The 72089-nt window shown below is 43.2% G+C and overlaps 2 protein-coding genes across 2 annotated transcripts; one reads left to right on the top strand and one right to left on the bottom strand.

Annotated features, from left to right (window-relative positions):
• The first annotated feature begins 19639 nt into the window (after positions 1-19639).
• Positions 19640-34539, top strand: CTSO (cathepsin O). The gene is made up of 8 exons (XM_065878097.1): positions 19640-19960; positions 21557-21665; positions 22235-22374; positions 25502-25669; positions 27099-27220; positions 31556-31719; positions 32298-32390; positions 34505-34539. Exons 1-8 carry the CDS (start codon positions 19640-19642, stop codon positions 34537-34539), a joined length of 1152 nt encoding a protein of 383 aa, XP_065734169.1.
• Positions 34540-38039: 3500 nt separating this feature from the next.
• TDO2 (tryptophan 2,3-dioxygenase) lies at positions 38040-58078 on the bottom strand. Its single transcript, XM_065877948.1, has 12 exons — positions 57991-58078; positions 57683-57788; positions 56254-56344; positions 54242-54312; positions 53262-53389; positions 51579-51765; positions 50242-50349; positions 43071-43182; positions 42411-42468; positions 40963-41042; positions 40300-40390; positions 38040-38568 (listed from the first exon to the last, which is right to left on the bottom strand). The coding sequence occupies exons 1-12, from the start codon at positions 58023-58025 to the stop codon at positions 38415-38417; spliced, it is 1221 nt and encodes a 406-aa protein (XP_065734020.1). The 5' UTR covers positions 58026-58078; the 3' UTR covers positions 38040-38414.
• Positions 58079-72089: the final 14011 nt, after the last annotated feature.

Raw genomic sequence — 72089 nt, 5'->3', positions numbered from 1 at the left:
TTTCTTCTAGTCTTTTTGTTCAGCCTTCACCTGCTTGCCCAGGGCCTACCCACATCACAGAGGGCAATCTGCTTTACCAAGTCTACTGATTTAATCTCATCCAAAAATTCCCTCATGGAAACACCTGGATTTTGTTTCACCCAATGTCTGGGACCCCTGTGGCCCAGTCAAGCTGACACATAAAATTAAGCATCTCAGTGCCCAATTTTCAAGGCTGATTGAGTAATGCAAAAGAGTGGTAACCATGGCAGCAGAGAAGGGAAGAAAGCAAAGATGTAAAAGATGTAGGGGAGGTGAGGGAACTGGGGACACTGGGACTTACAGCAAACGTATTCTGCTGAGCCGGGTCATCTGATGCGTATTCGTGGAGCTGGGAAAAGGGGTGTGTGCGTGGTGAAGACTATTGGTGCAAAGTCAGAGCAGCTCTCTCCCAGCACGGATTCCCACTGTGCCGCTGCCACTGGGGTGTATGTCTCTGCATGTTCCTGGCTGTGTACGTGTATGTGTTCATGCGTGGCTGGGGAGCGGGACGTGTTGAAAAAGTGGGTTACAGAAAGGGGGGTTCCTAGGCAGGACTGGTGTGCACTCGTCCTTTGCTCACTCCTGCTTCCTGCGGTCAGTGCTGCAGTTTCAAGGCAGTGCACGCACACAAGGTTGTGAGCAAAACATGAGTGACAACCTTGAGAAGTCGCACGGTTCAATCTTCTGCCTTCCAGGATGCACTTATATCTTCTGGAAATGAGATGCTATCTTTTGATTTGTCTATTTCTCCAGAAAGGAACATTTCAGAAGCTAATTCATTATCAGAAATTTTCAATTCCTCTACAGTTCCGCCACACACAATATTAGTGCATAATAAAAAGCCCTTAGAGAAATTGGGGGCTCTGATAACACGATTACTGTTGCTTCCTTAGTCCTGTGGCTGCTTCTCTGCTCTGCCATCCATAGACACCAGTTGTGTGACGGGGGACTCGCTAGTTGGCCTCTTTGGACCTCAGTTCCTTCCACTGTATAATGAAAGTTTGGGTTAGAGAATCATCATGGAGTCTTCTCATGTTAATTCTGTGCCTATGATTTCTATAGCTTTATTACTAGATTCTTTTCCCCGCTCCAGCCAGGCTACATTCCTGTCTTAAAAAGTACCATGCTGCCCTCATGTGGTCAGACCTGAAACGATGCACATTTGCAGAAACCAGGAAATAACGTTTTTTGTTTTAACTAATGTCAAGTGAAATCCTATACTTGAAGTTAAAATTTATAAATAGTAACAAAATCTATTTGGATCACCTATCCGCTAAAAGTGTCAAGGTTTTACCTACTCACAGTGATGTAAAATTTTCCTGTAGGAATAATAACACAGATTCTAACATGAGTTAACATTAATTAGCTAAGTGCTAGGCAAAATTAAAATTTTACATATCTCATCTCACTTAGTTTTTCAAAGATAGGTTGTTTTGATATATTAGTTTTTAGATGTGGGCACTAAAACACACTTGGGGAAAGTGCCAGGATGTCAATAAATAAATGGAAAGGCCAGTATAAATCTAATTTGTCTGACTCATAGCCCGAGGTCTTTCACCACCGTATTCATGTTCAATCATTTTATATTTACAAAAGTGCATTTTCTAACATTCCATTATTTCAGGAGACAGAAGGAAATGGACAAAGAATTCTTGAAAATGTGGTGAAAGAATAGGTATGAAAACTATAAAATGCAATGCCTTATACGAAAATAAGAACTCAGAGAACATTAATTCTTTCCGAATTACCTAGCCTATTGTTAATAGTACAATACGGCTTTGTAAAGTAACTAATATTCGCTACCAACCCGTTGGGATGTGAATCAATAAAGAGATTAAATATCTTACATCAAGCAATGTGTACTGATTTTCTCAACAGTTCAAACCCTAACCCTGGTAAGCGCAAAAAGATCTGTTAAGAATTCTGGAATGAAAGGGGATTTATTCGGGTTTCTAGCTCTGTTGAATGACTGCATAAGGCAGATCAGCAGTGACTTGTTCCAAGTTGCGAAAAAGAAAAAAGAACCGTTTTTAGTTTAAAAATGAGACGGCGTGTCTCCTCGGAGAAGCAGTAGCAGTCAGAATAACTCGTTAATCTCTGGCTCTCCAGGGGCTGGCTGTGTAAATTTTAGGAGCTCTTCCTCTCATTAGGAAATGTCTCATCTGCAAATTAAAGAGATTAGACTCTAGGGTTTGCTCCTAGTGATTCTAAAAAGTCTTGGGTTCAGATCATCTTCATCTTTGGTCCACTTTGTTTCATAATGCTGTAGTCCATGGTAGGAAGATTTGTGCTTGGTTAGGCTTTATTTAACTTATTGAGTTATTTCTCAACCACCTGCCTGAGACTTGAGGTTAGCAATCTTATTTTTGCCCATAACAACTCAATGACAGAACACGTGCCATCAGATCCTTTTAATGCATCACAGAGGCAAAGAAAGCCAGTGACTGAATTTCACATGACATTTTCTCTCCCCAAATTCCATGCATAAATCATGCTTCTGGCTGTGCCATTCACGTTACTTCTATTTTCTGTCTCAAACTACAAAAACCCCTTTTCCGTAAATATCTCTTAATGAAGAAGCATAAACTTAAACAAAAATTGTCCAAATTTGCTGGGTCAGTAGGAATATCTAAGAAGAAATTATGACTATATTTATAAAACCTAAACAAGTTAGAGTCATTAGGAAATCACCTGATTTCCCTGACAATAATGATAACTAGCTCTTATACTATATGACTCTTAAGTCCAGTGTCAAGATCAGTAAAGGTCTCTAAGATGCAGAAAAGACAAGGAAGGGCTACTCTCTTCAAATACAAAATGATCTTTGCATAAGGACTTAACAATAAAGAGAGTAAAGTCTCCAAATGTTTGTTCTGAATCTTGTCCCAAAGGGAAATTTTATAGTCAAACAATTGTAGCTACTATTATGAATCAACTTCTACGGCTCAAGCACTCTTGATCCATTACCTCTAATCCTCATAACAACACCAGAGCTAAAAATTATTTCCAATTTATATATAATGCTAACTGAGGCCCAAGAAAGATAATTTCTTAAGGTCACACAGACAATAAGAAAACAAGTATAAGAACCCACGTCTACCCAAACTCAAGGCTGTGTTTTATGCACTATATATGTCACATTCACTGTGGCATTACCTGGGGTCTTAGCTCAAGAATTACCTTAAAGACTATAGTGCACAAATATGGTATTAAAAATGGTGACCATCAGGAACAAGGTAAGTAGACTCCTTCTCAACACTGCTTTTCAACATCATAACTGAAGTCCTAGCTAATGCAATAAGACAAGAAAAGAAAAGGAAAGCTATGCAGGTTGAGAGGGAAGCCATAAACTGCCTTTGTTCACAGATGACAGATTCATCAATGTAGAAAATCTGAAAGAATCAACAAATCTCCTGGAACTAGTAAGTGATCATAGCAGGTTGCAAGATACAAGGTTAATATAGTAAAGTCAGTCTCTTTTCTATATAGCAGCAATGAACAAGTGGAACATGAAATTGAAAACATAATATCATTTACATTAGCACCCCCCAAAGTAAAATACTTAGGAACAAATTCAATGAAATATGTACAAAATTTGTATGAGGAAAACTACAAAACTCTGATGAAAGATATCAAAAAAGAACTAAATAAATGGGAAGATATTCCATGTTCATGGATGGAAAGACCTAATATTGTCACGATGTCACTTCTTCCCAATTTGATCTGTGAATTCGACAGAACCCCAATCAAAGTCCCAGCAAGTTATTTTGTGTATATTGACAAAGTGATTCTAAAGTTTATATGGAGAAGCAAAAGACTCAGAAGGGCCACCTTGATTATTAAAGGAGAAGAGTCAGAAGACCAACACTACCCAACTTCAAGGCTTAATATAAAGTTACAGTAATCAAGACATTGGGGTTTAATGGAACAAAATAGAAACCTCAGAAAGAGATCCATATAAATATAGCCAACTGATCTCTGATGAATAAGCAAAGGCAATACAATGGAGCAAAGACCATCTCTGCAACCAATGGTGCTGGAACAGCTGGACAGTCACATAAAATAATGAATCTACACACAGTCCTTACACCTTTCACAAAATAGATAGAAACCTGAATGTAAAAAACAAACTATAAAAATCCTAAAATATACTCAACAATAAGCGTATAAACAACCCAGATAGAAAATGGGCCAAAGGTCTTAACAGACCCCTCACCAAAGAAGATAGATAGATGGCAAGTAACATGTAAAAATGGCCAAAATCCAAAACACTGACATCCGTAAATGCTGTCAAGGATGTAGAGCAACAGAAACTCTTATACACTAATGGTGGGAATGCAAAATGGTACAGACACTTTGAAAGACAGTTTGACAATTTCTTATGAAAATAAATATACTCTTACCATAGGATACAGCAATGGCCCTTTCTAGTATTTATTCAAATGAAATTGAAAACTTATGTTCACAAAAAACCTGCACATGGATGTTTATAGAAGCTTTAGAGACAATTGCCAAAGCTTGGAAGCAACCAAGAAGTCCTTCGGTAGGTGAATAAACTGTGGTATACCCAACCAATGGAATATTATTTAGCACTAAAACGAAATGAGCTATTAGGCCATGAGAGGATATGGAGGAAACGTAAATGCATATTACGAAGAGAAATTTAAGCCAATTTGAAAAGGTTACATACTGTATGGTTCCAACTATATGACATTCTGGAAAAGGCAAAACTATGGAGAACGTAAAATGATTGGTGATTGACAGGGGTCAGCTGTCTGGAGGGATGAATAGGAGTACAGAGGATGTTTAGGGCAGTAAAACTACGCCGTATGGGGCTTCCCTGGTGGTGCAGTGGTTGAGAGTCCGCCTGCCGATGCAGGGGACATGGGTTCGTGCCCCGGTCTGGGAAGATCTCACATGCCGCGGAGTGGCTGGGCCCGTGAGCCACGGCCACTGAGCCTGCGCGTCCGGAGCTTGTGCTCCGCGACAGAAGAGGCCACAACAGTGAGAGGCCCGCGTACCGCAAACAAACAAACAAACAAACAAACAAAAACTACTCTGTATGATTCTATAATGGTGGATATATATCATTATACATTCATCAAAACCCATAGAATATTCACTACCAAGACTGAACCCCAGTGGAGAAGAGTGATGAGCTAATGTAGGCCATTGATTGTGACAGATGTACCATCTGGTGGGGATGTTGATGGTGGGAGAGGTCGTACACGTGTAGGGACAAGTATACGGAAATTCACTGTTCTCGTTGTTCAATCTTGCTGCAAACCTAAAATTGCTCTAAAAGTCAAGTTTATTAATTTATAAAAATGAGTGATCAATAAAAATCATTTAAACCAAGTAATCCTTCAAAACAGTGAAACTGAATCTTTCTGCAGCTAACTGCCCCTGTAGTTCAGCTGCAAGTAGCTTTCTTTTTTGTATGCTTCCTGTGTTATAGATTTTTTTGTGTGATTGTTGAGTGTAAGGCTAGATTATAGTCAGGATGAGTCAGCCTCATTTATGCAAAATCCACCTGAAGACTGTTTTGTGTGTGTGTGTGTGTGTGTGTGTGTGTCCCTCCCTGTGAGTCTTGCTTTTCTTACATCTCCTGTTTGGGATAATGTGATTTTTGCATAGACAATAGAAGTTAAAAGGCATGTAATCATTTCAGGCTCCATCTAACTCCAGGAAATGGAGAGGTATTAAAAAGGTTGTACATTAGTACTAATGACATCCTGAGAATAAAGGATACTAGAATTATTTTCTTAGATCATGCAAAAGACACAGTTCCTCTATTTAAAATGATTGCGTGAGAGAGAAAGGGAGTTTTAGGGTCCCGCAAAATATTATTGTCTTGTGAAACGTATTGTTTATACCTACAAGTCCCAGATATTTCTGAAATACTTAAGACGATGGAATAATCTAAGTCTATGAGGAGAGAACTGCTACTGTTTTGCTACAAGCAGTTAATAATGGTTCTAAGATAAACCCATTAGCTGTCACCACAGCGCATGCCATGCAGCAGAGCTAGTGCTATCCTCTGCTCACATTCATTCAAATGTCGGCAGAATAGAAATGGATTGAGGTTTCTATGGAAACCACTCACGGTTTCAGGCATTTCTTGGGGCATTTTGTTCCATTAATTGTTTGGAGAAAGGAGGTATACATCAGGGCTTTTCATTAATGACATTTTCCCTCTTGGTTAGAAGCTGGTGGGTGGAGTTACCACCTTGCCTTTTGTTTTACCGCAGTCTTAGCAGCTCCTGTGGCAGCTTCCCCTCCGGCTGAGAAAATGGAATGAGCTACTTCTAAAGCTTAACAAATCCTGCCCATCAGCAGTGGCTGTTCAGACAGCATTTCTTCTCTTTGGCCTTAAAGGAAATTTGAAATTCTCATACCTAGAAATTTATGTAACTTATTTTCTCACTCAGGATTTATGTAGTTCCTATGAAATGTAAACAATGCAAAAAGTCAAGACAACTTCAATGCCTTTATGAACCCAATTAGCAATAAAAATAACAGAAGGGAATGCTTGTGGGGAGGGGGGATTTTGTGGCATTAATGAAAATTTCAGTGTGAAATCCAAGTCCAAAGAAAATAAAATATTTTAATCCAGACACTAGCTAATTAATTGCCTGGAGGAATAAGATCCCTCCCATAATACAGAGAGAAAAATTAAAAAGAAAAAAAACAGCTCTTCAACGACTCAAGCGCATTAATGAGTGTCACGCTTTCCTGTAATCATACCAGAACACAAAAAGCTCGTAGTGGACTAAAGAAGGTATTATTAATAAAGAAAAGCCAACACTAAATAAATAAGAAGAAGAAACAACCACAGAGGTTCCTTGGTGTAACTGAGGGCAGGCTGGACTCTGAAATCCGACAGCTCAATTTACATCTCATCGCAACCACTGGCTACTTATGATCTTAAATAATTTCCTTAGTCACCACACAAGTCAGTGACCTCAGTTGTTGAGTGAAGGTGAGAATTCCTACCTTGCGGAGGTGTTGTGAGGATCAGAGGTCATGGATAAGGTTCCTTCTCATATCAGTATAGTCATTATCTGAGACCCTGCCGTCATGAGGTTGTATAGGGATACAAAATTCCACATATCATGCAAAATATCATTAAAGTACTACTCTCTTACAAAATTAATATCCATTCAAATATCATCCCTAGTTTAACATGAGCAGTTTCCTCGGCTTATGTGTCCGATTATTTGACTATCATTAGCTGATTAAAGTTTACAATATCTCTTGCAATTATAGTGTTCCTTGATAAGGAATTAATAATGCATCTCTTAAGAAGATGCAGAATTTCGTAAAGCATATAAAGATGGAGATGAAGAAACGAAAAGGCTGCAGAGCAGAGACTAGAGCCGGGCTCCCCCGACTCAGATGGGCCAGTTATCAGATACACAACATTGAGCAAGTACCTCTACTTCTCTGTGTCTCAGGTTCCCATGTGCACAATGGAAAAATTACAACCCCATCTCCTACAAGGATTTGTTATGAGGATTGAATAAAGGTAATATTTGCAAAGTACTTAGAGCAATGCTTAGAAAATCTTAAGCATGGGTGTTCATTAAAGTAAAAATAAAAACAAACAAAATAACTCCATAGCAAAGTCATTTTATTTATTTTTTTAATTGGAGTTTAGCTGATTTACAATGTGGGGTTCATTTCTACTGTACAGAAAGTGACCCAGTTATACAAGTATATACATTCTTTTTAATATTTCTTTTTTATCAAGATAAATAATGTATTTTTTTCTTTTCCATGACGGTTTATTACAGGATATTGAATATAGTTCCCTGTGCTCTACCGTAGGAACTTGTTATTTATCCATCCTATATACAATAGTTTGTATCTGTTAATCCCAAACTCCCAATCCATCCCTCCCTCACCCCCTCCCCCTTGGCAACCACAAGTCTGTTTTCAATGTTTGTGAGCCTGTTTCTCTTTCGTAGATAAATTCATTTGTGTCATATTTTAGATTCCACATGTAAGTGATGTCATATGGTATTTGTCTTTCTCTGTCCGACTTACTTCACTTAGTATGACAATCTCTAGGTCCATCCATGTTGCTGCAAATGGCATTATTTCATTCCTTTTTATGGATGAGTGATATTCCATTGTATACATGCACCACATCTTGTTTATCCATTCATCTGTCGATGGACACTTAGGTTGCTTCTGTATCTTGGCTATTATGAATAATGCTGCATTAGCAAAGTCATTTTAAAATAAAGTAAAATGATTATAAACTGAAGAAAACCCAGGTTTATGACAAGATAGAAACAATAACAAATAATGATCTGAATACCACAGAGGTTGAGAAGCATTTGTGAAAACAGTGGAAACGCTGGATTGTTCTCACGCACACACAAATGACCGCGTGTGCTGCTAGTGTCGACGTGAGGCTGTGGGATCTGGTTTCCCAGACGCACCAATGGGTCCAGCTCCTGGTGTTCACAGCCTGTGTCATCCCCTCCACCCACCCTAGACCAGGCTTGGTCTGTGTAACTCAGGGCAGAAGGGTGCTGTGCAACTTCAAGGTTACGTCATGGGAGACACTGTGGCCTCACCCCGGTCCTTCCCTGGCCTGTTCTCCCCACCCCTGGAATGGCTCACTCTTGAGGAAGACAGCTTGCAGGCCCCATGGAGCCCTTGGGGGGGCCCAGGGGGTAGGGACCAAAGTCCTTCATCCAGAAGCCTGAGGACCCCTGAGGACCCCTGCCAACAGCCATGTGAGCTTGAAATTGAATCCCCCAACCCCATGAGACCTCCAGATGACCACAGCTGCTTTCAACAGCTTGTCTGTGTCAGCTGAAAAAAAGGCACAAACTAAACGTTGAGAATGATGTGTGACTTGGCAGACATTGTGAGGACTTAAGCCCGGGACGCAGCCTCTCAGATGGCTCGGAGGGACTGTTTCAAAGAGGCAAGGGGGGAGCCAGGATATAGAGGAGTTTTTGCTACAAAGACCAGGTAGTCGGAACATCAAAAGATTACTGTTAAGTAAAGAAAACCAGACATCTCAAGTTAAGGAAGTTAGAGCTTTTCGGTGTGCGGAAAGATGCAAAATCTGGGCTCACTGCAATTGTTCCTTTGATGCCCACCTCAGCTCTCTGGGGCAAGTCTCCCCATCACTGCAAGGTGGCTGAGGGCTAGATGGCAGGCATCCTGTTTCCATCCTGAGTCCCTCAGGGCTCACCGTCCAGGCGGCTGTAACGTGATGGCTCGATGGCTGCAACATCCTTTGTTTACTGATATGGCGGCAACAGCTTTCACTGACACCTGCAACCCCGTGAGAGAGCCTGAGCCAGAACCACCCAGCTAGTTTGCTCCTAGATGCCTGCCCCACAGACACTGTGTGAGATCATAAAGGTTAGTACTTTAAGCTACTAAGTTTGGGGGTTATTGTTATGTAGCAACAAACAACCAACACAGAAGCAAAGGAAGCCCAGTGTGCTATTCTGCCAATTTAATGAGAAGAATTGCACCTCCCACATAGATGAAATTGATGGTGTTTATTCTAAAAATTAGCAGGAACGTGCAACCTTCAATTTTCAAGATAAAAGCTTTTTCAAATCCCTTTCTAATAACTACTTAATAAATAATTTTGATTCCCCTTTAACCTGCAGAGAAGTACACAGTCTGAGCGCTGCTTCTGCACTCCCCGCGTTCTCTCCTCTCCACCGCATGGATGTCTTCGATGCTTCTGGACACTCCCACCTCAAGGCCTCGGCACTAACTATTCTTTCCATCTTAGTTTCTCTCTCCCAGACACTTGAGCATCTCACTTCACCTGCTTCAGGTCTGCTCAGATGTCTCTTCCCCAGAGTTTCCTCCCAAGCACCTTACTGAAAATTGCAGCCCCACCACTCACTCCTGACCCTCTGTATCCTGTTTTATTGCCTTGTAACACTTTTACTAACTTGTGCTTATCTTTCCTCCCTGGAGGCCAGCTCCACGAGGGTGGGGATTTTTGTCTCTTCAGTCACTTACTTACTGACAGATCCTCATTAACCAGAATGTCTGGCACTTAATAGGTGCCCAAGACACAATTGTTGACGTGAGCTTAGGAAATAAATTTAGTTTAAATGGCTTTTTTACTGAACCAGTTTTCCTGGGGTAAGGTGGCTGCCTGTATTTAAATGTTCTGACTCAGTAGGTTGTCAATAAACAATAGCTATGATCTGAATGCAAACTTCTGCTAAAAAAATATATATATATGTATATATTTTAGCAGAAGTTTGCATTGCAAACTTATATATATATATATATATATATATATATATATATATATATATGTTTGCTATATATATATATTGCAATATATATATATTAGCTTGAGTGACTTACAGGAGAGGGCTTGTTGCAGAAGAACAGCCGGAGTTGATATGAACATTGACCTGTGAGCTCGCTGTTTAAATTAAACCTTTACCCCCTACATTCCGAGAGCAATCGTTTCATCATACATGCATAGAAAAAACTTTCATGTCTTTATTCCTAATACCCAGAACAGGTGTACATTATCTTTATTATCGATTTTCCATCAGAGAATAGTATGACTCACCGTACCTAGGCAAGAACGAAAGACGTACACCAGATGGTGGTTCTAAAAAGTCTAAGAGGGCTGACCTTGACATCAATTCCAAAGACTCCCGGAAGCCTTGTTTAGAAAAGATTAGAGTAGCAAGGCCTAGTAAGCCGCCTGTGTGGGCGTGTGGCATGGGGAACCACACAGGACCCTGTGCTCAGAGACTCAGCACTTGTTGCCATCCTGAAATTCTTAATAGCGTGTGAATAGGGGGCCTCCATTCTCAGTTTACCCGGGAAGCTGCAAATCACATAGCTGCCCTGAGGCCAGAGAGGACAATATTACTCACTGGTACTCACTGTCCGAGGAAATGAGCAGAGGTGCAATGACCAGAAAGGAATATGAATTTTCTCTGAGGGAGACACCTCAGCCGTCCTTCATTTCTCTGCTGAGTGAAGGGAGTGCAGAAACAGCAGCAGGCTTGGTGTACTGCTTGCCCTTCTAAGTGTGGCCCCTGCTACCAGCAGCAACAGCCCTGGGAGATGGTTAGAAAAGCATAATCAGGGCCCACTCCAGAACTACTGCACAGGAATTTGCACTCACTGTGCACTTTAAATTGGAGAAACAAATCTGTGTTCTTCTGAAAGACAATGGACATTGGACGTGGCCTGGTCTCCTTGCTACCAAACTCGGGTTCAGCTGCTCACCACTCAAAAGCCAATAATTTGAGAGGCAAGTGTGAATAGAAAGAAAAGGTGCTTCAATCAGAAAGGGCGGCAATCTGGGGAGAAGGTGGACTCCTGTCCTAACACCAACGCCCAAGATTCTGCTCAGCCAGTTCAGTGTTTAAAGGGGAAAATGGGGGGAAGAATCTCAGTGAATCATGGAGGCAGGAGAGCGTGCAGGCTGGCTGACTCCTTCTTCAGATGTTATCTCCTCCGCCTAATCTGCCTGCAGGATTGTTAAGGGGCCTTGGGGGTAGAGAGATAGCCATTCTTTACTTGTTGAATTCTTCATTCTTCCTTCTTTTTATCTAGGAAACAAATCAACAGGTTAGCAAGGCATGGTGTGCATTCAGGAGCCCGTAAGTCAGAAGTTAGGTTAAACTGCCTAGTGGCCTCATTCCTATAATTATTCTTTTAAGGTTAGAGGGGGACAGAAATGTATAAATAGGAAAAAGGGGCAAAAGAGCTGCTTTCATCCTTAAAGTGGCCCCCACCTTCACCAGAAAATCCTTAACCTGAGATGCTGCTGGAATGGGACGTTAACTTATTTGAACACTACTTCTGCTCCTTTGGTCCATTCTCTAGGATTAGGTTAATATGAAGTGAAATGATCTGAAAAAAATTAAAAACAAGGAGAAGAAAGCACGAAGAACTGGGTGACTACGAACAAAGCTGAGCAGATGGAAAGCAGTGCAACAATAACCAAAGGAGGGGAAAAGCTACTTAAAAATAAAATAAATAGCTAATACTGAGTGCTTAAGACGTGCCAGGCACGTACAAAGTGCCTTTGTGCGATGATATACTTTATTTAAACTTGGCCACAGGGCCGGATGTGTCAGACCCGGCCAGACTAGGGTCTCCCGGGTGCCACCAGCCCTGGAGGACAGAGCCATTGCTGAGCCTGCCAGGAGCCCAGCCTCGGGGTTAGGGGCTGGGCCCAGACCCTGGCCCTGGCGATGGTGAGGTTCAGCATTCCGGGCAGGCGGTCCGAGTGCGGCTCCCTGTGCCCAGGCCACCCGGGGCCAGGACTGTGCCTTGGCCTGGGGCCCGGCGTAGGGGGGCCGAGGGCAGGAGAGCTCGTCTGTCTGACTCTGCCCTGGAGCTTGGAAACTAGGGTCCTGGTTCAGAGCTCCCTTCACCTGGCTGCCTGAGGGCCCCAGGTCCCGGCCCCAGAGGTGGACAGACGCCTTGAGGGAGAGGCACCGGTCCCGAAGAGCCACATGGGGCAGCACGATCTTTATCAGCGACTGGCTGTGTAGACGGGTGGGGGCTGCTGGCCGGTGGAGGAGCAGCAGGGTTCTGTGCCCACTGCCGGTAGTTCTGGGTGGTGTAGCGCGGGCACTGGGCGCTGACAGGTATAGCACGTAGTCAGACGTGCGCCACAGCGGCTCCTCTGCGAATTGGTGCCTGTGGATCACTGGGGGGCCAGGACCTGGGTCACCGGCTGGCCCCGCCTCCTGGCCCTGGACGGTCTCACCCCAGCCCCTGGGTCGCGTACCCTGGCCCAGGATCACCGTACTCCTTGCCCCATGGGTCTGTCTTCCCACAGCACGCTCCCTACCGCGCGCAGGGGCCCCTGTACTGCGCGGGGATGATGCCGCCTACCAGGCAGTCGTCTCCCGGAGCCGCTGGGTGTAGGTTGCGGGGTAGGGGTCAGGGGTCATCTCTGCACCTCTAGGCCTCACCCTCCCCTCGAGGAGGGCCTGGTGTCGGCCGGGTGGGGCCGGGCACTCACCCGAGGGCATGCTGCGCTCCTGGGGGCTGTGGAATCCGCGCTTGTGGACATAAGCCTCGAGGTATGGGCTGTCCAGAGCGCCTGAGTGAGCGTGTTCCAGGCTTCTCGGGGATCCGAGCTGGTCAGGCCCATGTACCACTGTGGACCCGCAGCGTCGCTCCCCATGGGTGTGTACTTCCAGCGCATCGCCTGCTTGATGGCCAGCGTCTGGCGGGGCCCCTCGTGGAACAGGTAGTCATTGCTGAGGGCGGGGGTGGGAGGAGAGAGACTGAGTTTTCAGCCCCCCTGCCCTCCCCAGGCCTCTTCAGCCCCTTCGCCAGTGCTGAGGGTGCAGAAGCCTGGCCCGAGGTGCGGGGGGCCTCATCTGTCCTTCAGTACTGGACACCCTCCCACCCAGGCTGGCAGAGGGTGGGAGACTGACCCCTTGTAGCCCCTCCTCTCTGCCACATCCTCCCCAACCCCCAGGACCTCCTAAACATTTCATCTTTTCTTGCCTCTACTAAGTCCTTTGCCCAACCTCCCAGGTCTGCAGGCCCTTTCCTCCAGGAAGCCCCACTGGCCTGGAGGTGCACCAGGAGGACGTGGTCTCAGCTGTGGCTGAGTGAATGGCACAGGTTTCACCGTCATTGGTCTGGCCTGGGAGCCATGGGCTGGGGACACAGGGAAAGTGTGTGGGGAGCCCAGGCTCCCAGGGAGACCTTCAGGGAGCTCTTGCACCATCACCACCTGCCCAGTCATCAGGGCCAGCTGGGAGTGAAGACAAGCTCACATTTAAAGGAGAAACTATGCAGCTACACAGGAGTGCCTGTTCCGGGGCCTCTGTTGCCAGAGCCCGTCCCAGGCTGAGAACATCAGGAGGGCTTCCCCAAGGAGGAGGTGACAGTGATGTGAGGAGGGACCCACTTGTGCAAAGGCCCTGGGGCATCAGGGATGGTGTAAGGAACAGAGTCTGGCAGAGCAAAGAGGGAAATGGAAAGAAATATGCTAACGATGGCAAAAATCTAACCTCAACCAGGTACCATTAAACCTAAAGCTATCCTTCCGGAACACCCTCGCAGCACCACTGCCCAAGAGACAGACATGCGCACGTGCTGTGCTTTGACCTGGCGAGCTCCCTCCGGGGAGATGCCCTAGGGAATGAGGACATGGCCCCAAGATGGTCCTAGCAGGGATGCTGATAAAGCGTTCTACCCTGTGCCTACTTGGAGTTCTCACCCCGCACGGAAAACCAGAAACCCACGAGTAAGAGGTGGGCTCAACCCTGGTGGTTCCGGGACACAGGTTTCAGGAAGCGGCCGCAGGCTGGGTTTGCCGCTTGCAGGGAGGGGAGTTTGGGGACCATCTGGGGAGCCCCACTCTTCTGAACTACAAAATGAGCCGAAACTACAAAATGCACCTGGCTTGTAAAAAGGAATTAAAACAGTCTAAAATAACACACACACACACACACAATTTGACCACAAACTTAAGAATTAAACGCTACGTTTCTTTCTGTGCAAATGAAGAAACTGGCTTCCAAAGTTTGAAACGGCCATAATGTAATAAACCGAAACATTGCGTACTATTTTCACAACTGTACGTTTTGATATGTATTTCATAAACATCTGCTGAATGAATGTCTCCGTGCAAATTCGCAGACATTATTTCGGAATCAGGTTCCCAATGGCAGAGCCCATCACAGAAGAAACAGGATGAAGGTGAAATTAAACTCCGCGGCTGCCCGCATCTTTCCATCCGAGACAGAAGGAGGAGGCAGAAGGGGCTTGAGGCAGCAAGTGCGGTCACGCGACAGCGCGTACTGTCGCTCCCGTGCGAAGCCCACCCTCAGGCTCTCTTCTAGCAGGCGCGGGGCGACACCGGAACACCGGGTCCCGGGCGAGCGCTCCGCCGAGCGCGGCGCGAAGCCGCGCTTCGCGGCCGCCGGACACCCACTTCCGGGCGGCGGGGAAGAAGGGGCGTAACCGTCTCAGCCCCGCGCCCCGCCCGCGGCCCCCAATCTCTGTACCTGCCGGCTGCGGGAGCCCGCGACCGGAAGAGGGAGCGCGCGCGATGGAGCTGCGGCGCCTCTGGCTGCTCTGCTGCTGCTGCTGCTGTTCCGGCGCCGCCCCGGCCCCGCCGAGCGGCCGCAACCCGCCCGCCGCCTTCCGGGTACCGCGCTCCCCGGGGCCCTTCCCGCCTGCCTGTCCCGGAAGGGGGAGGGGGACCTGAGCGCACCCCCGGGTCCCCTGGGCTTCCTGTCCCGGGGACGGGGGAGGGGGACCTGAGCGCACCCCCGGGGTCCCCTGGGCTTCCTGTCCCAGGGACGGGGGAGGGGGACCTGAGCGCACCCCCGGGTCCCCTGGGCTTCCTGTCCCGGGGAGGGGGAGGGGACCTGAGCTCACCCCCGGGGTCCCCTGTGCTTCCTGTCCCGGGGACGGGGGAGGGGGACCTGAGCGCACCCTCGCGTTCCCCTGGGCTTCCTGTCCCGGGACAGAGGGGCCACCGGAGCGCCACCCCCGGGGTCGCCTGCGCGCAGTCCGGTGACGCGCCTGCGTTCCAGAGCTGGCGTGACGCGCGCGAGCCGTGCTGACCCACAGAGGGGTCCTCCAAGAAAGATGTGCAGCTGCGGGTGACCCCTGGCTACGTCCAAGGTGGTCCTGATTGGAAGGCGCACCCCCTTTTGGAGCCCCCGGGCGTCCTCGCCGCCTTCCCAAACTGCATTTCAAGGATGGGAACCAGAAGTAGGCGGAGAAACCTGCCCATCTTCCGGAGAGGGCACTGGCCACCTCCTTCTGAAGTCGGAATTTTATCCGCACAGAGCCAGCCTTCAGCAAGCTCAGGGAATCCTGCCGGTTTATGATTTAACTGAACGCGGGCCCCTTGGACTATCGCACACCCTGCAAGTTCCGCTGACTTGGTGGAGACCGATTTAGAGAAGGGGGAAGCATTTCATTTCCTTTTCAGATTATTTTGAAAAGGCTCGGTAATCTCAGATGCACGCCAGCATTAAAACTCAGGAACACACCAGTTAGCTCAGTAAAAATAAGGTTTTTCCTGAAACCAAGCAAGCTGCAAGAGGTAATGATTTAGAGTTGACCTCACTGTGCTCTATTCAATATGTATCCAATACTGGGAGCTGTGGGCTGGGGACACAGGGAAAGTGTGTGGTCATGAGAGGTCATTATCATTTTTTAAGTTATCAAAGAAAATTCCTTCTTTCTTAATCAAAAGCAAGTATGAAATCAGTAATCCTGCTGCTTAGTGGAATTGCATTTCTTATTTTCCTGGTATTTTCTTGAGCTTTCCATGGGATTCTGTAGTGGTGCTCTCTTCTACTTCTCGTTCTCATCTCCCTGGACCTCCAGTGTTTAGGAAGTGCCAGCCTTGCCTGATTCTGTGCATTCTTGTTTTTTGCCCAAACCAAGATGTGTATTTTTATCACCAATTTATTTCTCTAGCTTTCAAAACCAGAAGCACCGGTATAATTGCTTAAGATCAAAGTTTTTGTCCTGTATTCCATTCCTGCCCTGAGCTTGGAGGCATATGGTGGTGAACTAACACCTTAGGGGAAAAAAATCAATCCCACCCATACCGCTAATGTATTCATTGACTGAAGAAATAAAAGAACTGCCATACTTCTCAAAAATAAAAAAATTGAGAATTGAAGTCACAAGGAGGCCAGAGTAATGAATATGTATTTTGAACCTATGTTACTTATATAATTTATAAATATATATGTATTCACTCATATTGTATAGTTACTCATACTAGAGGCCATACCCAGGAGATGCTGTCTCGGGTTCTGCAAGGGTGCATACCAGGAGATAGACAGTTGTAAACAGACAAGGGCAGAGTGAGGAAGATTCTCGGTAAGTTTAAAAACCTTGAGCTGAGAAAGCCTGAAAGATGTTCAAAGCAATTGCTCCCAGTGGGAGTTTAGTTCTTGAGATGGGGGCCCGGAAAGGAGAGCAACGAGGGCTTCTGTCCACACTTGCTGGAAACTGTGTTTGAACCTAAACAGCTGTTTGGACCTGGGGCAGAGCTGGACGTGAGCAGATAGAAAGGGCCTTGTTTGCCGGGTACCCACAAGCATTGGGAAGCACCTCTCTGGCCTGGCAAGATGGATTAAAATGTGTTGTAACTGACACTCAGTATAACTGTGCAAAGCTTTATCTCTTTAAGATTATGTCAGGGCTTCCCTGGTGGCGCAGCGGTTGAGAGTCCACCTGCCGATGCAGGGGACACGGGTTCGTGCCCCGGTCCGGGAGGATCCCACATGCTGCGGAGCGGCTGGGCCCGTGAGCCATGGCCGCTGAGCCTGCGCGTCCGGAGCCTGTGCTCCGCAACGGGAGAGGCCACAACAGTGAGAGGTCCGCGTACTGCAAAAAAATAAAAATTAAAATAAAATTATGTCTAATTAGGAATTGGTTAAGTTGAGATTCTCTATTTACCCATCGGGGTAAATTATGTACAGATCCTAGAAAATTCCCTGGCTCCATAATCAACTTAAAACGAAAAAAAAAGTTTAAAAATTAAAATAGAGTTATAAAGTGCTCTGTGTTGTGCTAGAGAGAATGGAGAGGTTTTAGGGTGAAAAGTGGACAAATGTTGAACCAGGAGCTGTAGTCTTTGGATCTTGGTATCTTATTTAGGGAGAGCAAAGAGGTGTCCTCTTGTTTGCAGATGCATTGATGACTGACTAGTGGCTGCCCAAAACACAGTGGAAAGGTGTTCAGGGAACTGCTGACGCAGTTAGAGAAAGGATCTGATTGATTAGTAATGTTTTTCACCATCATGGGTTCATGGTGAAAGGTTTTGTTATCCCTGCCTTACAGGGTTTCCTAAGTTCCCCGGGAATATTCCTTGAGCGGAAGTCAGGTGGCACCTGTGATACTTGTACACACTTGGTTATTGTTGGGTGAAGACCAGGCTCCTCCTGGGGTGATTATGGGATGCCTCATAGGATAAGTGACTGGAGAAGTGGGGGACAGCAGCCGCTCCTCTGCCCTTTCACTCCTTAGAAGCTTCTGGTGCTCAGGAAGCCCCTGCCGTCGGGTTCAGCCTGTTCTTTGTGCTACAGCCCAGGTGTGGACTGACATTTGCTGAGGCTCCCTGTCCGACCACAGAGCAGCTGGTCTTCTGACCCCTGTGGTAGACCACAGACCCAATAAGGGAACCAATAAAAGTTGTATGTTCTCACCTCATAAAAGTATTTGTATGCCAATGCACGTGTGATTTTGCTTAAAATTTCAGAAGCTCCACCTTAAAAATTCTTGCCTTGATGATTATATGCTCTGTTTTTAAAAAATAAAATTATGTGTACTTTGAGGCATGTTTGTTTACGTATAAATAGAAGGTCATTTTACAATGAATGATCCTAATGAATGAACCACAGATGTTTGCTGTAAACAGCCCCCGAAGATCTGGATTATTTCCTCCAAATAAACTTTATCCAGAATGCTGTAAACCGCAATTTCTATCTACCAGAAACATTAAGAGGTGAAATTGATGTAAGACACTGTGGTTCGGGTGGCAACTTCTAATGGCTCTAGCTTCACGCATATACTGCCAAAATGAAAATATACCAGAAACTTGAAATCTTGGGTCAGAACTGATTCAGTCAGTCATTCATCTGTCCATCCATTTATCCAGTATTTTAACATCTACCATGTATAACAAGATAGTCTAGGTTTTCTGACTAATTCAGTGGGAAATAAGACACAAATGGATTCTGTTCGAAGTTGGCCTCTGATTGAAACAGGCACTTCATAGATTCTTTCCATCAGGTTGAAGAAGTTTCTTTTCATTCACTGCTGAGAGTTTCTATCGTGAAAGGATTATGAATCGTTAAGTGCTTTTTCTGCGTCTATTGAAAATACCATATAGTTTTCCTTCCTCTTTCATTCCATTAATATGGTGTATTATGTTGACTGATTTTCAGATGTTAAACCAACATAGTCTTTTTTAATGGCCCTCACTTGATCATGATGTATTGTCTTTCTTATAAATTGTTGGCTTTGATTTGCTAATATTTTCTTAAGGATTTTACATCTGTAGTCATGAGGGCTGTTGGTGTGTATTTCTCTTTCTTTGAGATGTTTTTGTCTGGTTTGGGGTCAGGGTTATACTGGCCTTATAAAATCAGTTGCGAAGAGTTCCCTTCGCCTTTGTTTTCTCAAAGAATGTGCGCGCAGTTGCTATTGGTATTTCTTTTTTAATTGTATAGAATTCACCAACGAAGCCATCTCGGCCTGGAGTTTTCTTTGCGGAGTCATTTTCAGTTAGGAATTCAATGCCTTTACTTGATAAAAAGCTGTTCAAGTTTTCTGTTTCTCTTGTATCCAGAGTTGGTAATGTGAGTCTTCCAAAGAGTTTGTCCGTTTCACATAGGTTGTCAAACTTATTGGCCTCAAGTGGTCAAGTGCCTGAAGCGTCTGTAGCGGCCCTTGTTTCCTTCCTGATACTGGTGATTTGTGTGTCTTCTCTTTCTTTCTTTTCTCTATCCCAGGAGTCAGGACTGAGAGAGGACGTCGGGGAGGGTCAGGGAGAGTGTCTGCAGCATCTCTGAGCTGAGAGAAGGGGTGAGGGCAGGGTACCCTAGACGCCCCGCAGGCCACGGGAGGGTAGGAGGCCATGGGGACACACAAATCCCAAACCAGTCTTCAGGGGAGGCCCTTCCCCAGTAGGCCGGCCGAGTGTTTGGTCATGGCCTGGGTGCAGCCTGTGAGCAGCAGGGCCTCCCTCCCTGCCGTCCTGGCAGTTCAGAGTCAGGGGGTAAGCTCCCTGTGGATGGTCTGTGAGGCCCATCCTCCTGGCTGCAGCGGGCTTTCCCGTACATCCATAGAGGTCCTACCTTCTCAGGCCTTCTCTCGTGCCTCCAGCTCGCAGCAGTGGCCAGGAGATGCTTACAGGACGAGGGAGGCCGCTGGGCTCCTCAGCAGTTTGCAGTCGCTGGTTAGATTTGTCACACGGCCTCTACTCACACTTGCTTTGCGTTTCAGTTCTGGTGATAGGTTTTTACATCTCCTTTCCAAATTATACTCAGAGGCTTTTATTATTATCAAGATTATCTTTAAATGTCTAAAACTCAGTAACTGGCGATCATTTCGTTGATTAACAGTCCCTCCAGGCATATGCTCAATAAGGAAAAAATAAGATTATGATAAGTCCCAGGAATAATTTGCTCGAAAACAAACAGCTTATGCCATTTGCAGCAACATGGATGGGCCTAGAGATTATCACGCTAGGTGAAATAAGTCAGAGAGAGAAAGACAAATACCGCGTGATGTCGCTTGTATGTGGAATCTAAAAAAATGATGCAAATGAACTTACTTACAAAACAGAAACAGGCCCACAGACAGAGAGAACAAACTATGGTTACCAGAGAGGAAAGGGGTGCAAGGGATAAATTAGGAGTGTGGGATAAACCTATACACACTACTGGGTATAAAATAGAGAACCAACAAGGACCTACTGTATAGCACAGAGGACTATACTCAATATCTTTTAATAACCTATAATGGGAAAGAATCTGAAAAAGATACATATGTAAAAACAAAGCAGCTTAGCTCTATCAAGGGCATGACGTATATAAAACGTAGTTATGCATATATTCAACAACAAATGTTAATTAAGCATCTGTCGTGTGCCAGGTGTGTGCTCAGTGAGGGAAACACAGTAGCGGATAAGACAGACCAGCCTGGCCCTCATTTTGCTTATAGGTTTATGGGACAGACACGCAATAAACACGTAAGTGCACAAGCAAGTACCGAATAGCTAGAGCTGGACACTTACCAAATGGTGGGGTCTCCTGAAGTTCTGTTTATCCCACACAGCTGGTTAGAAGTAGGAAATGGAGGCGTGTTCATACAAAAGACAAGCCTAAGATTATTATCACAAAACTCAAAGCTGAGGAATCCGTCAACAATGGTCCGATTTTCCCTTTGGAAAGACAAGCCAGGCGATCTTCCTGGGACAGTTCCAGGATTGCATCTCTTTCCCAAAGCCTTTTTACCCAAAATGAAACAGAGACCTCTATAAAGCCTCAAGGAGAATCAGATTTATTGATTCATTAGTTACTTACTCCTTTTTCCGTGCTTCATGAGTTGTGCTGGGAAATACGGAGATAAAGAAAACAGTCTTCCCAGATCCATAGCTCTTGGATCACATGAATGCTCTTTGGCGACAATTCCCACTAGTGTCTAGTGTTTATTTGCAATTTATTTTATTTTTCCACTATATTAAATAACCATATATTTAGTGCTTTCAACATGCTTAGTAAAGAGGAATTATAAATGGTTATCCATTTATAATTCCTGGGACATTCCTTTCCCAGCTTCAAAAATTACTCCTGAAATCAGATAATATTTTAATACAAAACATTTATAAAACTAATCTGATTATCTTAGATGACCTTCTGTCGTGATCTGCAGGAAATAAATCACGCTTTAACTTTTGCATCTGAAAGCTATCTCCAAGTAAGTTATATGCAGCTTGCTCCGGAAAGTTAACATGGGTGATACAAATGAGTGTGGTTTTTTTTCCTTTTAGGAAAGTCTTAATAGACATCGATACTTGAATTCTGTATTTCCTGGTGAAAACTCCACTGCCGTCTATGGAATAAATCAGTTTTCTTATTTGTTCCCTGAAGAGTTTAAAGGTACGGTGCGATGGGGCTACTAGTTGATTAGTTTCCCGGCTTTAACTTGTTTCCTTAACTTTTGAGAATTGTTCAATTGTGAAGCTAGTAAATCGAGTAATACTTAATATTTATTAAATGCTTAATAAGTGTCAAGCACGTACCTGGTGCTGACAGTTAGAAAAATAAATCCATGTTCACTCTCTTCTAATTATTGCTTAAGAACTAAATACCGTAAATATAGACATTTCCACGTGGCTCTGAGGGCTAATACCTCATCTCTCCTCCAGTTTTCTGTGCTGTTTCTATTCAAGACACCCATGGTTCCATGGGTTGTGATCAAACAAATGATGTCAATTATACTCATCTTTTTTTGACCTGCTTCTATCAAACACGTCATTTTATGTGACAGCCCTGGCCCTATTGGAGGGATTCTCATCTTTGTAGCTTTCGGCTAATCCATTTCATGTATGGAAAGGCACAAAAGGCAGACTTTATCAGAAACTCCACTGTTTCTGTTGAAACGTCCCTCCAAAAGGAATCCCTATAATATAATGTGGGTTGCCTTTTCTTCTCATGTGTATCCTCAGCTATTTATTTACGAAGCAGACCTTCCAGTTTTCCCCGGTTTCTGGCGGACGCGCACACATCCATCTCCAACGTGTCTTTGCCATTAAGATTTGACTGGACGGACAAGCACGTCGTCACCCCAGTGAGGAACCAGCAGACAGTACGTTTGTTTTCTTTTCCCTTTTGATCAGTGTCTGAGTCACTCTTGAGGTCAAGTTCGATCAAACTTGTAAAGGAGCCATCACTGCTGTAGGTGGAAGGACACCCCAATCATCAAAAAATGGCAAGGCCAGGAGAACCCCTGGTAGGGGAGACGGATGTCAGGCCGGGCTCTCACTCTGGAGGTGAGCTCTGTGGGCGCCCCTCCCTGGCTGCCTAGCCCCCTTATCACGGTCCCCAGGCCTCTGCAGAACAGCGGGTGGAAGGCTGGAGGAGGTGAACTTGACCACTGTCGCTTGAGCCGTTCAAAAGGGAAACGACGTGGGCTTCCCTGGTGGCACAGTGGTTGAGAGTCCACCTGCCAGTGCAGGGAACACGGGTTCGTGCCCCAGTCCGGGAAGATCCTACATGCCGCGGAGCGGCTGGGCCCGTGAGCCATGGCCGCTGAGCCTGCGCGTCCGGAGCCTGTGCTCCGCAACGGGAGAGGCCACAACAGTGAGAGGCCCGCGTACCGCAAAAAAAAAAAAAAAAAGGGAAACGACGTGACATCAGGCACTGGCCCCCCATGTGCCCTGGCCTCTTGGGTTCATCCCCTGAACTCCCTCAGAAACCCTACCTCCATCCCCACCCCTACAGGATCACACACTTTGTACCTGTGATCCTTAAAAGTGCAGTCAGTTCTGCTGGAATGTGACATAGACGTTCCTAGAAATCACCAACTCTGCAAAATCAGGCAGTGAAAATGAGAGGGAGTGTAGAAGAAATGAGGTTAGGACTCAGCGCTAAAAACTTCGTGGCACACTAAAAAAAGACAGGGAAGTAGCACAAATGGCAGTGCGGTTTTACATGTGTTAAATGATAAAGAAGTGTGTGAGTTCTGCAGTAAATGCAACCATTTACCACCCTGCGATATCACTTACATGTGGAATCTAAAATATGGCACAAATGAGCTTATCTATGAAACAGAAACAGACTCACAGACGTAGAGAACAGACTGGTGGTTGCCAAGCTGGAGGGGCTGGGGAAGGGATGGAGTGGGAGTTTGGGGTCAGCAGATGCAGACTAGTACATATATAGAGTGGATAAACGACGAGGTCCTACTGCAGAGCACAGGGAACTATATTCAGTGTCCTGTGATAAACCATCCCGGAAAAGAAAATGAAAAAGTACACATGTGTATAAGTGGGTCATCTGCACAGCCGAAGTTAACACATCATTGTAAATCGACTCTACTCGATAAAAACACATTTTAAAAATGCAGCCATGACCTTGCAGAAGTCCTGAGTGTGCCTGTGAAGACCGCCTGGAATCAGAGGGAAAGCGGGACCCCAGATGTGGGTAGGCGTGCTCAATCGCGAGGCGAGCCATCTCTCCAGCAGACGGAGGGCAGATGCGCTTGCCCCGCACCCCCGCTGGGCACGAGGATGTCCACTGACCTGGGAAAGTTGGTCCCTAACCCCAGGGATGCGGCCCCAGTTTGTCTGCAGTAGAAACCTCAATGGGTCACTCAGTCTCCTCTCCTAAGACCGACGCTTTGGACCCACCAGTTCCCTGGTCACCGTCTAGTTAAGATGATCCTTTTTGCTTCCTCAGATTCTGTATTTATTGTTGTGGGTTACATTTTACCACCAAATCATCTGCTTTATTTTTGGATTCGTAATGAAGGGTGATGTAGTCTGAAACCCAGTCCATCCAGGGTGTGCTTACGTTGTATTCAAGGCGAACTTTTAATTAGGAATCTTCTTACTAAAGGAAAGATGTTTTGGAGCAGGGACTGTCCCCCTGGGGCAGTGGTAGGTGGGTAACCTAAGGTGACCTGCATTTACAGTTCTCAAGGGGTGGGCACCCTGCTGGAATGTCCCCTAGTGAATGCGGTACCCTGCCCCAGGCACTGAAGCTAGAGGTGTAAATAAGGCCACTTTGAGGCCATTACATCGCTCAGAGCTTCCCTCCACAAACACCACCAGCTGCGCGTCCTTTCTTCGCCTGCAGTACCTGGTCCTGGGACTAAGACAGTTCCGCCCAGTTTCAAATCCCACTCTCTGCCTTTCTTGCCGTTCTTCCTTGTATGAAATTCTTGATCCTTTCCTTCCACCTCCTCCCTTTCTTGTAGGACCAGCCCTTTAATTCTTTTGCTCTAGTTTGTCCAGTGAGGGGAAGGTAAGAGACCCAGACTCAGGGAGATCGTCAGCCAGTATCTCAATGAGGAACGAGCAGTAGAGGTCTCCATCATTGGGACGTTTCCGGTGTTCATAACTGTGATGGGCTGAAGAGTCATTCACCCAGTTCCTGAGTCCGTCTGTGAAAGGGACCAACGTAGGCACGTGCATCCTCACCCCTGCTCACCTCATCCCTGCCTTCTAGCAGGGGGTGGGGTGGGGGGGGGTGTGAGGTGGGGGTGGGGGTGGGGTGGGGGGGGCGGGGCGGCGGCGGGGTGGCCGAGCAGAGGGATGGAAGAACGGGCTGGGCGTTGGTACGCACCTTAGAGGCAAGCCACCTGTTCAGTGAACTGGCTCGAATTTTTATTTTTTTTTTAATGTATTTTACTGAAGTATAGTTGATTTACAATGTTAATTTCTGCTGTACAGCAAAATAACTTACTTATACATATATATGTATATTCTTTTTCATATGCTTTTCCATTATGGTTTATCACAGGATGTTGAATATAGTTCCCTGTGCTGTACAGGAGGACCTTGTTGTTTATCCATCCTATACATACTAGTTTGCGTCTGCTAATCCCAAACTCCCAATCCTTCCCTCCCCCATCCCCTCCACCTTGGCAGCCACAAGTCTGCTCTCTGTCTGTGCAGACTCGTTTTTGAAAAAGACCATCAGTTCAAGTGTGTTCCCAGTCTCTAAAATTCACTTTTATTTTGCATCGTCTAACCTGCAATAGTGATACTACTAATTTACCTTTAATGAGTAACTGGATTTTGATGCTTACAAGAGAATTTTGGGTTTCGTTTCCTTTTTTCAACTAGAAAGTCGACGGGATCAGCGTTTGTATTCTGTGGGCCTCCAGACTGTGCTCACTTGATTTGATCATCTGAGATATCAGAGATGTTGGCAGGCTTGATTTGCACGTTATTTGATAGTAAGTACTGCCCTGTTTCTGTCCCTGGCAGTGCGGCGGATGCTGGGCCTTCACCGTGGTAGGAGCAGTGGAGTCCGCGTGTGCCATAAAAGGGCAGCCTCTGGAGGCACTGAGTGTCCAGCAGGTCATAGACTGTTCATACAGCAACTACGGCTGCAACGGAGGGTCCCCGCTCAACGCTTTGAACTGGCTCAATAAGGTGACTAGGTCCACAGCCTTTTAACCTGCTTGTTTAATGCACATTCAGAATTCACAGACAGTCTACTCTCATTTACTGAATAGTGTTTTCAAGGTCGGCAATGTAGCTAACCAGAGCTTGAATTAATCAGAAGACTTCCCAGTGTGACCATATCCGGAAATGGAGTCTTTAGGAGGCTCTGGAGGTTAAATGAGGCCATAAGGTTGGACCCTAACCCGATCGGACTGTGACCTTATCGGAAGAGGACAGGAGCTCTGTCTGCCCTGTGAGGACACGGTGAGAAGATGGCCGTCTGCAGCGCAAGGAGAGAGCTCTCCTCAGACGCTAACCCCGCCAGCACCTTGACCTTGGACTTCCAGTGTCCAGAACCATGTGAAAATCAATTTCAGTTTTTTAAGCCAAAAAAAAAAAAAGAATTGCTTCTGGGCAGGTCAGCCGTCAATAGAGAAACCAAAGTATGAAAAATCTTACCTGCAATCGGTGTTCAGAAAAATATTTATGTTTTTTTCCTCACGTTACTTAACAGATGCTTTTTTTTTGCAGATGTGTGTCACATGACTCAAAGCTGAGAGCGTATTCATTTCCGTAGAATTTCCGAGTGTTCAGGTTTACAGGGGATTAGCGGTCAGCTGATTGGGTGCTCTCTGTAGGCGCAGGGCTGAGCCCACGTTGCGCGTCAGTAGCTGGCGTGGGGCTGCGCCCTGTCTCTCCCCCCCCAGAGGCTTCCCCAGCACTAAACACCCTCTGACGCTGTCCTAGGTCCAGCAGCAGTGGCGTGAAGCCAGCGATGAGGTGTTGTGAAAGCTTGTCACGACAGCGCTCCCCAAGCTCCAGGGCCCCCCTCTTACTCATCTGCTGTGTTTTGAGTCACCGCACACCGGACGCTGATGCTCTGTACATGTTATGGGCAGCAGTGGGTAGAGCGTGTGCCCGCGCTCGCATAAGCCCCGCTCTCCGAAAGGGAGGGTTCGGTCCCGACAACCGTACGGGTGTGTGGCATTTGCCAAGTGAATGGCAGCGAGAGAAGTGGATGGAAGGATGCTTGTGAGCACACCGCAGGACCACTGCCCTGCCTGAGCCTCAAAGGCTTGGCAACTCAGAGCCAGAGCCGTGGAAGGAGAGCGGTGTACATGCCTGTACCCTCGGGAGAAGGAGAGCCAGACTTTATCATCAGATCGCCGGAGGTCCCGGGAAACGGAACACAGGAAATACAGGAGCCAAAGACAAAGAAAGACATTGAGTTTAAGTACCTAGGATGTCCTTATAAAACACCTAAAGCGTTCATTTAAGATGTTCATAACTCAAAGAATACCCACACGATGAAGGTGTGGCCCAGGCTACCCTTATTTTGCCACATGGTAATAAGTTCTATTTGATTTCTGACACAACCGTGTGACAGAGATAACTTTGGGCGCGCATTTTCTTTTAGATGCAGGTGAAGCTGGTGAGAGATTCAGAATACCCGTTTAAAGCCCAGAATGGTCTGTGCCGTTACTTTTCTGACTCACATTCTGGATTTTCAATCAAAGGTTATTCTGCCTATGACTTCCGGTAAGTGTCTCCCTCTGTTGTGGTTTCCTCTGTATCTCTTAATTTATTATCTATTGATTATTTGGAATGAATAAGTTGATTGACAGCATCGCTGCCTACTCTTAATTGTTTGACAATGGACTTTGTACTGAAAATTGGTAATCAACGTGGAGGTCTCTGTACGTTGTTTCTTAAATATGATCTGCTTTCTCCCACGTCATTACAAATAGAAACAACACACTTAAATTAACACACTTAAATCCAGTTTAAAGTATAATTGACACTCACCACCTCTTACCAAGTTTAAGTTTCACACTTACCTTTAGCATATTTCAGTCTTACTCATGAATCAATAAAAAGATTGTTCGGTGTAGACTCCAGCTAATGTCAAGCCGTCTACTTACCAAGAAGCATTTTTGAACGCACTCTGTGTTCCTTGCATTTCTCAAGTGATCAGCTGTAAGAAAAACATGGAGTGCAGTTTTCATGTGAGAGGCAAGTAGGCAGAGCATATGAAGAGCAGGTGACGTAGCACATCCTGTAGGCGCGATGGGGAGGCCGGAGCAGAGGACTTGTGTTGGGACTGGAAGGGTACAGCGACTTTGGACAGATTCAGGAGAAAATAATCATTTAAAAATTCTTTAAAAACACATGAAAAACTCAGAGCTGGCTAGAGAACCATTACAACCATTTGATTTAGTGCAAAATAGGTGCTCGGGGATGAGGAGAGCCACGCAGCGCCTGGCTTCATTTTTTAAAAATATGAAGGGAGCTTGTCACAGCGTTTCGAAACAGAGAAAACAGAAAGATTAAACTCAATTCAGCTAAAGTGACATTGCCCTACTACTTAGTAAACATAAAAGGATCTCTGGGTCCAGATGGAGTCTCCCCATGGGATCCGAAAGAAATCACGGGCGAATCTGGATCCTTGAGCAAAATGGAACCCTACTACGCCAGCATCCTTGCGTCTGAGGACGGCCAAGGGTCCCCGGCTCCCGTCTGCGGGAGGGGCTCTCACCAGGCGGCCTCAGGCCCCGAGGGGAGGATACACAGAATCCATGATAAACGGGCAGGGTCGCTGAGCACGTCGGTCCCCACCTCCCTTGAGGGTGAAGTTCACGCACTTTCTAAACAAGCAAGTGCGTCTCTAAGCTGTCAGCTCCTGGAGAGTCTAAGGGAAGCGTCTGCACACGAAGGAGCTGCATCTTCAGAGTGTCATTAGAAAGGACTCAGGGCATCCCTTGTCATGAGTAGGAAGTTAGGAAGAGACAAAAGAATAATAGGCATTAATCTGAGCCAGAGGGAGAGGGAGAGGGAGAGAATGCACAGCTGACTGCTTGGGGCCTGAAGCAGGATTCCTCCAGCCCTTGGATTAGAAGGCAGAGGACCTTGTAAAATCCCTCACATTACAGCGAACAGTTAACTCTGAGAACACAGCGCCAAGCTCACTGCGTTAGACTCTGCAAGAACTTCCTTTGATTTATTCATTTATTCAGATATTTACTGAACCCTGTTTTAGGTTCAGGGGATTTGGCAGTGAACAAAACAGACAAAAATCCTGTCCTCAGGACTATATTTTAGTGATAGAGACAAGAAATAAATGAAAGAAATAAAAGTATGCCTGGTCTGTTAGATGAAATAGCTTTAAAGAGAACAAAGCAGCAGTGGGGTGAAGAGGAGACATGGGAGGGGTGTACAGTCTCGGGACGGGAGCCCAGGGAGAGGGTCCCTGAGGAGGTGACATTTGAGTGAAGACGTAACCCTGCAGATACCTGGGGAAACAGTGCTCCCAGCAGAAGGAACTGTACATGCAAAGGCCCTGAGGCAGACATGGGTCTGGCATAGTTAAAGAGCAGTAAGGACGCCAGTGTGACCGCCACGGAGAGGAGAACAAGACGGGCAAGTGATGAGGTGACAGGTCGTCAGTGATAACCTGAGCAGTGTTACAAGAATGGCCTTAGACCTGGTGGAGACTAAAGCCCCACAGGGTATACTGAGGGATGCTTCTGAGTTTGTACAGGAGAGCATCACAGGGGACTCCGGGATTTTTGCCCTGAAAGACTGAAAGGATGGAGTTGCCATGAATAGAGCTGGGAGAGTCTACGACAGGACAGAGAACATCAGATTTGTAGGAAGTGACCCCAGGAAGCGCCCGGAGGGGACTAGGGCGTGAGACAGAGCGGGGAGAGCCGTGTGTCCTCGGGACGCAAATTAGTCCTCAGGGTAACTCGGCCCTCGGTCCTACTGGGGGCCTCTGGGATGCAGGGCAGGATGTGTGTGTCAGGGACGATGTCCCGCCGCAGTTGGCGCACATCACCTCCCAGGATTCAGTAGCTGAGGGTGCAGTGGAGGTAGCAGTGGGACATGGGCTTGCTTTCCAGGATCTTGAGGGGAGAAGGGCCTCAGGCAGGAGCTGCAGGGTCTCCTAGTGGGACCCTGGCTGCCTGGCCACACCGCAGGGTAAGGGCCGGAGGGTGTGGGAAGGTCCCCAGCCGTCTGCTGTGACCCGGCGCTGGGCAAGCCCCTGCCCTGGAATGTTACCGCTTCCACAGGAGGACCTGAGCCGCAGGGCCTGGTTAGGGCTCATGTCAGGCCAACTCTGAAGCTCATGCTTTTTCCCCGACCTCTATTTGTACGGTCATGCTCTCTTAGTTTTTGAGTAGTCTCAGACAACATCAGCCCAGGGCACAGCTACCAGCCAAACACTTCATAAAATCTTGTGGTGACTCTAAAAAGATCTAAAAGAAAAAACCACACTGAGTCATAAAAGCAAAATGATCATTCGTACTCGGGCTGCGTTCTGCATTTTTGCTCCTCAGACCTCAGGAGAGGCATCTCAGGAGTCAAACTAGGATGTGAGCATTACTATTTAAATAAACAAAAGGGACAGACCTCATATGATGTCACTTAGATGTGGGTTCTAATAAATGATACAAGGAACTTATTTACAAAACAGGAACACTCACAGACATAGAAAACAAATTTATGGTTACCAGGGCACAGGTGGCAGGGGGATAAATTAGGAGTTTGGGATTAACATGTACACACTACTATATATAAAATGGGTAACCAACAGGGACCTACTGTAGAGCACAGGGCACTCTACTCGGTATTCTGTAATAACCTAAAAGGGAAAAGAATCTGAAAAAGAGTGGATACTTGTATAGGAATAACTGAATCACTTTGCTGTACTCCTGAAACTAACACAACACGTATCAACTACGCTCCAATATAAAATAAAAAAATTTTTTAAATAAAATAAAATATTTATGGGTGAAACAAACAAGAAGGGAAGGAGCCTACTACATATAACAAGAGACTGAAACACTAGGAAGCAGTATACCACACTGAATTCTAGGGAGGTTGAGGTGCAAACCGACACACTTACCCAGGGTCTGTAACAGGTAAGACTCGCCTTAATCACCAAATCTGGATGACAGTAAAGATTAGGAGAATTCTCTGAAGACCGCGGTTTGTATCTTACTGATGTGTAAAATTATTAGTAAGCTCATGGAACAAGGTTTGATAATTTGATAGTAGTTCCATATTGGGCTAAAAATGGAAATAAAGATACTGTTCGGAGCATATTTTCACTTGTTTCCAGCCCACACTGCTCTGAAAGACAAGTGACCGCAGTTCTGGGGCTAAATGGAGCCTTTCCCTGCTGGTCTAGACCGTGGCGTGCACTCCTAGTTCCTATTTTCCAACAGCTGTGAAACCTCCCTCGTCCTGCCTCGAGCAGAGATGATAACTAAATCGTTTCCATCAGCCCACAGCGCTCATTGCCCTCCACGTTCTGAACAGCTTCTGTCCCCCCCCACCCTTCTCCTTACCTCACACCATCCCTGTAAGGTGTCGTTGATGTCCTGTATTTACTGTATAGCTTTTGTTACCTTTAAAAGGTGGCGGGACTCCCCTGGCAGTCCAGCGGTTAGGACTCCGCTTCCACTGCAGGGGGCACGGGTTCGATCCCTGGTCCAGGAAGATTCCGTGGGCCACGCGGTGCAGTGGAAAAAATAAAAGGTGGAGGCGGGCTTCCCTGGGGGCGCGGTGGTTGGGAGTCCGCCTGCCGATGCAGGGGACGCGGGCTCGTGCCCCGGTCCGGGAGGATCCCACGTGCCGCGGAGCGGCTGGGCCCGTGAGCCATGGCCGCCGAGCCTGCGCGTCCGGAGCCTGGTGTCCCACAGCCCTCCTGGACGGCCAGTCTTCCAGACTTCTTTTAGCCTCCATCGATTAGGGCTTGATAATTGCAACCAAACCTACTCCTACCCATATACAGATTAAATAGATCACTTTTATAAAGTATTTTTACCTGAAAAACTAAACTTCTTAACCAAACATTTCCTCTTTTGGTAGTGACCAAGAAGACGAAATGGCAAAAGCACTGTTTACCTTGGGCCCTCTGATAGTGGTAGTAGATGCCATGAGCTGGCAAGATTATCTGGGAGGCATCATACAGCATCATTGCTCTAGCGGAGAAGCAAATCACGCCGTTCTGGTAACCGGCTTTGATAAAACAGGTGAGTGCTGGGGAGATGTGACCAATGGCCTTGCAGCTTGAACTCCAGCTTGACAAGTGATTGCCATCCTTTAAGACGCTGAAACCTGGTCCTGTTACGTCTAAGTCCTCATGAGCTTTACACCTTTTCACTAAACTTCCAGGTATACACGACCTGAGGGTCCCACTGTCAATCTGGTAGATGTCTTGTTGAAATGACACTTAATTCCTGATCTAAATAATGGGCATTCTCCATCTGGAATGTTTAGGGTAACTGCTGGGAAAGAGAAGTGCTTATTATTTCATCATGCTTATCTAAGGATCCTGTTTTTTCTTTCTTTTCCTTTTTCTAAGTCCCTGGAAAAGGATGTGTGTTTTCATTTTCTGCAGCCACTGCATTAAGTGAAATGAATTCAAACACATTTTCCATTGATTGGCGTGTGACACTAGTACTGATCAAGTTTACTTGGCTGGTTTGTTAGCAGTTCATTACATTTTTTATCTTTTTCTTAGAGCCACTGCACTTTTCAATAACTGAACTTTAGATAAACATTCTTTCACCACAAATATGTTCTCCAAGGTTTGTTTTATGTTTTTTAGGAAGTACCCCGTACTGGATCGTGAGGAACTCCTGGGGAACTTCCTGGGGCATAGACGGCTGTGTCCACGTAAAAATGGGAGGAAACATTTGTGGTGAGTCGTGAGTTGATATTCAAAACTCCAGGCTAAATGTCAAGGGAGAGACTTCGAATAGATTAAAATTATAGCCCATCCAGTCCATAGTGTGCGTCCAGGATACTTAGATCACTTTTACAGTAAGAATTGTCATCCTTTAACTAATTGATAAAAATACAACAGTGTTTTTTAAAAAAGACACTACTGTACACATTCATGTTTTTAAAAGGAAGAGGGGCTGTAGTGAAAGCCAGTATAATGAGCAAAACATTGTAAGACATGGCGGAAATTTACCGAAGTTAACTACTTCCAAAACCAGAAAACACTCCACTTAGGAGGCTGAGCTTCTCCAGAAATGCCTCCAATTCCAAATTTACTTTTTATAATTGTATTACTTTCCATTATTTTATGTATTATAATACCTTCTCTAGGATCATCAAGAATCACTTTTTCTTTGTATCAAAATGGGTGAAAATCGGACTATTAGGGTTGTTTCTGATTTAATATGCCCCTTGTCACCTACAAAATTCTAGCAAAAAATTCTACTCACTGGAATTGAGAGGCTTAAAAGAATGCCAAACATGCTCTTTTGTTGAATAACATTTTTTATTAATTAACAACAAATCAAATTAAAGTAGTCATTTAAGTATGTTAAACGTATTCTAAAATCCATATTCAAATTCTGTTCTAAAATTTTTGATCTAGAAAATCAGCATATTTTCTGAATCAAGTTGGACCCAAACTATGCTGTGTATACAACTTTTTAAAAATTGTAGAACACCCCAGGCTGTGATATTTATGATAAAAGAGAGTTATGGATGGGCTTCCCTGGTGGTGCAGTGGTTGAGAGTCTGCCTGCCGAAGCAGGGGACGCGGGTTTGTGCCCCGGTCCGGGAAGATCCCACATGCCGCGGAGCGGCTGGGCCCGTGAGCCATGGCCGCTGAGCCTGCGCGTCCGGAGCCTGTGCTCCGCAACGGGAGAGGCCACAACAGTGAGAGGCCCGCGGACCGCAAAAAAAAAAAAAAAAAGAAAAGAAAAAAAGAGTTATGGAAAAACTTAAGAGCTTATATTTTGATTCAGTCTAGCGACGACAGCTCAGTCGTTCCACAGAGCGGCATCCGTGTAGTTTAGTAAATGGCCTGTTCAATCACCCCAGTAAACAATTTTTCATAAATTATTTATTAACAAGAGTCAGCCTCACAGAAGCTTTTCAGCCAGAGCACAAGCACCCCTGCCAGGCTTCTGCTTTCAGCTTCACTGGGGCTCTGCAGATAAAGGGCCACTGCCACTCCTGGAAGCCCTGCTGCCCCCACAGTTTATCCCCAGCTGCGGAGTGAGGGGCCTGCATCTGGGCTGAGGGGCGGCTGCTTTCACAGCCCTGGCAGGGTTGCTGCAAGGACGTGATGCGGATGCTGGTTCAGCATCACTGCATCCCCACCTCTTCCCAGCCCCCAGCTACAAAGATGAGTCGAGATCATCTTTGCCCTGTACCCGTTTCCCGGTTTAAGTCTCCAAGGCCTGCCTGGTTCGTCATTATACAGGAATCCAGATCCTTTCTGAAAGGGAGTGTTTCCTGAAAGTTACATCCCTGGGATGGTCACATTACTCACGACCAGCTGCGGAAGGCGGGTAGCATTCCGTGGCCCCAAGAGATTTCAAAGACGCAGCTAATCACAGAGGAATCCAGTCTTCAAATAGGATGTTTGATCACTTCCGCCACGACATTCTGATCTGCGACCGCAGAGCACGCTGGTGATTTATTGAAATGTTGTTGAAGTTCAAATCTTAGAAGTTAAACTTTCAAATTGTGTTTAAAATAGTCCTATAAATTCTCGTATTGCCTCTAAGCAATATGTATGAGTGCGACACAGATTTCAGATACATTCACCTGTTCAGTTCATAAGTCGTTTGGGGATTTTTAATAGTTTCTTGAAATAAAAATATTAGGTATCTCGTCTAATATCTGCGTGTGAGGTTGCCATGTTGCTATGGACAGGTAGCTATCACCAGTGAGTGATTTTCTTAGTAGATATTAACTCTTCCCGAACCCAAATGAAAATTGTTTTAATTTGCTATTTAAAAGGCATATAAGGAGGAAATAGAGTAGTACTGACCGTTTCCTTTTTCTCAGGTATTGCAGAATCTGTTTCTGCTGTATTCGTGTGATATGTTCGCCAGATCAAGAGACAGATACAAAACCGAAGGCTCACGATGAGATGTGATACTTCATTCTTGGCATTTTCACCTTTAGGCTTTTGCAACTACCCACAAAAGACAGGCTCTAGGGCCTGGTCCTGCTGAAACTATTGATAAGTTGTAGAATGTTCTCTTCTTAGAGAGAGATGGACAAGGTCAGAAGGAAGAAAACCAGCACCATGACCTGGGAGGAAGTCTGTGGGACAGTTTCCTACTGGGAGGATGGTCAGATTAGGAGATACTTTAGGTCTCTTCACTCTGAAAAGGCTGTTGTCTGGTTTGTTTGATCGTTGTTTCTGTTTGCCGTTTCTTTATTTTTAATGACGTATTTCCAATCGGATTAAAGAGGTGATAAGAATCCCTTTTCCTTTATGGGATAAAATCACCAGCCCAAGCTGCCCTGCATACAAGAACAGCCAGCCTAGAGCTAGGTGTGCCCCTCGCAGTTGTATTCCCAGCCCTCCAGGATGGAATTTCAAAGGAATGTTGAAAGGCCAGTTGCTCTTCCCCAGCACATGGTGCTGACCCGTGACCTGCGCAGATCACGTAGAAAGAAGCAAAGAGACAAAGTTACTTTTTAAGGCAGACAGCTAGCCTGATTGAAACTAAATGACCAATATGGCAACCAAGTGATAGGAAAATCTCAAGTAGCCTTGCCTGGAAGACAAATTATTTGGAGGTTTCATGGCCCGGAGGGTTCCAGTACGTTTTATCTCCTCCTTTGTTCTTGCGGATTGAGGAACGGTGTGTCTTCTCACATTTTCTCACTCTTTCCCTTACTCTTGGCCGTGAAACTTCTAAATCCTCCTGGTGGTGCGGCTTCCCTGGCGAAAGAAGTCTCATTGTTTACTTTCCGTTTCAATTTAGGGCCATTTATTTGGCTCCAGTTGTCTCTAAGCCTTTATCAGCATCAGGACCTCACCTGTCTGTCCGCCCATCATTTGGACGCACCACCTCTTTCAAAGTTCAACCTCATTAATCTGGGGTATCAGCCAAAATGTGTTTCCCAGCCTCTGTTGTCCCAGTTTTCTGCTTATTTTTCCCAGACTCCATCCTAACTACTTTTCGTGCATCCCTGTGGCTTTCCACGTGGTCCCTGGTCCTCGAGGTCCATCTCCTCTTTTGCAGGGTCATTATGCTTGGCCGTGTAAGAGCCTCAGAGCATGAAAGCTGCTCTTCTGATTGAATCGTATTGTGTGAGTTAAATGACAAAATTGTATCAAGTCCTAAGTATGTAAGTATCTCCTGTCTCAAATTCACGGTCGCGGTCCAACGTAGACTACCTCAAAAGCAAAATTGTAGAGGTGGCAATAACCACTGAAAAAAATTGCGACATCCCATTTTTCCTCTCACGGTTGGCCTTTATTCATCACTCTCCTTACTAGAAGAAAATCGAAAACAAGACACCATTTCTTTTCCTTACACCAACGAGAAGCGATTTCAGAAGAGTATGTGTTGACCCAGGTCTAGAAATGACAAGTTGATATTCTGTTTGACTAATACTCTAAATATCCAGCTATGCCAGAAAGGACTTGTGTCTTGATTGTTCCAGTTCGTGTTCATGTACTAATTCCCGTAACGTATGAACGCTTTTCTGATACTCTTTTACAAAGATGAATACCCTTGTGAGTTACATCTCTGACCCCCGCTGCTCGGGAGTCAACCCACCAGACCCCTTGTCCCTCAGTCTGGGGCTTCTCGAGTACGGCCCCCAGACCAGGAGCCACCTGAGGACTTGGAAACTGTTTCGTCAGCCCCCCGGGTGTTTGTGATGGACGGATTGATAACCCATCTGCTCTGTGTCCCCGGGGTTTACATTTCTAAAAGACACCATTTTCACGTTATCCCTCCGTTTTAGCCCATTCAGGGGCTCCAGGTGCCTAAAAGGTAACATATCAACTTTTCTAAATGAGCTTTTCCCAAAGAGGCCCCTCCCTGCCTTCTCAGCCTCACCATCTGCTGTTCCACGTGGGCGTGTGCTGTGCTCCCGCACTGACCAGCTGCTGGACGTTCGCCCATGAGGCCGAGAGGAGAGCAATGAGATCTTCACATAATAATTAGGAGTCATAACGAAAATAGCCACGATGTTCCTGGATGTGATTTCACTGGGATCTCAGAGTAAATACTAAATTAGCCTTACAGGGATTCATGATTCATTTAAGAATTATTGAAAGTGGGTCGTAGGCGCTAGAAGCAAGTTTAAACGGGGCAAGGGTACTAACTGGCATTATGAGTGGTTTCGACATTTACGTAAGAATTAGTGATACATCATTTGAAAAAAACTACACCTATATAACCTAGTCACACCAAGAAACAGAGATAAAAATAACTAAATCAGATCATTCATTGAGTCTATTAAAAGAATGTGCCTTGACAAATAGCATTTATTCCAGGCACCTTGATGGACGGAATATCCAGTAACATATTTCTTCATTACTTCCTGAGGAAAAGCCAAGATTATAAGTATTTTATCCCAATACATAGAGAGGAAACTGGGGATTAAACTGGTGGTTTGGACCAAAGTAGATAATGAATAGATGCATTTGATCTCAAACTTGCTGACTTATTTCAAAGGGAGTGTCACTGGCCTCGCTACTTGTCTCTGGATTTTTCAGCTTAACCACCATCTGGTACCATGTACCTGTCCCTGCACACACACACACACACACACACACACACACACACACACACACACGCCATGGAGGCAAAAGCAAGTATATGTAAATAATGTAGAGACAAACTAGACAATATGATCCTTATAAGAAAATTGTAATTGAGACCGAAGAATCGTTCACTTCCATCAAGAACCCACCGCTTGCCGTAGATAAGCACCCTTGGTCAAGTTGGCTGTGCGTTCCAGATTTCTTTGATAATATTTTGTACTCCCCTCATAACAGGAATTTCACTAGGTATTGACAGACTGAGCTAGAAAAAGAAGAAAGGAACTCCTGTGTGATCTAAACTCTTGATCTAACCCATTTTATGCCGAACGAACCGGGTCATTGCTTCCTCTGTTCACCTCTCCTTTCCTCTGGAAAGAACACTCCCCGCTACCTCATTTCTGCGGTGCGCTAGGGTGGGCTCTGGCTGCCAGACACGTGCCATGGGGCCGGGGGGAGTCCAGAGGTGCAGGGAGAGGGACACAGCCTGAGGATGGAGCCGGTGCCCACAGGGCAGAGCGAGGCCAGCGCCGACAGAGAAGAAGGGGTGAGACGGAGGTCCTCCAAGGTTTGGGGAATGGCGTTCTCCAGGAGCTGGATCCATCCCGGTGCCTCCAGGCTCCCCAAGCCTCTCTCACTTCTGGGAGCTACGGGAGAAACTGCCCAATAAACCCCCTGCAGGTAAGTTTCCGATAGATTTCTGTCCTTGGTCACCAAGAGTCCTAACAAATACAAACAATGTTTCCAAAACAGTGTATGTCAAAAGGCTAAAGTTTATTTACTATTTACAAAACCTTTTGATTGAACACCTTTGTACAGAATGACACATTTTATTGCATAAAATATTTGAAATAGCTGAAGTTTACAAGCTTATAAGGTATGAAACAGAAAATGATTACATTAAATGGTTACATTAAGGTAAGCACAGGGACATTGTCTCTAATAGGAAAACACTAGGTACAATGTTACAATGTAACTGAATTTCTTACTGTTGGGTCTGATATCGTCACAAACATGAGGTAATGAAATTATCCTTAGGATTGAATCAGTGCTACACTGCTATATATGCTGTATATATGTACAAACACATATTACATTAGGAGCCTGCATAGTCATGAAAATTCATAGACAATGAAGACCACAGACTGAGGAATCAATGTTCTTCATAAATTTTTGTAGATGATTCTAATCTGATTCATCACTGCTGAAGTAAGAGCTGTCACAGTATTCAGCTGTGTAAAGGAACTTATGGATAATTGGGTTCATCTTCGGTATCCAGTGTCGGGGAACCAGATACGTTGAGAGATTAAATAAATCTACAAACACCTTGTACCTGTCACTGGAGAAGCACATATATACAGACGTTTTAGACTTACTGACATGAAAGATTTTTAAATTTCTCAAATAATGATATTTTGCCATAAATAATAAGTATTCATTATTGTATGTTCCATGTTGTATATATCAAAGAGTATTAGTATTAAGATTGCTTCATTTTTCTTCCACATCCAAGTTTCATGCCCATAAAACCATATTACGTGTTTCAGTGATCCGGACCAGGCTGGTCCAGATTAAAACCTAGAGCTTTATTACTGTCATGCTACCTTCATAAAGATAAGGGTGTGTCCTAGTTTCTGACTTTTAAAGGACGGGATGCAAAATTATAAATCGAAAGCACACAGAATTCCTAGCTGTTCATCGGAAAATATTTCCCACCCATCAAGTTGCTGCCACGTAAGTGACATGAGTGCATTAATAAGTTGAAATGCCATCTTAGATTTATAATAAATGTCTATAAGAGTGATTTTCACATTTAAAATTGCCATGTGTTTGTTAGTGAGCTATTTTACCTTGCAGTTTTATGGCAGAAGAACATTTGTCTTTGAAGTCAAATTTGCGTTCAAATTTTGCTCTCATTTGCAACTCATGTGACCCTGGGCAAGTTGTCTAAAGCTCAGTGTTTTGGTTTCTAACTCTAAGATAAAAACTACAATCCCTTCCTCTAACCAGGCCTTTGCGAAGATCTAATGAGAAAATGACACACCAGGAAGGCTGTTTGTGTTCACCGTTCCCGCCACCCCTGATGGCTGTGCTCGTTTTGTACAATCATTTACAGTTTCACGCTGCTCACAGAATTTATTCCCAGGAAGAGAGAAAATGTGTAATGACTGTGAAAATTCAAACCAATAACTTTTGTGAATCATTCAGCCTAGCGTATATTCCCGGGGAAACTGAAAATCTCTACAAATGATGAAAATAGAAACACTGTGTTTTATAACTTAGTCAATCAGGTAGTAAGAGTAGGGATGAAAAGAGTGAATTATAAAGAATTTTGGAGTCACTTTGCTGTACAGCAGAAATTAACACAACATTGTAAATCAACTATACTTCAATAAAGTTAAAACAGAATTTTGGAGACTAAATCTAATTTATTCTCGATTCTCCTTTCCCGCGGGGCTCTGTAAGTTTCCCAGTTCTCAGATGTGTCTGTCTATCTGTATGTCCATCTATCTATAATACTGTGAATACTAAATAAGGTAAGAACATGAATGTCCTAGAAATCTCTCTATAGCATGTTTGAAGTGCTCAGTAAATGTTGCTTTCTTTCCTTGTAAACAATATAAAAAGGCAGTCTCTGGAGCACATGGGAGTAGTGTTAATCCTATACAAGAGAGTCATCTCAGCAAACAAGAACCTATTTTCAGCTGTGTCATTCATCTGGCCAGGAGGACTTCGGCGGAATCAATGATACCCATCTTAGTCTAGCCCAGACCTGAGCCAGAATAAGTTGAAAAGGCTTCTTGGGTTACCTGGCTCCTGCCCTCGCAGGTCATGCAGACATCGGTACCCCGCCCCCTCGCATCCCAGGATGCAATGATGAATTTCCAGATCTAAGGATGTTTGCAGTGACCTCCGAAGGCTCCCACAGGAGTCCCTTAATCTAAGGATACATGGGTTGCCGGCAGTCCAGACAGGAGGGAGTATAAGTGACTTTTCCTAGATAAGGCGCATCTCCGTGGGGAAAAAGGCGCTGGTGGGTCCCCGAGATGAGGGGGGATGCCCGGCTTACCTCACCGTGGAGCGCAGGTACTGGTACCCCGAGGACCCGCCGGTGCCCGCCTTGCTGCCCAGCATCCTGTGCACCACGCACACGTGGTTGTCTAGACAGACACACGCGTTAGCTCCACGTGCGCCAAGGACAAGGGGTCGGTGACGCTTATCACCTCCCCTTATCCCTCAGCCGTGTGGAAGGCTCAGGTGTGAGCAGATGAGGGTGCGGGGCGGTTGCCCGGCGCCCCGCCTGGTCCAGGCTGTGCGGGGCGTCCGTCCATCCTTAGGCACGCTCGGCCCTCGGACGCCGTGGACGGAGGCCTTGCGACTTACATGAGCCCTCGCTACTCGTGTCCTCATGGGGCCCTTCCTCCATGAACTCGAACTATTGAAATTATATTTTCAAGTTGTACTGACGCCGAGAGGAGTGCATTGCTAATACAAGCGAAATCTGCTTCGACCCTAAGCCTGCTTGTTTCTTCTGATTATCAAACCCAGCGTCTTCCTGGGCCCACAGAGGAGCTGTGAGCGCTGGGCACTGCGCCTGCCGCGCCCTGGATGGGTTGGCCCTGAGAGCGGCTGCTCGGCTGCTTTTACGACGGAGCCCCACCCCCACCCACCGCCGTGGGGGAGGGGAGGGTGCCAGGGAGGGAGCAGCTCTGGGGGGTCCGGGGGGACTTACATCTCCACTTGGTCATGAGCGAGTCCATGTCCATGAGCGAGGTCAGCAGCTGGAAAGGGACCTGGAACCTGGGCTCTTCCCTGGGGCAGAAAAAGAATAATAATAATAGTAGTAAATAATAGTAATAATAATAAAAAGTGTTCAGGCAAGTCCAGTGTGTCAGGAAGAACACACGTTCTACCATCTGTTGGGCCTTAAACAAACATCCCCTTTGCCTCTTAGGAGCTGTGACAGCTCTGATCTCTCTCCCAGGCTTAGTTTCCTCATCTCATAAAAGGGCTTAACACCACTCATGTTGCAGCATGTGTGTAAGAGTCTAGAACATTCCTCGATAGACGTGAAGTGACCAGCCAGAGTCGCACCCCACACCCCTTCTCATAAAAGGCAGACACGGACACCATCTCGGAATTTCTAGCCAATAACAGTAAGAAACTTCTTCCAGGCAAAGATGTTAAAACGTGAAAACGAAGACTGCTTGTTACAGCTCCCTCTGATATATTTGTTTTCTTTTTCATCTAATCCCCCAGCTCTCTCAGTGCATTTTCTGCCGAGGATACATAAGCCTGAATAGCATATGCTTACTAACATTTGAGGAAAACAGAAGGGTTTTTTATGCTGTCATTCTGAAAAATAGATGGGACAGGATTTAAAAATAAACCCAAGTAAGTAAGACATGCAGTAAACACAGATTTTTTAATTTATTTTTTGCTTTTCACTAGTGTGCCATCTATTGCTCTGACACATTTAATCTATGAAACACAAAGATGGGCCGTTCACCCACGTGGCTAGGAGGACAGGACGTGGATGCCCCAGACACTGTGGATGGTGAAGACAGTTAGACTTGAAATTGCTGAACAAGGAGAACAACAGTTTATAAGGTGTTTTCACTTCATTCTATTTCATTTTACAAAACAGGAATAGCAACATCATTAAGTGACATGAACCCGTTTCATGGCTGAGTTTCTGAGACAGATTAAACTTTGGATCCTTAGGACACTTAATGTACATAACACTGCAGAATTTAATGAAAAGGATATTGATTAATTTGTGTGTATTTTTGTTTTTTTACCCACCACAGGTATAAAATTGGACTCTTACTATTTAAAATAAAGAAAAACCTCATGAAACTTCACGATTATTTTCTAAGCTTCCCCCCGCGCCCCACCAAATCTAAATGATTTTTTTTAAACTATGATTGCAATGTATAAGCTTTATACTGGATGTATTATCTGTATCTACTCCTCCATTTTTACTTCTAATTCACCTCTTTTGAGAATTCCCTGGCGGTCCAGTGGTTAGGACTCAGTGCTTTCACTACCAGGGGTACACGTTCCATCCCTGGTTGGGGAACTAAGATCCCACAAGCCGTGCGGCGCAGCCAAAGGAAACCAAAAATAAATAACTCTCATGCTGTATGCCTTAATTCTCCTCTTTTGATTTGCTTTTACCTGTAAAAGTATATCATCAAGGCCCCCTGAAGTGCTTTGTATGATAGCCGTCTCTCTCCTGCAAGACACATAGCAAGTTTTAGTTTAATAGGTAATTTAAGGCACTCATGTTCACTTGGCAATCATCACCTTAAATAATTGTGTCACATGTTTTTAGAAAAGAATGTGAATGTTCATTTAAATATTTTATCCCTTAGCTTGAATTTGGAAAACTATCATTTGAAACATTATTTTAATATTAGATTTTAAAAGACAAATTTAAATATATATACATATATATATGTACACATACTTTAAATTCTCAAAACCTTTAAATAGGCAGGGTTAGAAATCAAGCAATAAGCAGCCACATACAAAAGGACTTGACCTTTTTTCTTTTCCTAAATACTAAGTTCCTGTATCATTTATGAATACCTTATTGGAAATACTTCAAATAAATTATAGAATTATAAAATAAGGTTTATTAAATATATTTTAAGTCACTTAAAAAAAAAGAGAAACCTGGTATAGAAAATACTTAACTTTCACAACAAATGAAAAATTCCTTGCTCCTATGAGTGGAAATATCAGTGTGCATTTCTTCCCCCCAAGTAAGGTTTGACTTTTTGATCTCACGGTCTTACGTTCCAGGGGAAGGATCCTCGGAATAGAAATGCCTACCTTTACTAAGGAGATGCTCATGGCGTTTCTCATCAAATAAGGATAGTAACACCTCTTTCTGCTTCTGAAATTCAGCCTTTTGTTCCTCCTTTTCCTCTGACTCTTCCTTGGCCTTTGGGGAAAATACTGCATTAATATTCCCAAGAGAGAAGAGATCCTTATTTTAGAAAACATTGCTTGTGAGAAAAAACTAGCTGGGTGCAGAAAGGGTGTACTTAGGATATGTACTATATCATCTAACACTGCAGCTTGGAAATTACGGCTTATGAGACAGGACCTTCCTCATACCACTGGTTCTATACTTTTGTTTAAGTTTAAATGATTTGTTAAATCCAAATACTCTCTTCATAAATATCAAGAAAACTGGACTCAGATGGGCAAAGCTGGAGGTAACTACAAGTGGTCAATAATGGTCTAATTTTAGACAGCAATTATTTAATACAGGCAGTAAAGTAATTCCACTTAGGAAAAATTAAGAATTCCTAGTCAGAGATACTACTAATTCAACTGAAATTCTATCTTCAGTGCAGTATTCTAGAAATACAATTCCTTAGATATTTTCCACTGTTATATTTTTATTTATTTGATATCTATTTATTTGTTTAAGGAAATCCTTATTTTCCTGCTTACAACACATGTGCTACTTACAACTCAATTACTTGGGCTGGAGCAAAAATCCATTTCCCCAATTGTCCACAATTCATCAGAACAACCACACTGTGTGGTAAGAATGTGTGTGCACACTATAGCCAATTGATTATTGATTTATTCAGTAAATAAAGCTAATGTGATAGAGATAAAAATCATGAGCAAAACTGAGTCCCTTGATCTCTATCTGGTGGGACTGAAACACTGAAAACTTAAGTTAAATTTCAACCATAGGCAGTGGTGTAAAGGAACAGTGTTGTCCATAATAACTTATAGTAACAGAGAGGTTGGGTAAGAACATCCCGCAGAAGTTGTCCTTGAACCAAGACATTCAAATTATAGGGGTCCCAGAAGAAGAAGAGAAAAAGAAAGGGACTGAGGAAATATCTGAAGAGATTATAGCTAAAAACTTCCCTAATATGGGAAAGGAAATAGTCAATCAAGTCCAGGAAGCAGAGAGAGTCCCATACAGGATAAATCCAAGGAGAAACATGCCAAGACACATATTAATCAAACTATCAAAAATTAAATACAAAAAAAAAAAAAATTAAAAGCAGCAGGGAAAAAGCAACAAATAACACACAAGGGAATCCCCATAAGGTTAACAGCTGATCTTTCAACAGAAACTCTGCAAGCCAGAACGGTACGGCAGGACATCTTTAAAGTGATGAAAGGAAAAAATCTACAACCAAGATTACTCTACCCAGCAAGGATCCCTCATTCAGATCTGACAGAGAAATTAAAACCCTTACAGACAAGCAAAAGCTAAGAGAATTCAGCACCACCAAACCAGCTTTACAACAAACGCTAAAGGAATTTCTCTAGGCAGGAAACACAAGAGAAGGAAAAGACCTACAAAAACAAACCCAAAACAATTAAGAAAATGGTAATAGGAGCATACATATCGATAATTACCTTAAATGTAAATGGATTAAATGCTCCAACCAAAAGACATAGATTGGCTGAATGGATACAAAAACAAGACCCATATGTATGCTGTCTACAAGAAACCCACTTCAGACATAGGGACACATACAGACTGAAAGTGAGGGGTTGGAAAATGATATTCTATGCAAATGGAAATCAAAAGAAAGCTGGAGTAGCAATTCTCATATCAGACAAAATAGACTTTAAAATAAAGACAATTACAAGAGACAAAGAAGGACACTACATAATGATCAAGGGATCAATCCAAGAAGAAGATAGAACAGTTGTAAATATTTATGCACCCAACATAGGAGCACCTCAATACATAAGGCAAATGCTAACAGCCATAAAAGGGGAAATCAACAGTAACACAACCATAGTAGGGGACTTTAACACCCCACTTTCACCAATGGACTGATCATCCAAAATGAAAATAAATAAGGAAACACAAGCTTTAAATGACATGTTAAACAACCTGAACTTAATTGGTATTTATAGGACATTCCATCCAAAAACAACAGAATACACTTTCTTCTCAAGTGTTCATGGAATATTCTCCAGAATAGATCATATCTTGGGTCACAAATCGAGCCTTAGTAAATTTAAGAAAATTGAAATCGTATCAAGTATCTTTTCTGACCACAACACTATGAGATTAGATATCAATTACAGGAAAAAAAATACAGACACATGGAGGCTAAACAATACACTACTAAATAACCAAGAGATCACTGAGGAAATCAAAATATACCTAGAAATAAATGACAATGAAAACACGATGACCCAAAACCTAAAGGAGGCAGCAAAAGCAGTTCTAATTTTGTTGTGGTCATCCATTTACAATCCTTGGTGTCAGTTTATTTATCTCTTGTAAAAAAGAAAAATACAGTGTGTGTGTGTGAAAAAAAAGTAGTTCTAAGAGGCAAGGTTATAGCAATACAATCCTACCTAAAGAAACAAGAAACATCTCAAGTAAACAACCTAACCGTATCCTAAAGCAATTAGAGAAAGAAGAACAAAACAAACCCAAAGTTAGCAGAAGAAAAGAAATCATAAAGATCAGATCAGAAATAAATGAAAAAGAAATGAAGGAAAAATTGCTAAGATCAATAAAACTAAAAGCTGGTTCTTTGAGAAGATAAACAAAATTGATAAACCATTAGCCAGACTCATCAAGAAAAAAAGGGAGAAGACTCAAATCAATAGAAGTAGAAATGTAAAAGGAGAAGTAACAACTGACACTGAAGAAAATACAAAGGATAATCAGAAAAAAACACAAGCAACTATATGCCAATAAAATGGACAATTTCTGGAAGAAATGGACAAATTCTTAGAAAACCACAACCTTCTGAAACTGAACCAGGAACAAATAGAAAATATAAACAGACCAATCACAAGCACTGAAATTGAAACTGTGATTAAAATCTCCCAACAAACAAAAGCCCAGGACCAGATGGCTTCACAGGCAAATTCTAACAAACATTTAGAGAAAAGCTAACACCTATCCCTCTCAAACTCTTCCAAAATACAGCAAAGGAAGGAACACTCCCACACTCATTCTACAAGGCAAACATCAACCTGATAACAAAACAAGACAAAGATGTCCCCAAAAAAGAAAACTACAGGCCAATATCACTGATGAACATAGATGCAAAAATCATCAACAAAGTACTAGCAAACAAATCCAACAGCACATAAAAGGATCATACACCATGACCAAGTAGGGTTTATCCCAGGAATGCAAGGATTCTTCAATATACGCAAATTAATCAGTGTGATATATATTAAAAAATTGAAGGAGAAAAACCATATGATCATCTCAATAGATGCAGAAAAAGCTTTTGACAAAATTCAACACCCATTTACAATAAAAACCCTCCAGAAAGTAGGCGTAGAGGGAACTTACCTCCTCATAATAAAGGCTATATATGAGAAACCCACAGCCAACATCATTCTCAATGGTGAAAAACTGAAACCATTTCCACTAAAATCAGGAACAAGACAAGGTTGCCCACTCCCACCCTTATTATTCAACATAGTTTTGGAAGCTGTAGCCACACCAATCAGAGAAGAAAAAGAAATAAAAGGAATCCAAATTGGAAAAGAAGAAGTAAAACTTCTTCACTGTTTGCAGTGACATGATACTATACCTAAAGAATCCTAAAGATGCTACCAGAAAACTACCAGAGCTAATCAATGTATTTGGTAAAGTAGCAGGATACAAAATTAATGCACAGAAATCTCTTGCATTCCTATACACGAATGCTGAAAAATCTGAAAGAGAAATTAAGGAAATACTCCCATTTACTATTGCAACAAAAAGAATAAAATACCTAGGAATAAACCTACCTAAGGAGACAAAAGACCTGTATGCAGAAAACTATAAGACACTGATGAAAGAAATTAAAGATGATACAAACAGATGGTGAGATATACCATGTTCTTGGATTGGAAGAATCAACATTGTGAAAATGACTATACTACCCAAAGCAATCTACAGATTCAATGCAATCCCTATCAAACTACAAATGGCATTTTTCACAGAACTATAACAAAAACTTTCACAATTTGGATGGAAACATGCAAGACCCCAAATAGCCAAAGCAATCTTGAGAAAGAAAAATGGAGCTGGAGGAATCAGGCTCCTAGACTTCAGACTATACTACAAAGCTACAGTCATCAAGACAGTATGGTACTGGCACAAAAACAAAAATATAGATCAATGGATCAGGATAGAAATCCCAGAGATAAACCTACGCATGTATGGTCACTTTATCTTTGATAAAGGAGGCAAGAATATACAATGGAGAAAAGACAGTCTCTTCAACAAGTGGTTTTGGGAAAACTAGACAGCTACCTGTAAAAGAATGAAATTAGAGCACTCCCTAACACCATACACAAAAATCAACTCCAAATGGATTACAGACCCAAATGTAAAGCCAGACACTTTAAAACTCTTAGAGGAAAACACAGGCAAAACACTCTATGACATAAATCACAGAAAGATCCTTTTTAACCCACCTCCTAGAGAAATGGAAATAAAAACAAAAATAAACAAATGAGACGTAATGAAACTTAAAAGCTTTTGCACAGCAAAGGAAACCATAAACAAGACGAAAAGACAACCCTCAGAATGGGAGAAAATATTTGCAAATGAAGCAATCGGCAAAGGATTAATCTCCAAAATGTACAAGCAGCTCATGCAGCTCAATATCAAAAAAACAAAAAAAAAATCCAAAAATGAGCAGAAGACCTAAATATACATTTCTCCAAAGAAGATATACAGATTGCCAACAAACACATGAAAGGATGCTCAACATCACTAATCATTAAAGAAATGTAAATCAAAACCACAATGAGGTATCAACCTCACACCAGTCAAATGGCCATCATCGAAAATCTACAAACAATAAATGCTGGAGAGGGTGTGGAGAAAAGGGAACCCTCTAGCACTGTTGGTGGGAATGTAAATTGATACAGCCACTATGGAGAACAGTATGGAGGTTCCTTGAAAAACTGAAAATAGAATTACCATATGTCCCAGCAATCCCACTACTGGGCATATACCCTGAAAATACCATAATTCAAAAAGAGTCGTGTACCACAATGTTCATTGCAGCTGTATTTACAATAGCCAGGACATGGAAGCAGCCTAAGTGTCCATTGACAGATGAATGGATAAAGATGTGGCACATATGTACAATGGAATATTACTCAGCCATACAAAGAAACAAAATTGAGTTATTTGTAGTGAGGTGGATGCACCTAGAGTCTGTCATACAGAGTGAAGTAAGTCAGAAAGAGAAAAAGAAATACCATATGCTAACCCATATACATGGACTCTATGAAAAAAATGGTTCTGAGGAACCTAGGGGCAGGACAGGGATAAAGAGGCAGACGTAGAGAATGGACTTGAGGACACAGGGAGGGGGAAGGGTAAGCTGGGACGAAATGAGAGAGTGGCAAGGACATATATACACTACCAAATATAAAATAGATAGCTAGTGGGAAGCAGCTGCATAGCACAGGGAGACCAGCTCGGTGCTTTGTGACCACCTAGAGTGGTTTGATAGGGAGGGTGGGACGGAGACGCAAGAGGGAGGGGATATGGGGACATATGTATACATATAGCTGATTCACTTTGTTATACAGCAGAAACTAACACAGCATTGTAAAGCAATTATCCTCCAATAAAGATGTTAAAAAAATAAAAAGTAAAAAAAGATTAAAAATAAAATAGAATCCGCCTTCCAATGCAGGGGATGTGGGTTCGATCCCTGGTCAGGGAACTAAGATCACACATGCCGCGGGGCAACAGCCCGTGCACCACAACTACTGACTGAGCACATGCACTTTGGAGCTCGCGAGCCACAACTAGAGAGAATCCCGTGCACCTCAAGGAAGAGCCCCCACCCCACAACAAAAGATCCCGCCCCAACTAAGACCTGAAGCAGCCAAATAAATATTTTTTTTTAAAGAAAGAAAAAAAGAAATTTAAGGAGCTAACTAAGCTAAACAGTTGAGGATTACTCGTGTCTTAGCAGGTGCTGAAGCAGTGGGTATAAACGAGTTCACTGGTGGAAGAGGACAGAGCGGGAATGCGAGGGATCTGAGCCCATGCCTTGTGAAAAGGAGAGAGAGAAGCAAGGGTCAGCACACTAGATGAAGACACAATGTTGATACCAAAACCATGGGGGAAAATGTTCAAGAAAGTGTAAGTAGTCATTAGTAGTAAAGCCAGTAGGAAGTGAAGTAAAATGGAGATAAATGTGGTCATTGGATTTAGGTACCAGTGACCATTTGTGAATGAGGGACAGGAAGGCAGACTGAACCGGGGCGAGAATTAGATGGAGAAAAAGAAATAACCATGCTGACCGCTGTTCTAAATACTCTGCGAATATGAATCTCATGTAATGTTCACAGTAATCCTATGAGGTAGATACTCATATTTTCTATTTTGCCAATGAAAGGAGTGAAGCAAAGAGAGGTTAGGTAGCAGGAGAGGTTCAATGGCACAGGGTCACCAAGCAGGGACGGGGGGACTTGACCCATGACTGTGGCATCAGGTCCCTGCTTTAAACACCTCGTGACACAGCCTCTCAAGGTGTAGAATTGAACCAACTCTTTCAAGAAATTTGGTCATGAAGAAAGGATATGGGGCCCATAACGTGAGGGAAATTGAGGAATCTACAATATATATTTTTTTAACTGAGAGAAACTTGACATTGTCTGAGAGCCAATAAGAAGAACTCAGCAGACACATCAGAGTGAAGGAAAGTTATATGGCTTAGTGTATTGGATCACTGGTCCTTTGTGAGCCCACTTCTGTCTAGAACTGGTCATAACGTGATATGTTCAATATAAATGAGAAAGGTCTATTAGTCTCATCTATTCAAAGTCTTGCTTGCAATCAACTTCTTCATTTAATTTTCATTTTGCACATCAGTAAGATTAAATCAATCATGTCATATAGTCCAAGCAGATGCATTTGTGAAAGAATATGAGGAAAATGAAAGATTAATAGAAAATGGTGAAAATGAAATTCCCAGTACTTCTCCTGTAGCAAACTTATGTTTACTCATGGCTTCACAAACACCTGAATTCTTGTGAATTCTTCTTCCAGGCCTTTGACAATGTTGTTTTCAAACTTTCTCCAGAAGTTAAATCCATGTGGCTCTAAACCTGGGGTTCTTTCCAGCCATGCCTGAAATAAATATTTTTCAAGTAAATACATTGTAAAATTTAAACTATGTAAAATGCTTTGTAACAAACATTTATGAACTTGAAATAGAAAATTTTCATGGTTTTGAGAAACATACACCCTGAGTTTTTTTGTGTGTAAATATTTCTCTTTCCCTTCAATTTCTTCATTTATAAAATAGCAATGTTTTATTCTCCTAATCTTAAAGGAAATCACATTAAAGATATTTACTCTTTATTAAGAAATATATTATTACAGAAATCCCAATTTTTTTCTATAAATCTATGAACATATCTATACATTCTTTTAATGAGGGCTTCTGGTTTATTCTCAAAATAGTTTATGTCTTAGGAGCTGAAGGAATCATGACATGTATGAGATATGATTTCTTCTAAACGCAGGGACATTGTACACTTAGCAACTCTGAAGTCAACTGACTGCTCAATTATTTTAAGATGCTACAGGATTTTTAATCTAGAAATAAAACCGAATCTGTGCATCTCTGTGGGTTCTCACTTAGCCTATTTTTCGTTTTGAAATTAGCTTTCTGATTCTTTCTCTATCTTTATAAGCCATTAAATAGCATTATCTATAATTTATTAACCTAAATCTACACTTACAATGCCCAGGGGATTAGTGAGCAGAGTATAATTCACTAAAATAAAAACTGAATTTGCAAAGGAAAAGACTTTGTCATGGAAATCAAGACTATACAATCCTTATTTAATAATTTACTTATGCAAAAACAAATTAATAATTCCTCAAGGCCATTTACAGACCCACAGAGAAGTAAGATATGAAGGGAAAGAATTCTGAAGGATAGAATCTTAGTGATTTAGTTTAATTAAGAAACACAACTTGTGGAACTTTTCAATTATGGAATATTTTAAAGAAATAAATCTCATTCAATAAATAACCATACCCAATTTAAAAATCAGCTAATCCAATGTGGCTTAGCAGGAATATTTAAAAGGATTGTTATAATAAGATAAGGAGGTTATTAAATATTAACATATCATTGATTATATAAATTTCTCTGAAGTTCTCAAGAGAGCTTTTAATATTTTAATTAGTGGAATTTACCAGCTAAAGTATTTCTATAAATTCATTCTTTTCTTATTTGCAATGAACACGACCCAACTTTGATATGAATTTTAAAATCCGGGTGTCGCAGAAGCTCAAGTAACCAGGTGTGCTGAGCTAGGCGTTCCCAGTGGCCTTTGCACACACACCTCCACCAGCTGCAGGAGGGTCCTTTCCTGCTCGGACTTCAGTAGTAACTCGTTGTCTTCTCCCCTGAAGTTATCACGGTAGTGTCTTCTGTTGTAAGGGACCCTCAAGCTCTGAAGAACCCCTATCTTGTTTTCTAACAGTCGGAACTGCAGACTCTGGAAGCCTGATGCCGGGGATAAGTACTCTCTGTGAGAACAGGTCGGGGAGGACAGAAGAGGAGGGAGGAGATTGTTGTCATGGTCAATCGCCGCAAGGGTCTCGTCTGTTGGGAAAGGTGGTCAGTGTGACTCTCCCAGGCATCACCACACACAACTGCCTAGCGTTGGACCCCGGACTTGGACTTCACCGAAATCAGGACAACGAGGTCCTAGCCATCATTGTCACTGTCAGTTGATGTTTGTGTATGTATATACACATATGTGTATGTGTGTGTGTGTTTATCTATGTGTGTGTGTTTACATGTAAACTTATACGTACACGTGCAGACACGTACATGCATGTGTGTATACTAAGCTTTTCCTAAGATAAAGACAGGTGAACACTGAGCAATATTTTTCATTCAATAGTGCTAAAAGTTTCTTTATAAGTATTATTCAAGGGCATTCCCTGGCAGTCCAGCGGTTAGGACTTGGAGTTTTTACTGCAGTGGCCCAGGGACAATCCCTGGTGGGGAAAATCCCGCAAGCCATGCAGCCAAAAATATATATATTATTCCATTTCTCTTTAAAGTTCAATTCATTAATCTCACTACCTAGTATTATTATGAGCACTGGTGAGACCCTACAAGTAAAGTGAATGGGATGTTGCCTAGCACAAAATAGGGCATCACAAGGTGTGAGTACTCCCACCCCACATAACTCTCACATCCTTACAAATTTCCTTCATCTAACTGGTACTAAAACTTCAAGTTGTTAAATATACTACAAAGAAATTCTACCATTTTTCATTTGATCGTCAAATATGTAGAAGACACTGTCTGTTCCATCAGTAAATGCACCTGACGCTCTTAGGAAGATTTCTTCTCAAATTTTGGTTATGAGAAAAGATTTCATAGATAGATAGATAGATAGATATCTTCCTGGATATGTACCTCTAAAATTTATAGTTCAACTGTTCAATATTCTGTAATAACCTAAATGGGAAAAGAACTTGAAAAAGAATAGATACGTGTATATGTATAACTGAATCATTTAGCTGTACACCAGAAACTAACACACCTGAGTATAGCTGTTAATCGACTATACTCCAATATAGAATAAAAATGTAAAAATATTAAAAAATAAAATTTATAGTTTAATCCATAACTTACACGGACATGTTTCTTTATATGTCACTCCTGTTTCTCTTTTATTTTTAGTTTTTAATCATTTAACTTTAGTTATGTGTATTATATCAGCCTTTTTAGCCATTCTGGTAAGTTGTCTAAAATCCTTTTGGGATAAAAATTGGGTACACACGATGAATTGAAATTCACGGACCGTGCTGCGTTCATATGTAAGAGGAAAGGGATGAAGTATTTTCAGTAGCTGCTTAAACGCGTGTGGTGATGATTCCCGAGGGTTCCCAGAGACAAAGTGTCAGCAGGACAGGCTTCTTACGTCACACAACACAGCACACACGTTCTCTCCAGCCCATCAGAATGGGAGGGTAACCCCTGCGTGTTGACAAAGCCGCGTGCACACCTGAAGTCGTTGAAGTCCAAGGCTGTCATGGTCTCCAGGACGGAAAACTGCTGGACCAAGAGCTTGAGGATCACGCCCACTCGGTGCATTCGGGTCACCACCTTCAGCATGTTCCTCTCATCCCTGACCTGGGGGTTAGGAGATGAACAGAGTCCTCAGGCCTCAGTTCTGGAAGACACTAAATAGAGTGTAAATAACAATGTGTTCCTGTTCATGCCGTCTCTACTCGAAGGAGGGACCTTGGCACTAAAATGTCTCTGCTAGTTTTGCTTTAAGGAATAAAGTCCAGGGGAACATGGGGACCCGTGCGTGCAGGTTAAGCAGACCCCTGGGTCCGTGGGCTCCGTCCTGAGGCGGGAGTTGCCGCTGAGACGGATGGGGTTTGCGTTCACAGGTACGAGGAGGGCACTGTCCGAGGATGGATATTCTCTCCTCCCTGCCCCCTTGGCGCAGGGGCTCCGAGCTGGGGGACCCAAGGCTGGGTCCTGTGTCCTCCAAGGGCGGAGGAAGGTGTGGGCAGGATGCGGGCTGGGAGGGAGGCTGCGGGAGCTTCGCGGGGCGCCCCTCTCTGCCCTCCCCCGCATCCCCTCCCACTTTCCCCTCCTCTTTCTCTCCGTCTCCTTTCCTCACCATTGCTCCTGTCTTCCCATGCAGACGTTCAGTAGAAATACAATTCTGGTACCTACTGATGAACGAATCGGCATTAGCTGTCCTGGCAATCCACCATCGTTCGTCATAACTTTTTTTTAAGGGAAAAATATGGGGTTCTAAGCAAGGGGCTTGAAACTAAAATTGGAAAGGAACCTTGAAGCAAGGTGATGACGAGGCTGGGAAGATGTGACTAAACTCTTCTCCGCTACAAACTTTTTTCCCCCGTTATGTTATAATTCCACCATTTGGTGTTAAACTTTTCCCATTAATAACACTTTCTACTTTCTCCAAGAAAAGTATGAAAACAATATTGTGACACGGCAACTCACGTGGCCATGCTGAAAGATCTCGCGAACAGAATCCAGTTCCCAGAGGATCTGCTTAAACCAGAGTTCATAAGCTGCGAGGGGAAAATCATTGTCAGTTGGAAAGTGATGGGAGCCTTTTGACCATAATTATATGAAAGACCCTGTTAACACACTGAAAGAGAAATCAAAATGGAACTCAAAATTCAATAAAGGCCAACATAGCCCCATTTTATGCTACAAACAAATATTAGTGATAAAGTTATAACAGCCTCCTTTTATTGAGTGCTTGAATATGCCAGGCGTGTTATCCATATGCTTTACGTTATTTTCCAAACGACTTCTCTCAACAAAATATTGTTAATGTCCTTGAGGATATAGCACGTAATCTAAATCTGACTTCCCGTGTGGAAGCTGAAGGTGTGTGGAGAAGTGGAAGTGATACTAAACTTCTATAGAGTGAGACCCTAATACACATTAACCTAATGAGTACGACAACGTATTTGTTTCTAGGGACTTGGACCCTATGGGGAGGACAAGCTATGAACAGGCTGAAACTCTGTCATACTCATCTATTTCCCTCAGTTCCTAGCACACTGTTTGGCGTAAGATAAATGCTGGGTGATTATTCTATAAATAGATGAACTAAACAGCCAGTGTAGCCATTAGAGGAGCACGGAAACCAGTCACCTTCGTGATCGCTGGTGTCTTCTGTTTGGGCACAGGCTGTGCTTCTGTACTAATGAAGGGGATCAAATTATACCTTTAAATTACATTTAAGGAGACTTTCAGAAATCTGTTTTCCATATGTGGACAAAAAGAGCAAACCAAATATATTTTTGGATCAGTCTGTGAGTCACGTTTTCAGGTTTAACTTTGTGTAGCTGGTCCCATGACCCCCTGACCACGTGTTCTGATGGAAGGAAAGTCTCCCCATCAGACGATAGGTGCTACCATTCGTTGTGTGTTGACTGTGTCCTCTACCTTGAGCTCAGTGCTGAGCGCACGTTACTCGTGTCATCCTCACAACTCTGCATGAGAGGAAACAGTCATTCTTTCCGTTGTGCAGGTGGGGAAATGGCGAGAATTACTGGGCAAGAAACCTGGCCGAGGTTCCACCATCTTTAATGGTAGAGATGGGATTCGAAACAAATTTCTGATTCCCAGCGTGTGCTGCCCTGCGGTGATTCCTCCCCTGCTGATTTTGCCTTCGAGCCACTGATAATGTCAACATAAAATACAGGAGAAGTAACACATTAGCCCCATTATTTTCCATTTTTAATTTTGTTTAACTCAAAGGAGACGATCATCTTAGCCAGTCCGTGAAGAAAACACTCATTTGAGGGAAAGGCACAAAGAATTGATAGGACAAGGAAACATCTAGAAATGCAGACCGACCCACATGAGTCACTGGGCCCTGGTCAGCCAGAGGGCAGTATTATGACACCAACAGACTTAGAGGAAATCTAAAGGTTTGGGGGTCACAGACCTCTGAAAGACATGTTTGTGAAATTTTGCACAAAATTTCAAAGAGTTCAGGGATTTCCTAAACTTCCAAAGTCAAGGACTCTACGTTAAAAACCACTACCCAGAAGCAGAAGTATGGAGAGTAGGAACACACATTTTAGACAAAATTCACATTCCTGTTTAGTACCAGCTCTCTGTAGGATATATAAAGTTACAGTAAATGTGAGGGATCTGTTTCTGGAAAACAGTCTCCTAACGTTCCGAGTGGAAAAAACGTGACATCTTAGCTTGCAAATTCTTCGTGAGTTCCAAGAGATAGAAAGCCCCCTTGGGTTTAGGACAGAGTCCTAACTGATCCAACAAACACCGAGGTAGCAGAAAGTAGACTGTTATAAATCGCAGAAGGGGGTCCTATGAGAACTTATCTGGTAGCGAAGTATTCGCAAGCATCCTAACGACGGTGATTTCTTAGTCCTCCGCCGTCTTACAGGTAAAAGTGTGGTATCTTTCCTCATTACTGGTGGAAAATTCCTATGAATAGCTACCGTCCAATCTTGTGTGCAACTTACCTTGATGAGTTATGATGAAAAGATGCTCATCATGGATTTTATTTCCTTTTATTTCACTTTGAAGTTCCTGAGCATTCAAAACTTTTTCCAACTTTAAACAAAAAAATAGAAACACTGATTTTGTAGAAACTTCCAGGTACAAGATGAATAAGTTATGTGGATCTAACGTACAGCATAGTGATTATAGTTAATGGCAATGCATTACATACTAGGTCTTAAGTGTTCTCACCGCAAAAAAAAAGAAATGGCTATTATGTGACTTAATGCTCTGGTGGTAATCACTTTGCCATATATAAGTGCATCAAATCAACGTGCGAGCACCTTAAACTTATGCAATGTTATGTGTTAATTATGTCTTGATAAAGCTGGAAAAAAGATTACAAAGAAAGACTGATTTTGAAATCACAAAATTAGATTTTTACCAACTTTAATAAATAGAATACAATACTGAAAAAAGTCCCCCAAATCCCAAATGCTCAGGAACCAATCTACTTTCTTTTAAACAATTAATGTGTCTTCATAAAGAGTGAGTTGAATTTATGAGTTTTATTCTTTTCAGAAGAAAGTATATTTGGTAGGAATCTAGCGTAACAAATGCTGTTACCCTCACTGAGAAATCATGTCCCTTCCATCTCTTGCCCCATCTCTTGACCCTCATGTCCCTTCCATCTATAAAAGCTTCATAGCTTGGTTAGTCTACTGTGTGTCCGCTGCTCTTTTATTCTCCTAAAGAGTCGATTCTAAGACCTTAACGTTGCCTGTCAGCTCATCATTAGAAACCCACCAACAAGGGCATCAAGGGCTCTAATCACTTCACGTCTTAAAAATAATCTCCAGGGACTTCCTTGGCAGTCCAGCGGTTAAGAGTCCACGCTTCCACCTCGGGGGCATGGGTTCAATCCCTGGTCGGGGAACTAAGATCCCACATGTCGCATGGCATGGCCAAAAAAAAAAAAAGAGAGAGATAAAAATAATCTCCAAATGCCTCTTTGTAACATCTTTCTTTCTTCTAAACATACGCCTTCAACATTTCTAGTTTACGATAAAGAATTTAAAAGAGAAAATGTTCTGGCTACATTTGCAATTGTCTAGGCTGGGATTCAGTAACCAGGTCTCAGGTATACAAGTCGTGCAACGCCTGCCAGTTATCTACACTTTATCTTATCCCATGTGTCCTCAGCCTGGATTCTGCATTCTCTGCTTTCACTGTATTTCTGTCAAGCAGGTGAATCTTCACATACGAGTCTCTTGACTTGTTCTAACAAAACTTGAAAAAGCATACATGTGTATGAAAAGAGATATCTTTAGGTCCAGAAAACTATTTGACGACTGAGAAGACAAACAAACAAACGAACAAAAACCCCAACATGAAAATGTCACCTAGCGCTTAGCAATGAAAGTTCCTCCTTGTGAGGACTCTGCCACTTACTTGCAGGTAGTTCCCATAGATAAGTCCCCCCTTACTGGCTCTATTCACACCCATTTGTGATCTGTCTTCTTCACTGCCTTGTACAGAGAGGTTTTTAAAAGCATATCTGCAGATGAAAAAGTGAGAAGAAAAAAACAGCTTGAAAAAGAACAGTAACTAATCATAGGAGTGACGAGAATTCCCTTATTGCTAACCTTTCAAAGTAGATTATTAAACAAGGGAAGAAGGGTGACTGTGTTCACCCTTGCTTTTGAAATTCCGAAATTCCTAAGAGCTTACCCATACTTAGGATAGAGGTAAATACTCACCCAAAGCTGCTTCCTAAACATGGGCACCCACTCATGGTGAAGACGTGCTGTCACAGGAGCCCTGAGCTTTGCCTCTGGCCGGGTGATGTCTTTGCCCCCCAGATGTTCCACAGCTGCCTTTTATGGACCCTGCCCACCCTGCCCAGCCAATCAGCCCCTCTGTGTCTCTTACCAAGCCTCTTGTTTCAGCTGGAACAGAAGCTGAACTTTGGTAAACGTTAGAGTGGATTTGTGTTTGGGACAGTTTGTTTGCTAGAAGTGTCAGTGTTCTGCCTAAGAATATTGGACTTGTCAACTTCTGCTTTCACATCCACAGTAGCAAGCAACAAATAACTCGGTAAGAGGCAAAGGGAACAACCCGAAGATTTAACTATTCTGTCCCAAGGGCACATTTTCATAGTGTCACGGTGTATAAGAGGATGAGCTTGTACACTGTATGAGAAAAACACATATTTATTCTCTCAGTCTCAGATTTGAATATTCTTACAACTCCTCAGCTACAAACGGACCTCGAAAGTCTCTGGGGAAAGAAATTCGTTATGTAACAGACGCAGGATTCATGCTTAAACCCCGTTTCCAGCCCCTCTTCCTAGCTCTTCTGGCCTGAATCTCAGCTAATGACTAGCAGCAGTTAGGCTGCTGGACTGAATTGGAACTTAAATGCACATTATTGATTCACTGGTCACCTGTCATACCCCGACCACCAGGCAGTGGCAGTCATCCCACTTTGTCTGCAGACAGTTTTTACTTTTATTTCTTTTTTCCTTTTTTTTTTTTCCAGGATACAATATATAATGAGCTTGGTCAGGTGGACGTACATGTTTAATAAAACGGTGACGGTGACACTGCTTTGAGAACACAAAGTTAGCGTTGCCGCATCCAGACTCTCATGTTGCCAAATCACCTGTTATGATGCAGGGCAGACAATTTTTAAACGATAATGTGCCCAGGGTTCCAAGCAATGTCTGTGAGAAAGTATTCTTTCTAGAAAACATTATTTACTGGACTAACTTCTAAACCGTTGCTTTGAGGCCCCTGGAGCCAGGGCAGAAGCTCCATCCACCTCTCTACCCGCCGCTGAGACGCGCAAAGAACCACACAGAGAGACAGTTTTTCCAATTTCTCTCACCATCTAAAGTGATCGATTTATGTCATCAGAAGTCAGAAGCTTCATTTCTAGTCTTGGCTGACTAACTTGCGATATGGGAAAATTAACTTAATGCCTGTACACATCAACTTCTTCATCAAAAGCCATGAAGGTGTTAACGTTGATTGTAACTTTGAAGGTCTTCATCCACCTGAAAATTCTGATTTTATGACTATAATAAATTGTAACATCAATGCAGTTTTACAGAAGTATAAACAGCGTGAAAACGTTATAAGAGCTGGGAAATCATCTAAACCACATCCTAGATCCCTGTACTCCACTGGGGTTTTTACAGACACCTCAAACCATTGCTTATTCCCTGGACGGGGGTTTGTCAGCAGGAGAGGTAGCAATAGTTCCTGGTGTGCTGGCCCAGAGTGTCTGGAAGCAGAAAATATTTAATAGCTCCTCTTTCTCTAGGTGGTTATTCAACTTAAGTGTGTGTTTACAAAGAATACAGCTAAATGATCGATTCTACTCTTTTTAAGCCTTTCAGCTGAGAAATGATCTTCACTTACTGGTCCCCATACTAGTGAAAGAAATAAGGAAATGATGTTGTTTTCACTATAAATTAGAAAAGTTAGATATTTTAGAAGCAAAAAAATTTTCTGTCTTTGTTTTTTTTAATAACATTCCACTTAGATCTCCCAAGCAGTGTCAATTCAGTGGCTTATCTGAGCAACACGAGAGCTGATTATTCAAAGATTTGAATTCAGTGCACCAGAGAAATCCTAAATTAACCTAAGAAAAGCTTGTTTCCTTCAGCCAGGACAGTAGCTACAATGACAGCGCTCAAACACATGTATTCTCATTCTTTTCTTTCTTTTTTTGGCTGTGTTGGGTCTTCGTTGCTACGTGTGGGCTTTCTTTGGTTGCAGCGAGCGGGGGCTACTCTTCCTTGTGGTGCACAGGCTTCTCATTGCGGTGGCTTCTCTTTGTTTCGGAGCACGGGCTCTAGGCGCACAGGCTTCAGTAGTTGTGGCATGCAGGCTCAGTAGTTGTGGCGCACGGGCTTAGATGCTCCGGCATGTGGAATCTTCCCGGACCAGGGCGCGAACCCATGTCCCCTGCATTGACAGGCGGATTCTTAACCGCTGCGCCACCAGGGAAGCCCTCATTCATTTTTGCAATAGAAAGTATTATGAGATTTAGGACTAGTTATATTCTGGTCAGCATCTTGCCAACACTTAAATGTCGCCACTTGAAAACCAATTTGTCAACCTGATGTTCACCCCATACTGAAAACGTTTTCTTCGTGATCAGGTTTCAAACTTCTATAACCAATATAGTTCTTACTGCTCCCAATATAGCTTATGTACTGGATATCTTACACAGACCTTCTAGAAATATACTTTAATGCAAAGAAATCTCACGGTAAGAACCTCAGACATTAGAGCAGGTGAAAAGAGGAGACCATATGGCTAGAGGCAATGTTTTGTGGTAATCTCTTCTAAACTCTTCACAGGTCCTCAAGCACATAACTCTGTGTACCCATGGGTTACAGAGAGAAAATGCTAGAGGCAGAGCTGCCTGATGTCCATGCTTAGAAGACAGTAATCATGCCCAATCCTGGGCCGAGTGAAACCCTCCAAACCATCCAATCTGTAGAAGTAAAAATACTGAAAACGTGGGAGACAAAATAACATTTTTTTCTCAGATATGTCCTAAAAGAATATTAAAGGAATATCAAAAATAACTTGACTCAAAATAAAAACCCATGTCTCTGGTTCTTCTCTTGGTCTAAGATTAGGGGGTAGAGAGTGAGCCCATGAGATGGAGCAAAGGGAAGAATTAGCAAGAGCTGGGGTTGGGCGTAATTTAGAAACTGAGGGGAATTTACTTTAGTCCTTCAGCCACACAGCATTGGTTTCAAGCAAAAGGCCACCTGTAATCTGCTGAGGAGTGGTCCATTTCCTTCTTTCATATAACCCTCAAATCTCAGAACTGCCACAATCCCCACTCTACTCCCCGGCCCAACTGTTCCCATTTTTCTTACTCAACAGTTAGAGATGGTGGCAGACATGGAAACACAAAGCCAGGAGGGGAGTTCTCGCGGATAAATGCCCCAGCATCCTGTTTTTCAGAAGATGATTCTGAAAACACCCCACACCCTTCTAGAACCATCCAAGCAGAATCCCCACTTGTCTACAGCCTCGACCTCCATAAGGAATCCTGATTTTGGCTTTTCCTCCCTCCCTGCCTGTCTCATCACCTCACCTCCTCCTGGGACCAGTTCCCAAAGATACTCCCTCTGCTCAAGCCCTTGCCTCAGGCTCTGCTTTGGAGAAAACCAAAGCAATATGCAGATCTCTTATTCATCATTTAGGAAGGAAATAGTTACCTTTGTTTTTCAAAATCTTTTTCCTTTCCAAGCAAAGAAAGTTCTGTAAACATAGCAGCCATTCAGCAATCCATTTTCATTCATTTATTTGATATGGTGAATTGCCTTTTGTTGTATGAAGTAACCTTTCTTTGTTGCTTTGTTGTTGTTGATGTTTTGTTGTATTCCCATAGATGGGCATCTCAAGAGAATTAAAACCCCTTACCTGGGTGCTTCCCTGGTGGTCTAGTGGTTAAGACTCTGCACTTCCAGTGCAGGGGGTGTGGGTTTAATCCCCGGTCAGGGAACTAAGAGCCTACATGACCTGCAGTGTGGCCAAAAAATTAAAAATTAAAAAATTAAAAAAAAAACTTTACCTGGAATTTAAGCTTAGTTAAAGAAGTAGGAGCTTTGCGAAGTCTTTTGGTAAAACTCTGGAACAGCCATCAACAAGTAATATTTGCCCAGTTGTAACTATTATGGCAGACCCATAAGAAACAGAAAAGAAACTCTTAGGACACGAATTTCAAGGGAAGGGGTACTCATGTTGCCAATTATGGCTCAATTAAGGGACTATTCCTTTCCTCTGTGTGGATTTAGGATGACTAGCGTCATCAAGAAACAGTGCAGAAGGCTGTAATTAAGAAAAGAGATTTTGGGGGCCTTAAGAATCACAATTTGGGAGACATAGATTCGGGTAAAACCAAAAAAGTATTCTGGGGAAGAGAAAGAGTCAGGAAGACAAAAAGCCACAAGGTTGTTAAAGCTGCCTGGTGAGAGCTGTGATGGACTCCAGCTTGAGCCAGGAAACATTTGCCTTCAAGGATCATGAGTTGTTTTAGGGTAGGGATCTGCTAAGAAGACAGACCGTCATGAGTTATTTCAGGGTAACAGTCTGATAAGTATCTCGAGTTTCTGGCAGATATTCTGGACGCCTTCTTTGGACAGTAAGTGGTCAAAAGGTCAGATTCCATCCAGGCTAATATGCACAGGTCATACTTCCTTACTGGCCTCCTGTCCATTTTGGAGAGCTCTCTTAACAATACCAACTCCATTTTTATTTTCCTTCCTTTGATGGAGATCTTCCATTAGAAAGCACTGATGGTTAACCATTTGGTTATTTGGCATCAGTATCAACTCCCTTGCTTCCGGGAAGGCTCATTCTCAGAAAGCATGCCCCACTGAGGGGTAAAGAGGTGGCTGTGTGAGAGGTATGCCCTTTGAGAGTTTATGGCCCCATAGGAGTAGCATGAAGCCATCCCGGAAGTGAGTCTTCAAAATAGCCATTGTCTTCATCGGGAGGGGTCTTAGAGAAGTGGTTAATCATCTCAAGACCTCAAGCTACCATTATTCCTGTGGAAGGTATCACAGCACAACAGCAAAAGATACAAAGCATAAGCTGTTTAAAACAGCAAAGAGAGAACAAACCAGAAGCATGATTAGAATCACTAGTTGTAATCCGGGTCGCAATAAGGCACCGAGTCCACAGTGGAGCCAGCTGATTGCTAGATGTCAGGTTCAAAGCATGTTTTGCAATGTCTCTGATGCTGTCATCAGGTGTTTAGGTAAACTTTCTGAGTGGCTCAGATACAAAAGGTACAAAGATTGTCTATGCAGACATGATGTTATGGTGATTTCTCTGAGGTTTATATCAAATTGTCCGATTTTAGTTCCCATGACTTTGGAAAAAGGGCAGTTTTAGTTCTCAATGTTTCCAAGTTTTCAAAAAATGGGAGAGGAACTGAAAATGTTAGTTTGGAGAATTATAGCCAGATATTGGAGGAAACCAGAAGAATTCAGGATCTAGTCCAGTTTACAGATAAATAACAAAACCTCACAGACAACTGAGTACTGGAACCTAATATCCACAAAGGTATATTACCGAAACATAATTTTTCTCTCTCAAAACACCCTCATTTCTACCAAAGAGAGTCAAATTAAGACTAACTTGTTTGCAAAATATCTGGTTTCAAAAAACTTGATCTGATTATTTATACACATGTAACAACAATAACGATTGACCATACAGGCTTTTTAAAACAGGATTTGCTGGAACTTTTCATAAGGAATCTCAGATTGATTTTTTTTTTTTTTTTTTTTTTGACCATGCCTCGTGGCTTGCAGGATCTTAGTTCCCTGACCAGGGGTGGAACCCAGGCCACAGCAGTGAAAGCACCAAGTCCTAACCACTGCACCACCAGGGAATCCCAGATTGAACTTTTAAAGACCTCTCAAGGTGAGAAAAGACAAGCAAAGGATGGCTATCAGACTTTGCCTGCAGTACATACAGATATGGGTGAATTCTTCTCTTCTTGAGGTCCCCAAAATGTCTTGAGTTTTCTGCACCTTCCAGGAAGTTACCTTCCTTACTAAGCTGGTTACGCTGCTGGGAACCATGTAACCAAGGTACCAAGTGAATATTTCCAAGAGCCTTATTGGCTCTATAAAGTCAATCTTAGTTCCTTAAAGCTCCCTGGTCACATCTGAGTCTGTTTCTCTCAAATATGACACTCCAGTCAAAGCCTTGGTAATATAACACTTCCAATAGTGTCCTGTAATAAGGAGAACAGATTCTTATTGAACTTATGCAAGTAACTATGTTGAAATAAAAATAAAAATACTAAGAGTTTCCGAATTCTGGAGGAATCAGGTAGGGAGGATAAGATAAATGTTTCATCTTTGTTTACAAAGGTATACTTTACCAAATTGCTGCAAGTCATAGACAGCTTGAGAGAGGAGGTTTCTTTAAACCTGGAAGAGCGAAACATAAATGAACCAGCAAGGTTTAAAAAAAAAGTCATAAATATTGTAATCATGGTATCAGTTCATTCAGTCCCACGGAATAAATTCTTGGCCTTTATCTTTTGTTAGCAGTTGTATGAAGTCATCAGTTTCTTCATTAGAGTTTCATAAATTCTTTCCCAGTTCAATGGTATGATCTGAAAGTTCATTAGAAAACCGTACTCTAGATTAAGTGTCAGAGTCCTTTACTTGAATCTGTCTGAAGATGAAACATGTTTGTAAAAGCATCAATGTAAAACAATAACTGTCTAGAAATGACAAAAAACTTAAAATGACATGGTTAAAGAGCTGAGTACAATGCAATTGACAGAGGAAATTAGGTTATTTCCTTTGTGGTATACAACATTTTAAGACAATAAATAGAATTGGCTGATAACATTTACCAGAAATATCAAATTTCTAGGAACTTCACAGTTTCTGAAACACTTATATGCCTATATAGGAGTCTTAGCCTTTCTTGCCCATGTACTTTAACATATCAAATAAACTTAATTAACGACGCTTTTTTATAAGGAGAGAGAACAAATCTTTGAGATATTTCAGGGGCCCTCTGAAACATATCTCAAAGTTAGTTCTAAGTGAAAAGAACAGAATTTGATTTGGGGAAGTTTGTCAAAAATATCAAAAAATTTTAAAACACTTGTTCAAATTGGATCAGGGGTCACTGTGAAACAATGCTTATCCATTTAACCAAGAGAACAATTAAAGATGCCACAGGCAAATATAGATGGTTATATAGTTGTAAAAATCTTTGTTTTTCCAGACAGATTGCATTAAAAGTAAAGAAAACCTTTGTTTACAATTTATCATTAAGACCAGACCAATAATCTATTAAAACTTTGTCTTTTAACGGAGAGAAAAAACCAAATTTTAATTTTGCACCAGCTTACTTTTGTTATTAAAACTCATTTACTAAATCAAAGTTATTCTGATTTTATCCAGATTGGCCACTCATAAAATTCCTTTCTAAAGATTCCTTTTTTGGGCTTCCCTGGTGGCACAGTGGTTAAGAATCCACCTGCCAATGCAGGGGACACGGGTTCGAGCCCTGGTCCAGGAAGATCCCATATGCCACAGAGCAACTAAGCCCGTGCGCCACAACTACTGAGCCTGCGCTCTAGAGCCCGAGAGCCAGAACTACTGAGCCCACGTGCCACAACTACTGAAGCCCGCGTGCCTAGAGCCCGAGCTCCGCAACAAGAGAAGCCACAGAAATGAGAAGCCCGTGCACCGCAATGAAGAGTAGCCCCGCTCGCCGCAACTAGAGGAAGCCCGCACGCAGCAGCGAAGACCCAACACAGGCAACAATAAATAAATAAATGTAGAAAAAATATATAGATTCCTTTTTTAAAAACCTTTTACAACCTTCTAATTCCATTTTATTTGCCCCTTGTTTTCTTTCTCATTTACAAATAACCAGCTTTAGGACAAAATCACTTTTTTTCCCTTAACAAATGCTCTTCCATTCTTTATACCTTTTTTAAAAGCTTCCTTTCATTCAAAGATGCTTTCCTTATAATTTTAGGAGTTTTAATTACATATATTAAGTAGAATTCTTAATACTTTGAAACCCTAAATTTTTTTTAGTAAAAATAAAGAACTAAACAATTGTGAATTGTATTAATGTTTCGTGGCTTGGCATACTTATAAATACATTTTATAACTTTAAAAAGGATATGCTACTTTATAGCACAATCTTTTAATAAGGCACAAGATATACACATTTACTTATAGACCCAATAGTTTTAGTCTATCTGAAAAAGAGGTCAAAAGTAGGTAAACTTAGACTTGTTTAGCAATAAAGGTTTCAGTATTTTGACTTTTAGCAAACCTAGGTACAATAAAAGTATTATACTTAATGCTGATAGCTCTAACGACATGTCTGTATTAATTAAACCAGCCAACGTTAGCAAGTTTTACACCAAATGTTAATTTAATACCAGATATTTCCCAGACCACATGAACCTGAAATTCATTTGTGCTGGTTTCTATTATATTTCTGAGAATTTATATAAGTACTTAATTTTCTTTAAGTCAATTAAATAAAACTCTTTACAAATTAATTTTGGTTATACCATCTAGAGGTAGAAAAAAATACCATATATAAAATGTACATATCTCGACATACAAAGTGATAGACACAGACACAGACAGAGATCTCATAGCTTTCTTTTTAAAACTTTAGCCAGGGAAGTCCAGTGGCGGTCCAGTGGTTAGGACTCAGTGCTTTCACTGCCGGGGCCCAGGTTCAATCCCTGGTCAGGGAACTAAGACCCCACAGGCCAAGTGTCACCACCAAAAACAAGCAAACTTTAGCCATAAATCAATTATAACACAAAAGTCACTAGTTTATAAATTACAGTTGGAATAAAGTACATCAACTTGCTTAGATGGCTTTTATAATTTGTGGGGAAGACTTTTAAGATTTGTGTTTGTCCTTGACAAGCAATTTTAAAAAGGCGGTTTGGACAAGAGAGTCCCGTTTGTAGTTTGTGTTTAAAAAGACCCCTTTCCTCAGTCTTTTAAATAAATCTTCAGTCTTAGGATTGGTGATGATCTAAAAAAGGGTTCTTGAAGTACTGGTAGAACATTTACATTTGAAAGGCACAGGGAGAGAAATGCAAGCTCTTCCTAGGAAGACTTTTGAATAAATAGTATTTTCGCAATGATCATAATAATCACAGACAATGTCACCAGGCCATTGGATGCATTGTTGCCTTCTATGGGGGATCAATCTTAGTGTTATAAGAAATAAGTTCAGAGAGAGGTGGGCAGCAGGGAGGAGAGCACTGCAGTGGACATTCAGAGGAACAGGAAGAAGCAGGGGTGGGGTGGGGGGAGGAGGGAGACCTTCAGAAGCCTCAGAGGACGTTTTTCCAGTTTGGAAATCCTTTGACGTAATCGTGAGTTCGTTTCTCTGAGGGAAGCATTAGTGGATTCATTAGTGTGTTTGGAGCCCTCAAAATACCAGTTGAAATGTGCTTCTCTGTTTTGTCTTACATCCTTTTTTCTAACTGACTGGGCACATAGACTAACAAATAAATTAGATAAACGAATAAATAAATTAGGTGAACCGATTCAGGGATTTCAAAGGAGCCACAAGTAGGTCGATTTAATTGTTAATCATCCCAGGTAATCACAGTCAGCAAAACAAATACTTGCAGGGCTGGGGTCCACAGCTCTCATACTAAAACCCGGCAGGAGTTCCAGAGGGATTGCTCTGTAGACTGACCCTTAGAGAGTGAACTTTCCATATTTCGACAGTAATCACTCCCCAGACCAGACAAAACGACATCTTGAAAACAGAAGTCAGCAACAGAGGACAAACAAATAAATTAGAACCTCTACAAGGTTAGAGCCTTGAGTAGAAGAGCACCCACCAGCAAGTCCAGGGCCACGGAGGAGATGCTGGAGAGCCGCACACTCCCGCAGGGGCTTCCCTTGGATCCGAGGTTGCACCAGAGCTGGGGCTGGAGCAGCTGCCCTGTAGCCTATTCATCGGATGCCGTGAAAGGCCGACCCCAAAACAATGCAGAGGCTGCAGTTAAGAAAAGAATTTATTTGTGGTCTTAAGAACTGTAGCTTGGAAGACACAGATTCGGGTAAAACCAAGAGCGTCCTAAGGAAGAGAAAGAGTCGGGGGCATGTAAAGACAAAAAGCCACGAGGTTGTTGAAGTTACCTGGCGAGAACGGTGATGGACTCTTGATGTGGGTCAGAAAATACTTGTCCCTGAGGAATCATGCGTCGTTTTTGGGTAGGGGTCCAAAATCACATGGACCGTGGTGAGTTATTTTAGGGTGAGGGTCTGGAAAGTGTCTCGAGTTTCTGGCAGATGTTCTGGACGCCTTCACTAGGGCGATAAGCGATAAGTGGTCAAAGGTCAGATTCCATCCAGGCTGAGACACACTGAGGCCACATTTCCCCAGCGGCCTCCGGGCTCCATGTTGGAGCTCTCTTAGCAGTACAGACACAATGATGATTTTCCTTCTACACTCGTTTCCAAGGGAAAAGGAAAAAAAGAGAAACACTCGTGGGAGATGTGTTTGTGCAAGGCTGCTCTAGCCCACTGTGTAGAAATGGCTTTCGTCCACTATTGCTGGTGTGATTCGTCATGAAACTCCCACCAACATTTTAACATTCAGTCTTTCCCTAGGTCAAACGTGGTATTTTGCCATTTAAAATATGCCCCCAGATTATGCTCTTCATTATATAAATTAGTATAATTTTTTAGATAAATGTACTATTTATACAAGGAGAAATCATTCAAAATTGTCTATATAGTATGAGTTGTACAAAAACAAATTTTATGATATAATCTTCATGTATCATATAATTTTTAAGAGTACCAGGAACACATTTTATAATCAATTGGATAAAATGGATAAAATAATGGGAAAGTTTAGGTATGTAGCCCTAATATATTGTTTGAATCACATGAAGCTGTTGCTTTTGTGGGTCAGAATAGTTGACTAGCAACTTCACATGGTTCCTGTTATCACTATTCAGGTAACACTTAGTACTAAACATAGAAACATTATTAAAGGGGGTTTTGAGTCAGGAAAATCTGTGAAATGCTCAAATAGACAAGTCAATTCTTTGAAAAGGAGGAGGGAAGCCCATTCGGATGCTGCCAGGTTAAACATATCTTTAAATATTCAACGAAACCTGCATCATAATGTATTAGCAGAGAACCCAAGATTTCACCCTGTTACTGATCATGCAGTTTTCAGATATATTTCCCCTCGCTTCCAACCCAAACATCTCTTCATAAATCTGGAGCCCAGTGACTAAGTTCTGCAGTTTCCTAAGTCCTTCATTCTTAGCGTGCTCGCGTGACTCTCCCGCTGAACTCTTACTGGTTCTTTAAAATGGCACTTCCTCCGCTCTGTTTCCATGCTTTCCGTGATAACCCCAGCGGAGCCCTGTATTCCCCTCCCCAGTGTTCAACAAAACTCTGTACTTAAATTCTTAGACTTCCTATATTTGGTTTGAACCTAGGGTTTTCGGCCTGATTTACTCACTAGGCTGTATTTCCTCTAGGTAAGTTCTGCGTGTTCTCTTGCATCCGCCCAGGGAAACAAGGATGCAACGAACGTTCTACCAAGGTGAGCCTCCTCTTCCCATCACCCCTCGTTCAGCAGAGGCCAATCTAAACGCTTAGGTTCTTAACAGAGAGGGAGCCTGTCAATAGTACTTAGAAACATGGGGACAAACATGGATAACCTTTGAAGAAAGCCAGTGAGCTTTGCTTTAAAATTAGGAATCTCAGGTACTGTGGATTGTGTATTTATAGCAAATATTTGCATGCAGGCGGGGGGGTAAGTCAACAGCGTGCGGAGCACCTGTCGCTAAGAGCCGCTCCGGTACAGTTCGCTGCCTTCTGTGCACTTTGAATTCTCACGAGTCCAAGATTAAATTGACCACTCCCAAGTCATCGGCCATATGTGTGAAGCGATTCGCACAGATGGATGGAGAAAATACAAGAAAGAGAAAGAGAAAATAAGTATGTACGTGCCAGACACTGCATTAGGGTTGTTTCACAGATTCGTGCATTTTTGGTCCCCTGAGAACCGAGGCTGCATATGTTGGGAGATAACAGAGCCGCACGTAAACCGGACTCTCATTCCGAAGTGCTGCCTTGTCATTCCCAGCTGGCAGACTTCAGTAACTCGCTGGGAGATTATAGTTCCTGGCACAGAGTTCTGGAAACCTTGTAATTTCTCAAGTGATAAAAGTGCTGGGAGCATCTTTTGTTCAGTATTTGGCCTTTGACCCCAACTCCTGACACAGCTTCTGAAACCCTTGTCATTTGCTGGAGGACAGGAGTGTCTTTTGTTCTAAGGAGGCATCTCTGGGTGGGGTCCTGGACAAGGGTGGGTCACTGGAAACGCTAAGCCACCATTAGAAGCTGGGGATTTTCAGGCCCAGCCCCTTTCTCTTGTGAAGGGAGAAGGGCGGAAGATGGGGTTACAGATCCATCACGCGTGTGTGATGAACCCTCCATGCAATCCTAAGAGTCTGACCTCCCGCAGGGGCCCGGTGGGTGCACAGGGGGTGGGAGGGTGGCACTCAGCGGACAGCAGTGCACTGCACCCGTCCGCGCACCGTGCCCTGCAGCCCTCTCCATCTGGCTGTTCATCTGTACCCTTTAAGAAACCGGTAAACATGAGGAAGTGTTTCTCTGAGCGCTGAAAGACATCCTAGCAAGTAATCGGACCTGAGGACGGGGTCAGGGGAGCCTCCAATTTGTAGCCAGATCGGACGGAGGCTGTGGGTGACCCGAGGAGCTACTGCCGCAGCTGGCATCTGAGTGGCAGTCAGAGGCGGTGCTGTGGGGCTGATCCCTAAACTGGGATACCTGACGCTGTCTCCAGGTAGAAGCCATTAGAAGCCAGTGAATTCATAGGTGTCCCGCCTTCCTCCTTCCTCCTTTTGGGTGCGTTTTGTCCTTGCCCCCTCTCTCGTGACTTTTGTGGGGAGCTCTTGGTGGCCTCTGCACCGAGAGTACCTGTGCTCTGGGGCAGAGACCCCGCCTGTGCTGGCCGTACCCCCAGCAGCCCTCGTCGGGGGGCAACGAGCCCGGGCCCTGGCTCCCCATGCCCCCCACCGGCTAATCTGCTGCCCACCCTCTCCCCGCTCTCGCCCCACGTCCAAGTGGGATTTTTAAGTCTGCGTTGACATAACAACAGTTATCAGTAATTCCAAAGGGAAAAAAAAAGAGAATCGCTTGATGGGGTGAAAAACCTCCACACATCTGGTGACCAGAAGTAAAGTGCTCCATGTGAGAGTAAAGGAGCCACAACAAGTAAAAAGCGTTTTTTCTTTTTACATCCCTTTACTCATTCTCCTCTTTATCTAGGGCCAAGTCCCATGTTTTACATCTCTGTAAACCTAGGAATATCTTTAATTGTCTTATACAACAAAGAAATCAATTGTTATGATAATGATTTGCTGATTTGACTTTGATTTGAACTTTTATTTGCTTAAGTGACAGAATTGCAATAACCAGAATCTGACCCCTAAGTAAGTCAGGTTTATTAGTTCTCCAGGAAGTAAGGCATTTGTGAAAGGATAAGTCTCAGTAGTTCCAAGGTTGCTTCAAGCCTTGGATCTGTTTAAACAGCCAAATTAAAAGAGATGCCTCCAAACTTAATAGGATAAAATATCAATAGGACACCAAAGACTCATATCTCTGGAATAAAAAACAGAGTGGTTAGTATTTTCTACATAGCATTTGTATTTCCTAAGCTCCTAGGTATTTAAAACACAGCCTGGGTTTTAGAAGTTAAAATCGCTTAGTTCATCATCTGTCCAACAACGGAGACTCTTTTAAAACACTGACCCAAAAGATGAAGAGTCTCAAGTGTTAAACTATGTTATTATAAGGTTATTTAAATTTGCTCTAAAAACATTCATTCGGTCAGAATATCGAGCACGTCGACTACGTTATGAGCAGTGTCCTAGGCTCAAGGATTCCAATGACGAGCGGCACAGAGAATATCCATTCTTTCATAAAGATAATACCCTTAGTAAGAGAAAAATGACAATAAAAATTAAGATGAATTAAGAAAAAAAAGATGATGACTTTAGATCCCAATGAATAAAATAAAACAGGGTCATGAGACAGGTCCAAGCAGGGCTGGGGAAGCTTGATTGACAAGGAAAGGGCCCTCAGAGAGGTGTCACCAGCGAGCCCAAACCGTAGGAGGGAATCAGCCAGGCCCAGATCTGGGTGGACATAATATCAGAAGCTTGACTCCTGTAAAGGATTTAAACTCCAAAGCAGATGTATAAAAACGTACCAGTAAAATTGTATATGCGGCAAATT

Source organism: Phocoena phocoena, chromosome 5, assembly GCF_963924675.1.
Source record: "Phocoena phocoena chromosome 5, mPhoPho1.1, whole genome shotgun sequence".
NCBI lineage: Eukaryota > Metazoa > Chordata > Mammalia > Artiodactyla > Phocoenidae > Phocoena > Phocoena phocoena.
Note: the sequence above shows the minus strand (reverse complement) of the source record. Positions and strands in the feature narration are given on the sequence as shown.

Coding starts and splice junctions, on each gene's coding strand:
- CTSO (XM_065878097.1), top strand. CDS start 19,640: ATGGGGACACACAAATCCCAAACCAGTCTTCAGGGGAGGCCCTTCCCC. Junction 19,961..21,556: donor TCAGCAGTTTGCAGTCGCTG/GTTAGATTTGTC, acceptor TTTTCCTTTTAG/GAAAGTCTTAATAGACATCG. Junction 25,670..27,098: donor CTTTGAACTGGCTCAATAAG/GTGACTAGGTCC, acceptor ATTTTCTTTTAG/ATGCAGGTGAAGCTGGTGAG.
- TDO2 (XM_065877948.1), bottom strand. CDS start 58,025: ATGAGTGGGTGCCCATGTTTAGGAAGCAGCTTTGG. Junction 56,345..57,682: donor TCTATGGGAACTACCTGCAA/GTAAGTGGCAGA, acceptor TTTTGTTTAAAG/TTGGAAAAAGTTTTGAATGC. Junction 42,469..43,070: donor TGAGCATCTCCTTAGTAAAG/GTAGGCATTTCT, acceptor TGTGTCTTGCAG/GAGAGAGACGGCTATCATAC.